Genomic DNA, 72089 nt, shown 5'->3' with positions numbered 1-72089 from the left:
CACTTGACAGCAATACCATGTGAAGCATGATACGTTTTGATCTTTTAGGCAGGAGTATTATTAGCATTTGCCAACCACCAACAGAAAAGTAATAAGCATGTCTTCGAAAAAAGAACATTAACAGGCATTTATAATTTGCTGATAGGCATATACAGATGTTTCCATGCATTACTATGAGTAAATATGGGCTGAAGACTTGCAATGAGGTTTGTTACTTGATTAGCCAAAGTTTATTATCACAGCAGTTATAATGCAGAACAAAAGTTAATAGAAGAGGTATATTGAAACAATGATAGCTAAAGTAAGATACACGTCTCTTTAAGAATTAAGCATTAAATTGATGGATATGTAATCATCATGGATATGAATTATTGATCAATTTAACTTTCACATATTAATGTAAAAAATAGAAACTTGCACATGATTTCTAATAATAGAAATGCTGTTTATACTGTAATAAGAACATATAAAGCATATAAAATACAGCTTTCAAAACAAACAATTTTTACGCAACATTTAATGTGTTCAATCACAGTATATATATATACATTAAATGCTCTGCATATAGTTGAAACAAAATAAATAAAAATAAGTTGAGTGAACTCAGCCTTAAGAATATTTTTATTGTGAATACACATTTTATTACTATATCCATTTTAATAAAACATTTTGATTCACCTGATCATCATGAGTTATATCACCAAGTCTAAACAAATCATTAGCACCATGATTGCAGGAATCAGCAACACAAAATTCTTCTGTAATTTGCTCAGAATCTTGTACATACAGTACTGATCAGAACTCATATTCATGATTATAATGAACAGTTTCAAAAATTGTTTCAGTTTCAACACTGCCAGACAAATGTTTACACTGAACATATATAGCTCTCTGAACTTGTTCTGTGTTGGTATGAGGGAAATTTGAAGCAAATGGTTTTATTCCACGTGATAGTGAGTTTGTAATATAAGCTTAAGTTCACAGCGTGCAGGCCTTATATGTTCTATTTTGCTGCCAATAGGTTTTACAGCCGTTTCCTAGGAAAATGCTTGGGCACCACACTGGTCCCTGTTACAATCAATTAACATCAAACTCCTCTGCATGCTAACATCCAAAGTAATGGTTGTTGAGGTAATCTGCGCTAAATCTCCGATGCCAATTGTACTTCTTGAATCAGTGGAAGTTGTCAAAATCTCATATGCACCTTTTGCAGCTGTTTTATTCAACACATGTGTCAAATGGCATCTTCAAAGTCAATGCCTGAAATAGTTTAGCAGAAACTTATGGTCTTGTGTTTTCCACTGCCTTAAAAGTTGTTTAGGTTAAGTTCTGGTTACTATCAACTTATGATTTGAAGTTGTTAATAACAACCCCCGGTAAGAATCGCAGCAAATTAGTCCATAGATAGACCCGTAACTGTTGCATTAAACACTTTAAGCACTCCGATATACTACTCCAATATAGGCACTATTTAAATGCAAATCATCATTGTTGTTGATATTGTATTATCCTACACAGTGTGAAATCCAAAGCAATTAGCAATTTACAATTTTTACATTTTAAATTTTTAAATGCCGCATACTTAAAATATTTTAGACACATGCCTCATTTATTACCTTTTCACTAGACTCTCTCAGGTGCCAAATCAGGTGTTCAGATTTTCATCAGCCTCACAATCGTGGAGTAATCAGATAAATGTCATGCTGTTATCATCTGTCCTGTCAATGTCTTTCTGTTGATTGCAATCTAAAGATGACCCGGAGGAGATACAATTAAAGATACTGAAAACTAAGCAAGCCTCTGGCTAGAAATTCCGTGCACTTCTCTGTCAGCGAAATAGCTTAAAATTAGTGGAATTTAAAGATCCCATGTTACTGTTTGAAAAGAGAAGGGAGATTCACGACGTCCTGGCCAATAATCCCCTAACTAACATTGATCATGGACTCCGTGGGAATGTTCACTTCACGGGACATTAATAGCACATTGCTGTGTGCTAATTGGCTGCTGCGTTTGTCTACAAAAATATTCAATCACTGTACTGTATACAGCCATTGAAGCACTTTGAGATGCTCTCCCAACATGAAAGGTGCTATATCACAGATAAGTATTATTATTATTACTATTATTATGATTATGATCATCATCAATATCCACACTATCACAGAGTGAATTAAAACCGTAGAACCATAGAAATTTAAAGCACAGAAGAAAGTACATGAAAGCCATTTGTGTACAGTACACATGCACATCATTTGTATTTATTGGTGAATGAAATATTGTTACCTGAAAAATAAGTATCCAGCAATTACTCATCATATAAGAGGATGAGAATTTTGCTGTTTCTTAGATTAATTGTGATCCTGTTCACCCCAAGACTTCTGTCTTATTGTTTTTTATGCTGTGTGGTGGGTTTTGGATTTCTTTAAGCCGTCTTTTTTAAGAACTGTTGATATTGAATCTTATAAGCTGCGGATGGTCTGAATTATATTTCGGAGCTGTCAACTAATATGTCAAATGGTAAATGAAAGTACTGTTGGAGGTATTAGTTGACAGCACTATGAAATCTGTAACATTATACGCTACAACTATTACATTGTTGCATTTCAATGACACTGAATATTCGCAAGTTAACACAGGAGGTTTCTTTCATACATTTTATAGGCAAGGGAATGCTTAATACTTGTGAGTCGTAAAAAGGGCAAAGGGCAGTATTAGGACAGACACCAGGATGTATATTTCTTTATCCAGAAGGTAATTAACGACTGAAACAGGTTACCAGGAAGGGTTTTGAGGCCACGGCCCCTTCCAGACATCTCAAAGCGCTTCACAGAATATACTGTGAAGTGGATTGACTGAAATGCAGCAGCCAATTGCGCACAGCAGTGTCCCAGAAACAGTCATGCATTGAGTGACCAAGCGCTCTGAGATGCTACCCTGTGAGGAGGGCGTTATATAAGTGCAAATTGTTGTTGTTGACCAAATTAGTTTTTAAAAAATTTTGAACGAATTATTATCCTTGGAAAAGCAATCCGCCAATCGACTAAAAAACGGGTTCCTACTTACTGCTAGATAAACAGAGGCTTGTGGAGTACAGAAACTTGCCTAAGGTTTTGCCCTACCAGGAATCAAACCCAGGTATCTCGCTTGTGAGGTGAGTGCTCTAACCACTTTGGTTTGCCCACAAAATACTGTCAGTCCACTTTACAGTGTGTTCTGTGAAGCGCTTTGGGATGTCCTCCCGACGTGAAAAGCGCTATATCAAATGAAAGCATTATTATTATCATTATTATTATTACAGTATATCCTGTGAAACACTTCTCAGCAACGTGATATGTCGCGATATAAAATGCAAGCATTATTGTTATTCTAACTGGTTGATACATTAGTAACAGGGCACAAACTCCGGATTGTCAGTAGAAAAAATAAGACAAAGGTTAAAGGAAACATTTTTCAAGCAGACAGTGACAATAATATCATGAAATGCATTATCACACAGGTGTTTTGTAGCTAAGACCATAACACCATTATGTTTAGAAGGGATTTTGATTCAGATTTAAAGAGGAACAAAATAAAAGATATTAGGAATAGGCAGTAATTTGACATTAGTGGAGTTAGCTCCAGGGAATGTGCAAATACCAGTGGCTCAAAGAGTTTAATGGCACCCTTCTATTCTGTAATTGATATGATTCTATGAGTTAAGTGAGGTTTGCTTGCAGCTGAACTGGCTACAATGATACATGCTTTCAAAGCCAAGCAAGTCTACAGTCATCAAAAACAAGGAATGGAGATCAGCTTAGACATTTGACCTCAAGTTATTCTTATTATATCTGATCTTTTTATTGTGTTCATATTCCGTGACTATTCCTTAAAACCAACAAAAAAATATTCATGGTGAATCACAAACAAATTGAGTCATTGGGTCCCAAGTTGACCAGATCACAAGAAAGATTTAGATAAAGAAAACCCTTTAGCATCCATTCCATTACAGTATCTTCAAGCTTTTTATTAACAACAACAACTTGCATTTATATATTGCTTTTCATGCAGGATAACATCTCAGAGCACATCCTAATGACAGAGTTGGATTCCACGCAGGTGAGGAGAAGGGAAGAAGAGGAAGTGGGCGATGACCACAATCACAGGCAAAGAGGAAGGTTTAATTTTATTGTGTTCATATTCTGTGACTAGTCCTTAAAACCAACAAAATTCTCTTTAATCGAGAGATGGAGAAGGAGCGAGACATAGCATTGGGATATAGTGGCTGAAAGTTTGGCCGTTGATGGTGGTGCAGAACAGTCAAAAGATGCCCAGTAAGCCTGAATTTGCCAACAGGAGGTGGAGATGTGTGAGGTAGGAGCAGATTAGAGATGGGCATAAGTGAGGTGAGGACTTTAAATTCAATTTATTTGAGACAGGGAGGCAGTGAAGCCTGCTGAGGACTGAGGTGATGGGTGAATGGAGTTTGCTGTAATGAGGATGCAAGCAGTGGAGTTTTGAATTAGTTGGAACTCATGGTTAATGGAATTTCATTTAAAATGTCTAGGTGAGAAATAACAAAAGAAGCAACAAAAGTATGAATAAGAGTTTCAGCAACATTTGGTGTGAGTTAGGGATGGAGGAAGGCAATGTGTAGAGGTGAAGAAAGCAGTATCGGTCAGGGACTGAATATAAAGAAAGACAACTGGGAATCTAACCAAATTCTGAGGATGTGCACTGGTTCAGTAAGTTTGAGAGAGAGGCCAGGGAGGTTGTGGTGGTTAGAGCCAGCAGTAAAATGTTGATGAGAACTGAGGGGGATGGCTTCCATCTTGTCCATGTTAAACTGCAGGATTTTGATACTTATCCAGAACTTGGTGTCTGACAGGCAGTGGACAGAACATCAGCAGAATCAAGAGTAGAAGTGGAAGGTAGATTTTGGTGTCATCTGTGGATGATGGTCCCCAAGAGGGAGCAGTATAGATGAGTTTACTATCGTGGCATCTACCACCCTTCTTGTTGACCCCATTCTAACTATTGATTGACCTCAATGTAAAAGCATACATTCTGGTATCTGTCCTAATAATGCCCTACACAAACCTGATCCTGTGTCCTCTTTGAATCTGAAACTATGGTTCTGGGTTTACTTTCTACATCAACTTTAGAATATCTCTATAAGATACTCAAAACGTTTTTTGCTATGATGTACACTGAACTTATCTCAATCCATCTTATAATAATAATTATTGCATTTGATATAGCTCCTTATCACGTCTTCGAGATGACCCAAAGAGCTTTACAGAATCTACAGTAAAGTGAATTTACTGTATATGTTGTGGCCAAACCTCGGCAGCCAATTGGGCACAGCAGTGTCCCACAAACAGTTATGGATTGAAGTGACCAATTTGTTGTTATTTTTTTTGAAGAAATTATTATCCCTGGAAAAACAATCTGCCAATCGACTAAAAAATGGGTTCCTACTTATTCCTAGGTAAACAGAGGCATGTGGAGTAAGGAAACTTGCCCAACATTTCGCCCTGCCAGGAATCAAATCCAGGTCTCTCGCTTGTGAGGCAACTGCTCTAACCACTGAGCTATAGGACTCCACATCTTGCTTTGATGGGGCAGCTTCATGGCAAAAGTTTGCTTCAGCTGGGTTTCGGATATTGCCATCTGATAAAAGAAAACATCCATAATCTCTAAATTAGGTTAGATCTGGGACCCAGTGATAGTTGACTTATAAAACACCACAAATTCTTCTCGGCATTTTTACAGTGTACAAGGGTTTGCAACATATCTAAACATAAAAATGACCTCATAACATAGCATGCATTTTTCATGTAGTGTTGGCTCTTTATTTCAGAGTGAGGCATCAAAGGAATTTTGTGATTTGTAAAGGAAGGTATTTAGCAAGCTTTAGTAAGTTCTTCTGAAAATGTGCCATGTTAGACTATCTTTATGATTGTGTGTGTTGAATTGGCTAAAGCCCTTGCGAATGTTAATAGAAATTGACATGCAATTAAGTAATAATAATAATAATCCTTGCATTTGATATAGTGCCTTGAGACGTCTCAAAACACTTCACAGAAAGTGAATTGATTGTATACCATGTGGGCGAAATGTGATAGCCAATTGCGCACAGCAGTGTCCCCAAACAGTTGTGGATTGAGTAACCATATAATGTTTTTTTGAAGGGATTATTAACCCTGGAAAAGTGGTCTGTCAATCGACCAACAACTAGGTTCCTATTTACTGCTAGGTGAACAGTGATGTGCTAGGTGAACAGTGCCGTTGTGGAGTAAGGAAATTTGTGGTCATCATTAGATTTTGTAGTGAAACTCAGTTTGGTGGTGCCAAGGTACCTAAGTAAATGGATACATAGATAAGAAGGAAGGAAAAAATACCTAGGTGGCCCTCAAGTTCATTTCTAGAAGGGAAGAAGGTACAACTCAGATGGGACACACACCCATATTCCTCAGCACTAGAATCTGATGCCTTACTCATTAGCCAAGGCTTTAGGAACACTGCCACTTGCAAAGGAGCATTTGTTCAAGCCCACTGTGTTTCAACACTTTAAACACTGGGGAGAACATATTCTTCCATAAAATCAAATTGTCATGTTAAAGTAATAAATTGTGTAAGTCCTCATTTATGAGTTAATAAAAAACTCATATGTGAAATAAATATTGAAGCCAAAGCCTGATCCATTTATTAGTGGCTTCGAGCTATTCTATTCCCTCATAAACTCACAGCTTGCTCAGTTTATTGTTCTTATGCTACATTTTTCCATAAATTTATATTCAATGGGTGTGCTGGTGCTTTTCTTCCACCTCCAACGCATCACCAGTCTCCACCAATACCCCTCCCCAAAAACCGCTGAAACTCTGGTCCATGCCTTTGTCACCTCCCGGCTGGACTTTTCAAACGCCCTCCTCGCCGGTCTCTCATCCGCTACCATCCATAAAATCCAACTCATTCAGAACTCTGCTGCCCGCATTCTCACCCACATGAAACGTTGCTCCCCGATCACCCCAGTCCTTGCCAGACTGCACTGGCTGCCTATCCCGGAGAGGATCGATTTCAAGTCCCTGCACTCGTCTGCACCCTCCTACCTCTCTGACCTCCTCTCTCCTCAGCACAGTACCCGTTGCCTTTGTTCCTCCGGGTCTGGCTTCCTCCTTGTCCCCCGAGTCCTCCGCTCCACCCTCGGTAGCCGTGCCTTCAGCCACTATGTCCCGAGGCTCTGCAACTGCCTTCCTCACTCCCTTCGTCTGGTTTCCTCCCTTCCCAGTTTCAGGTCTCTGCTGAAGACCTTCTTTTCGACCGCGCCTTTGGTCACCTTCCCCCCCTCCCCTCGGCTCGGTCATGGGATCCTAAACTGTAAAGCACTCTGAGACGCTGCCCGGCGTGGAGGGCGCTATATAAATCCAAGCTGTTGTTGTTGTTGTTGATGACATATACAATCTAATGCTGTGTGTTGTAGAGTCCTGTAGCTCAGTGGTTAGAGCACTCGCTTTGCAAGTGAGAGACCTGAGTTCAATTCCAGGCAGAGGGCGAAACCTTGGACAAGTTTCCTTACTCCACATGCCTAATAATAATCCCTCAGAAAAATAGAACAATAATAAATTGGTCATTTTCAATCTACGACTGTTTGTGGGACATTGCTGTGCGCAATTGGCTGCCGCGTTCGCCCACAAATATACAGTCAATTCACTTTGCAGTATATTCTGTGAAGCGCTTTGGGACATCCTCCCGACGTGAAAAGCACTATATCAAATGCAAGGATTATTATTATTATTATTATTATTGTTATTATTATACTGCTGAGTAATAGAGACTTGCAGAGCAGGAGCCTGATTTACTTCCCACTCCCCATCACTTTGTATCAGGCCTGTTGTTGAAAGAAAAACATTGGTTTTGTTAAAAGAAAACAAGGAACTGTGCGCCACATTGTGAGTGCATATCACTCCAAAAATCAGGCATTTGGTTTTTAATGAGATCAAAAATGTAGTTGCACTAATGACTCTTTAACATTGAGTCCTGTAGCTCAAAGGTTAGAGTGCTCGCCTTGCAAGAGGACCTAGGTTTGATTCCCGGGCAGCGCAAAACATTGGACAAATCTCCTTACTCCACACATCTCTGTTTACCTAGCAGTAAGTAGGAACCCAGTTGTTAGTCAACTGGCGGATCACTTTTCCGGAGGTAATGATCCCTTCAAAAAAATAAATAATAATTTGGTCACTGTTTGTGGGTCACTGCTGTGCACAATTGGCTGCTGCGTTTCGCCCACAAAATGTACAGTCAATTCACTTTATGGTATATTCTGTGAAGCACTTTGGGAATTCCTCCTGATGTGAAAGGAGCTGAACAAATGTAATTTGTTGTTGTTGTACTTATACAGCGCCCTTCACACAGGACAGCATCCCAGAGCAATTGATCGTGGCGGAGCACGACCCTGATAACAACATGTGCCTTTGCTTTCAACAGTGAAAGTCAAAAGGGGATGTGGGAAATTCCTTATGCCACCGAAAGTTGTTTGTTTTACCTTATAAAGCATACTGGTAATTTAACATGTTACAATATTTTATTTGCTCAGTGTCAATCACATGATGATACAATGTGCTAGACACACAAAGCCTGTCAGATAGATAAAACTTTGGTAAGGCTCAGTGGCTGAAATAATATCACATTTAGTCAGATTCAGCAGATAGGAAGGCACTGATGCTCAACCTCTCCATGTAGATTTGCAATTGTGCAAGAGTGGAACACGCAGCTAAGCGCATCTGTGCATACAACAGGTGAGTGTAACTTCAGTGGGTAGGGGAACAAACACAACAACTTGCATTTATATAGTCCCCTTCATGTTGGGTAGCGTCCCGGAGTGTTTGACAGTGGCAGAGTCTGACCCCGAGTCGGGGAGAGGGAAGGGGGAGGTAACCACAAGCACGATCAAAAAGGAAGATCTTTAGGTGGGATTTGAAAGTCTGGAGGGAGGGGACAAGGCAGAGGGATTGAGGGAGAGAGTTCCAGAGCTTCAGGGCATATGGCTGATGGCATGGCCACCGATGGTGGAGTGAAAGGGAAGAGGGACAAACAGGAGGCTGGAGCCAGCCAAGCAGAGGCTGTAGACGTTGTCCAGCATGGAGGGTGCTATATAAATCCAAGTTGTTGCTGTTGTTGTTGTTGTAGGCCGGTGGAGTGTGGGGTAAGCAGATTGGATAGGTAGAGAGATGCGAGGGCATGAAGGGATTTGAAAACAAGTGAGAGGATCTTTGGTAATTGGTAGCCAGTGGAGGCTGGCAAGAACTGGTGTGACGGGGATATGAAGTTTTGTGCAAGTGAATATCCGTCTGGCGGAGTTTTTGAATTAATTGAGTTTTGTGTATGGTGGAGCTGGGGAGCAAATATCAGTTAGAAAAGTATTGAAAATATATATTTCATAGTTTAAAAAGAGTAATGTAAAATTATATTTTGACAATTATTTTTATTTATGAAATCATTTTATTCAAATTTGAATGTATAGAAACCTGTTAGTATAATTTTACTAGTAACTCCAGCTCATTCCAACTTACTGCAATACTGCTTTGAGATGGTGTTTAAATCCAGAGAGCAGAATTGCACAGCAAGCAATTAAGATCCATTATTTTCTTGTGTACGAATGGGTTTCTTATGATCAGGAATAGAGCAATGGATGGATTTTTAGTCACCGATTTCCCTTTTCAATTTTTCCACACTTGTTTTTGTACTGCTTTCTGTTTCATGTCTGCTTCATCTTTGGCCCCTCTAGGAAAATAGTATCTGGAATTCCAGCAGCTCCTCTCCTCAAATTGGTTCAGAATACATAAAGTCCATAATCAATGAAAAGGAAGCTAGTGTACATAATTATAATAATAATAATAATCCTTGCATTTGATATAGCGCTTTTCACATCTTCGAGACGTCTCAAAGTGCTTCACAGAATATACTGTAAAGTGAATTGACTGTATTTTTGTGGGTGAAACCCAGCAGCCAATTACGCACAGCAGTATCCCACAAACAGCCATGTATTGAAAATGAACAATTTATTATTGTTTTTGTTTTGGAGGGATTATTATTAAGCATGTGGAGTAAGGAAACTTGCCCAAGGTTTCACCCTGCATAAGAGAAAAAACTAAATTAAACTACATATAGCAGAATAGCACATTACTTCCAGTTTAACTTCCAATTTTAAACCCTCCATGCTATCCACTCATGACATAAAAAGTATGCTGTATTGCTATAATACTCCTTTATCCAGAATCAATCCTACATTCTACAATACATGGGGGAAAAAAATCCACCTGGATCTAGATTTGCTCTGTGTAAAATTTCAAAGCATCCAGAATTTGGCATTTTTTAAACACAGCTTTAATTTTGAAGCCACTATTCTGCGAGCTATTTTGCAAATTACTGTGCCCTTCATGTAGAATGACAAGGTATCTCGGAATACTTTACAGCAATGGAAACAGATGCTGAGCAGAGTGCAGGGTGGATTGTGAAGGTAGGCAAAGATGCAGTTGAAAAGATAGATTTTAAGGCAGGACTTGAAGATAAATAGAGAGGAGGTTGAGATAGAGGGGTAGCGGAAGGGAGTTTCAAAGGTTAGGGGCTTAGAATCAGAAAATTTGGCCACTGATTGTGGTTTGGGTAGATGGGAGATGCACAGCAAGTCCAAGTTAGCCAAGCAGAGAGAGCAAGCAGAGTGAGCAAGCAGAGGAATGGGGTAGCAGGTAGTGCTAGGGCAAGGTGTAGCGATTCCAAAGGTCAGCAAATTTGCCAACACAAAGAAAGACATCATGGCCACCAAAGGTCTTGTGATTCAGAAAGCAACTTGCATTGACATCAGAAACGTTTCGTCACTCGTTTTCTGGGGTATATAATATCCTAAACAACAGTCACTTAAAAGTATTTCTTTACAAGAAGGTAATCAAATGTCAGAAAGTTGAGACCCAAAGAGTGAAGTAAAACGAACAATAGTATAACAGAACGACATTAGTTTAAGTATTCTGGAAGAAGAGGTTTCTCTATCCAAACCTCCCTTTTAATCAACAACAATAACAACATCAAGATTACATTTGTATAGCGCCGTTCACGTCGGGAGGACATCCCAAGTCAAGTGATAATCCCATGTTTTGTGAATGACATGACTCTTAAAATACGCAAGATCTCTGGTTTGCTTTGGGTGCCCTTCTCATTCTCTGATCTTTCAACAATAGGAACACATTGAAGGCCGTTATTTTTATATATAACTCTATGTGTTCACTCCTTCATCAAATCCTTTCTAACCTGCAATTATTTTTGTAAGTACAGCAACCCAAATAGAACAAAATTCTCATAGGAGGTTGACTGAATAATATAAGTTCTGTATTATGTGCTTAGATTTATGCTGCGTACATCTATTTATATATACTGATATTCCATTTGCTATGGCAACTGGCTTTAAACAATATGACTATATGTTTTGGTCAACGATCATATCCAAATAGTTTTCCCACTCAATTTATCTAATGACATACCGTTCACTCTGCAATTACGTGTTGCATTTTTAGCACAGTATGTAATCATCATAATTAATAGTAAATGGAATTCATGTCTGCAGTTCCAAAGATTGTGCAGATCTCTTTGAGTGATTATTTCTTTTCAGATTAACCCATTTTCTGACACATCATCCATAAATATTGATACTGTTCTTATAAAATTCCAGGCATGATCATATAAAAATATAAACTGCAGGATTCCTAGGATCTGAGAACTCCACTGGTCACAGCCGTCCAGTTGTAAATTTTACTGTTGGTTACTATCCTGTGTTTGTATTACCTAGCCCACCTACTCTAGCTTGAGATTTGAACTTTATTGTTCTGGACTGACATTACAGTGTAATATTAGGGCACCTACATTGTCAGTGGTGCCTTCTTTTGGATGAGGTATTCTATTGCGGTCTCCTCCCTGTAGATGGTAAAGATCCCACAAATAATAATAATAATAATCCTTGCATTTGATATAGCGCCTTATCACGTCTTTGAGATAGCTCAAAACGCTTCACAGAATATACTGTAAAGTGAATTGACTGTATATTCTGTGGGCGAAATGCGGTCATCAATTGTGCACAGCAGTGGCCCATAAACAGTCGTGGATTGAGTGACCAAATTATTATTTATTTTTAGATGACAGTCTTCCACTCCCTACCACTCAGGCTCCGTGCCAGCCCCAAAGATGGCCCCCCCACTCCATCTTCCTCCTCTGCATGGTGAGGAGGAAGATGGAGTGGCACCATCATTGTGTATTTATGTATTTATTGTAACCAGGAAGTTACTCCCAATGTACAGATTAATTGTTCATTCACTTTGTGGATGCTTGTGGGATCTTGCTGGTGCAAATATTTGCCCCATTCAGCCACAAAACCAGTCACCAAACTTGATAGTAATAATAATAATAATAATAATAATCCTTGATGGTAATTAGTTGTGAAGTGCTCTTAGAAAGTTCAATATAGTCACTATAAAACTGCAAGCACTTTAATTCTTTCTTTTTACAAATTCCTCTTTGATCCCATGAGTTTTCAATATAGCTATAATACTGTTGTAAGAAACCGTATTAACTGTTTTTTGAGAATGGTGCAATATAATCTCACACACATTGCTTTAACCTGCCAACACTATTCTCAAATTAATTGCAGCACATAACGTGCCTTTCATAACCTAACTTGGATTCAGTGCCTTTACTTTTGCCAGATGCTTTTGAATCCCTTCATTTATATTGGATTCCAGCATTTTCCTACTATTTGTATTAAACTCTCAGCCCAGTGGTTCATAAGATAATGACTACTCCCATTTTGCAAACATTCTAAAATCACATGAGCTGCCCCTGATACATCTCCACTCCCATGTCTAATTACCCTTCTGTTTTATTTCTCTTGTGAAAATATCACCTGAAGTATTATCTGCTGCTCAAGGGAAGGTTCCCTAATTCCATGGTGTGGGCGTTTGTTTCAAAGTTGTTTCCATACCACTATTAAAATCTATTGACATTCCAGGTTCTAGATTAGTACAAGTCCTACAACAACAACAAGATTTCATTTATAGAGCGCCTTTCACGTCAGGAGGACGTCCCAAAGCACTGGACGGTTGGGTCGGGACCTGAGCAGGGGGAAATGGTCAGGGTGAAGGGAGGAAAGGGAGAGAGCGAGGAGGGGGTAGAGAGTCGAGAGGGGAGCTAAAGGCACAGTCAAAGAGAAAGGTCTTGAGATCGGCCTTGAAGAAGGAAAGGGAGGAAGCAAGGCGAAGGCACTGGGGGATGGAGTTCCAGAGCCTATGGGGTGAGAGGCTGAAAGCCCGGCCACCGATGGTAGAGTGGTTAGGGCGGGGGATGTGGAGCAGACCGGAGCCAGAGGAACGGAGGGTACGGACGGGTAAGTAGGGGGATTGTAGGTCGGAGAGGTAGGAGGGTGCAAGGCCATGAATGGCCTTGTAGGTGAGGATGAGGATCTTGAATTCGATCCTCTGGGGATGGGGAGCCAGTGGAGGCGAGCGAGGGTGGGAGTGATGTGGTCCCGAAGCCTGGTGCGGGACAGTACACGAGCTGCAGAGTTCTGAATGACCTGCAGCTTGTGGAGGGAGGTGCCGGGAAGGCCGGCGAGGAGAGAGTTCCCATAGTCCAGCCTTGAGGTGATAAAGGCGTGGACCAGGGTTTCAGAAACGTGAGGGTTGAGGTATTGCGTAATCTGGCGATGTTCCGGAGGTGGTGGAAGGCGGTGCCAGTTGTGGGGCGGATCTGAGGAAGAAAGGACAGCTCAGGGTCGAACAGAATGCCAAGGTTCCTGACTGGCTTTGAGAGGTGGAGAATGCAGCCTTGGATGCCGATGCTGTCAGCGCCTGAGGTGCAGAGGCGCTGACGCGAGCCAATCAGAAGGGCCTCAGTTTTGCGCACGTTGAGCTGAAGAAAGTTGTCTCTCGTCCAGGACTCGATTCTTGCTTATTTTTGAATACATCTATATTATTCGATCCAATCACAGCTACAGGCAGCAAGTTCCAATTCTCTCTGTGTGATACAGCTCCTCGTAAATTCTTTTTTAAATCCCCTAGTCATTATCTTATATATGAATCCCTTGTTTGAAAGCTTATTTATGCTAACCTTACCAAACCCTTGTATAACTTTAACACTTCTATTAGGTCCTCTCTTAAACATTTCTTCTCTAGTGGAGAAAGGTCTAACCTATCTAGTTTATCCTGATAGCTGTAACCTGTCAGCCCAGTATGATCCTAGTAAACATCACAAATATATCCTTCTGATAGTGTGGTGACCATAATTGGATACAGTACTCCAAACGTTTTCCAACCAAGATTTTATACAAATCCAACACAAGTAGTACTGATACAGTACTATGCTATTTGTTCACATCACATAGTAAAATGACGCCTATGGACACTACTGTACCTCACATTGACAATATACCTGAAGACCGATTACACAATAACCAAGGAGATGATGGAGATGATCATGGCACTCAAGAGTATAAAGCAACCTTCCACCATTTGCACTACTGAATTGGCGCTTCAACATAAATCAGTGACATGAAATATTGTATTCCCTATACATAGATTCAGTCACTTTTTCGTGATTGACAATTATGTTCCTTGTTAGTGCCCGAAAGTAGCTTTTTATGGCAAAAAAATTAATGGCAGTAGTGAATCACTAATTTTATTAGGGGATTGTTGGCAAAGACACTGAGAGAAACTTTTTCGAATCATGCCATGGCATCTGTAATGTCCACCTGAACAGGTAGACAAGACCTCAGTTTAATGTCTCATTGAAGGACAGCATTGCATTCGAGTGTCAGATTAGTATTGATTGAGCCATTTCATACAAAATACCATACAAAATCCTTGCATTTGATACAGTACTTGTAATGTTGATATGTTTCAAAGCGCTTCACGGGTAATTGTTATCAATTACATTGGCTGTATTTGTATGCAAATACAGCAGCCAATTTGCCCACAGAATTGTCTCATATTTAAGCATGATGTGAATGACTAAGTTATCTGGAGCACTCTTGGCCAAGACACTTGGAGCAACTCCTTTCTTTTTTCAAATAGTATCATGAAATTCTTAAAGTCAACCTAAACAAGCACTTAGGGACTTGGATGAATGTATCATTCTTCTGGTGACCTATCTGGTAATGCAGCACTGCTCCAGCACTGGTAGGTCAGTGTAATGTCCAATTTGGATAGTTTGGAATTTCAAGTGAATTGCTCCAAAGAGAGACATCCAATTTCTGAAGGCTTAGTAGTAGATTATTAATGTTCATTATGACACCTCCGAAGCATGTTATAACTTATCCCTGAATATGATAAATATTGTGGCTATGAATAAAAGGATTGCTTGTCTATATTATGCTATATACTGTGTTTTGCTTGATTTTTAATTTATATGTGTAACCTGGAGGATGGTGCTATTGCTGTCACACACTTTATTTCAGTAAAGTGAGCATTCCCAATGTAATAATAGTATTATTATCCTTGCATTTGATATAGCACTTTTCACATCTTCTAGATGTCTCAAAGCGCTCCACAAAATATACCATAAAGTGAATTGATTAGATACTTTGTGGGCGAAACGCAGCAACCAATTGGGCACAGCAGTGTCCCACACACAATCGTGGATTGAGTGACCAAATTATTATTGTTTTTTTNCTTGAGAGTTTATCATCAGGCGTGTGGAATAAGGAAACTTGCTCAAGGTTTCGCCCTGCTGGGAATCAAACCCAGTTCTCTTGCTTGTGAGGCGAGTGCTCTAACCACTGAACTACAGGACAATACCAACAATCAATCCATCAAGCGCTCAAATCCATCCTTGAAAGTTGTATGATCACCAAATGTTGAATATTCTCCTTAGAGAGCAAATGAAGGTGAGTGATGAGGATCTCTCTAGGACTCTGTTAGCTTCCTGGTGGAAGAATGGTGTAGCTGAATAAACTTAGATTGGCTCACTTGGCAGCAAAATCACTTCTGGGTCACAAAGTGGGGGTTTGAGCCCCTTTCGTGCTGAGCTGTGGTGCTCACTGAAAATCCACAGGGAGCTCTTGGTACATGCTATCCACCCAGTGAGGGCTCAAGCCTGCATTTATTGGACATCAAATGATCAATGAGTGACTATCCTCCTTGAAGGAGAGGTAAGCAGGTTGTCCATGGTGCTGAACTGGGTGCAAGATTGGCGATCTCAGTAGTGCGGTTCCTGAGCCAGGTGCACAGTATACTCCAAGGTAAAACTAATGATATACAAGTCAGACAGGCTTATTGGCAGGACTTGGCAGGGCAGAACAATGATTGGGTCCAAGGATTCTTCTCACTCAGTGCCTGTTAATACTGTAAGGCAAAGCCCTAATGGGTGGAGTAGTCCTAGATTGACTAGCAGCAGAAAACTTGCCGGAGAGTGTTCAATTTGGCAATCTATATATTTTTAGCTGATTATACTGCACTCTGGTTTTCCCAAACTTTAGCTCTCACCAAAACTGTGGCTAGTACTTGCTGGAATTAGGAAAGTAATTAGGAAAGTAACCCGGTTATTAGTCAATTGGCGGATCACTTTTCCAGGGGTAATAATCCCTAAAAAAATTGGTCACTCAATCCATGACTGTTTGTGGGACACTGTTGTGCACAATTGGCTGCCGCATTTTGTCCATAAAATACACTTTACAATATAATAATACTCGGTGAAGCACTTCCAAATGTCTCAACAACATGATAAGGTGCTGTATCAAATGCAAGGAATATTATTATTATTAGTAGTAGTAGTATATCAGGGCCCATTCCTAAAGTTAGAGAGGATGCATTCCATTGCAGGGAATTCACAGGGAAATTTCCAAATGTAGATAACATGTACATATGGAACTCTCAGTCTGGTTTGGATACTCTCAAGAATTGTAATGGGTTTCCATGTGTGTCCGCCACCCAGATGAACAAAACAAATATTGGAATTTAAACTCATATTCTAGACTGACATTCCACTGCAGTGCTGGGGTAGTGCTACATTGTTGGAGGTATTATCCTTCATGTGAACTGTTAAAATAAGTTCCTGTCTGCCTGTTCAGGTGAATATGATGTATATGATGCATGGTGTAGCGGCTAAAAATCTTGCATATTAATTGGTTATTATCTTTGCTGGATATTTGTGGGAACTGGCTGTGCCCAATTTTACCTACAAATAACAACAACAACTTGCATTTATATAGCGCCCCTCGTGCAGGGTAGTGTCCCAGGGTGCTTGGCAGTGGCGAAGCACGATGCTGAGACAGGGGGAGGGAGAGTTGATCATAGGCACGTTGAATAGGAGGGTCTTCAGACCCAATCTGAGGATGGGGAAGGAAATGGCAAGGCGGAAGGATACAGTTCCAAGTAGTGTTCCAGAGTTTTGGGGCATAGTGGCAGAAAGCGCAACTACCAATGGTGGAATGAAGGGCACTAGGGACATGCAGAGGGCCAGAGCCAGTTGACCGGACGCAGCGGGTTGTGAGTTTGGCATAAGCAGGTCAGAGAGGTAGGGAGTTGCCAGGACATGAAGCGATTTGAAGACAAGTATGAGGATCTTGAAATCGATCAGTTTGGCGATAGGGAGCCAGTGGAGCCTGACTAGAATTGGTGCGATGGAAATACACAGTTTCCTCACTTGAGATATTTTTATGTTGTCCCCATGAATATCTCAGTTCTTGTTTGCGAATAGAACTGCGTTCGATTCCCGGGCAGGGAGAAACATTAGGCAAGTTTCCTTACTCCACAAGCCTCTGTTTACCTAGCAGTAAATAGGAACCTGGTTGTTAGTCGATTGGCAGATCACTTTTCCATTGGTAATTATCCCTTCAAATAAAAATTATAATTTGGTCACTCAATCCACGATTGCTTGTGCGACACTACTGTGCGCAATTGGCTGTCATGTTTCACCCATAAAATATCCAGTCAATTTACTTTACCATATAATCTGTGAGGTGCTTTCAGACACCTCGAAGACGTGATAAGGCGCTATATCAATTGCAAGGATTATTATTATTATGTGTAAGGATTATTATTAACTCCCTTTGATGGCCTCAGTGATTTAATACCTTAACCAGTCCTGTCCTCAATATTCCAGGGGAATGAAGATAACTGTCCAGTTTGCCTTGCTCACCAATGGAAGTTATGGGAAACGTATCCGTTTCCTCCGACGGTAAACTGTTACATTCCAGCAGTAGTTCAATATGCACTTTGGGTATCTGATGCCTCACATACACCTGTGTTCTCAAGGCTAACTTGCACAAGAAAGCTGTGTTTCTTCCACCAACAAAAAATGTTCACTCAGAGTGGCAAACAGCATCTTAGCTTCTGTAACCTCGCTATCACTGGCACTGCTAACAGTGAGGTCGCAAAAGCTAAACCACAATAAGGGGTTTCTACGCATGTAAGACACCTGGTTAGCCAAAAAAATGTTCATTTGGGGTAATGGAAATTAAACCTCATCCAAATTCCATGACTCACTCCGGCAACATTTGCTGTTTCATGTGATAATTTTTTTCATTCCAATTAAATGATTTCGATATGCTGACCACCGGCATGGATAGAAAGCAACTAAAATACCACCAATTATTATAATGGTTCCCACGAGCAGTAATTGTTAAAAGCTATGCATTGGACACACCAGTGGAATACGTGTGCTGTTTATTCAACGGGGACCTGTAACACACACAACTGGTTTGATTTGGGGTAAAGGACACCAGCAGCACACGGGTATTTAATGACTGGCAACTTCCCATTGACGCCGAGGAACAAAACCATGTGGATCAATGGATAAGGCTCATTAGAGGCGCCTCTGCCTGAACTTAGCCCATCGCTCGCTGCTCTTTAGTCATTGCCTGTCCTGAAATGTCACTGTGTCTTCACGTGAGATTGGGATAAAAAAAAATCAATAAATCAATAAAAAAAAGTGGGGTGGAAGGGGGCTCCTTGTTTTGCATTGGGAGAACCTTTAAAATACCTCCCCGTGTTTCCTCGTTTGTGGCTGATCGTTTTTTTTCGCGCTCTGCAGCAGACAATTTTTTTTGCATCGCTATTTTGCGCAAAACGTGCCCTGCGTCTGCGGAGTGTCCATCGGTGTTCAGCGACCGCGCTGCGCTGCGCTGCGCCTCTTCGGGACACTTTTCTTTTTGTTCCCATCGATGCGGAGGAATGGTTTGGAAGCGCCTTGTGATTCAAATACATTTGGGGTGGGAGGGAGGGAGGGAGGGAGGGAGGGAGGGAGGGGGGGAATCAATTCAGCTTTAAAAATACAAAACTCCAGCATTGCACGGTCCGATTCACCGCCTCCCGTGTAATCGATGTGCTGCTGCAAATAGCCGAGCTGCGGATCAGCAAAGGAACACAGTTGCCGTGGACTGGACTTATATACCCCTCCAGCAGACGAGCCTTTGGGGGCGAGGCTAAGCCATATTTATTGAGAAAAGACAAGTATATTAGCCAGAGCCCCTTTGCTGGCTTGTGGAGTTTCTGTGCGCCAGCCCACGTCATCTGATCTGCTTTTAGTGCCTTTTCTGCTCAGTCATATCGCCCTCAAGAGTGCGAAGCGTATCAGCGCGGGACTGGACCGGACCGGACTGGACTGGACTGAGAGGCAAAAAAAAACAAAAACAACAACACTCTCAGCGCACAACTCGGGGCTGTCGCCCGCGTCTCGGTCCTCTCTGTGCTCACACCTATAACCATCACACGAGCGAAAGAAAGAAAGAAAGAAAGAAAGAAAGAACGAAACGGCGGGTGCGTTAAAAAGCCCCCAAAACAACAACAACAACAACCCGTTAGAGGTCCAGCGGTAGGAAGTCATGACTTTTCTGAGCTCCGAGGACCTTTGCAGACGACAGACAGCGTGACACTGACAAGGTCGGGAATCCCGCGTCTGAAGCGGAAAAAAAAAATCCCTCAGCGACGCTCGGAGAGGGTTTGGATTGGATCAGCGCCGCGCACACTGGGGGCAAAAACTCTTCCAGATATACTTCGCCCTCCTCTCTCCTTCCTCCCACAGCCCTTACGCGGAGAGTGGCACCAAACCAAATCTGATTTTGGGAGGAGAGAGAGAGAGAGAGAGAGAGAGAGAGAGAGGAAAAAAAAAAGGGGGAACTGAAAGGGCCCATTTAGTTTAAAAAATGGTTATGTTCTTTTCAGTCCGACTGCTGATCTGACACATTCGCGGTGATTTAAGGATTTTGGATGAGCCGCAATCAGATAGCAAAAGAGAATTATTCCAGAAGATTGACCTAAAGATTCCCCCCCCCCATCCCAAAAAAAAAAGAAATTGGCGTATGTTCAGATGGTTTGGAAGAGCGGATGGCTGTGAAGGTGTTAAATGTGACAGTTTTTGAGGGGTGTCGGCAGAGCAGATGTTGACGGGACCTGGTCTGGGGCTGTCTGAGGCGTTTCTTTTTAAGGACGTGAGACCCAAGCGCACTGAGCTCTATGTGGCTTCCAAATCACTTGGCTACAAGATGTTACTTACAAGTCGGGCCAGTGGTTCTGGGGCCCCAGATCAGATCTGTCTGCACTTCGTAGCACTATAGAGCCGTAAAGACCGTCTGCCCACTCTGCTCCATTTGCATCAATAGCCAGCAGTCGAGGAGGATTTCCCGGAGATTCCCCCCCAAAGTCAACCCCGAGTCACTGCAGTAACTGATTTGAGGGACGTCACCCGCAGGTTACTATGCAATTTCGACTGATTTCTGTGGTTCTAATTTTATTAAACTGTATGGAATACATTGGCAGCCAAAACGCCTCCAGAGGAAGGCGGCACAGAAGAAGTAAGTTTTGCTTTTTTGTTGTTACTCCTTATTACACCTGTTTAACTTTCCACCCAAACACCTAATGTCCCCCACCCCCCACCTCTCTTCCCATTATGTGTCCCTGTCGCTCCCTTTCACCTTTCATCCGCCTGATCGTTTGGAGAACTGAGAGACCCGTTTGCAAGTGTCCGGGTTCTGAGTTAACCGTTCAGTCCATACGTGCAATATTAACTTCAACACGTGGATTGAACACCACATCAACTTGTGGGGTTTAGTTTGTGCAGCGATCGGAAGGCATGTGTTCCGAGCTTGGTGTCAGTACTCATCACTAGCATTAAAACGATGGAGTCTCCCACAAATAAATGGGTGTGAGGAGGGCATATAGGGTTTCCCATCAGTCTTAAGGCGTGTTACCCCCCCCCCCCCCCCCCCACCCCCGAGTATGTACTTTGGTCAATTGCAGGTCGCTTTTTCAGACATTGGAAACCAGCGAACCATTGAACTGGGGTCGATGTGCAGACAGGGTCACCGCCAGTAAATTGCTCCTTTTAAGCTTAAAATAACTTTGTAAAGTGAAAATCATCCGGTCCAATTAAAGCTCATGTACATACTGAAGGGGGGAATAATGCTTAGTACCTGCTCGCATGCAGGTTAGTTATTAATATCGCATTAATAGCAAAGCGTCAGTGCAGTCAGTGCCTCCCCTCCTTTCCCACCTACAGACTTCGCTGTTGTCCTTCGGTGATATGTCTTGGGGAATGTGCAAATGTCGCGACTGATAGGACAGTGCACAGTACCACCAGCTAAATGGTTCTTGCATCCCTTTCCCGCTCAAGATTATTTTGAAAAAAAACTTGTAGGTCAAGGGTGCGGATAGTCAGGTCACTGACGCCGGGCCAATAAGTGCATATTACTCCATCAGATGAAGCTGTGAGGCTGAGAGCGCTTTTGTACTTGACACTGCTTATCGGCTTCAGATCGCAGAGCTAATGCGCTTCTTCTGTTTGACTGCAGAAGTATTTCAGTACTTTGCTGCTTTGGTCAACTACATGTAACCTGAAACTCCCTGACAGACACTCCTAACAGCTGGATTTCTAGTCTTCAGCGCCCCGTAGGACTTGAAATAGAGTGTATCACAATAAAGTTTAGGGCACTGCAGAAACCTCCACTTTGTTTTGCTTAAATAAAAGTCACACTCGGGACGTTTTAGCCTCAATCGTTCCTTCTTCTGCAAAAGATTCCGACTGACCACAGGCACCGTTTATAAACACTGTGCAGGAGAGTAGAATTTATTGTAAGATACAAAAAATGTCGAAGATAAGTCTGGATAAATTTCTGCGTGAAGTTTATTAAAGTGAGGGCAGTCCATAATAGGGATGAATGCCTGTCTGCGGGTCACTGATCTCAATACATCTTCTTAAACGACCCGTTGTGAGATATTCAGTTTAAGATCTTCTTAAACTGCGGGGGAAATATTTCGCAGTAAGACTCGCCTGAGCACAACATCTCTCTTAGCGGCCTCTCAGAACACCCCCTTATTATTATTATAATTATTATTATTATTATCATCGGGGGGAATGCTGGAGGTTAGATAGTGGAAAGAAACGTTATGTAAACTAACCGATTTACAATGTTACCTGCGTGCATGCGGCATCTAATCCCCTACCCCCCCTCCCCCCCCCAACCCAAGATACACACTTTAATTCCCCCAAAGCCGTCCACCTGACACGATCGCGTTGGATTTGCATTGACGTGAAAGTAATGACAATTATTGATGTGTGCCATGGCCGGGCTGCTTCTAACCTGACAGGGGGGGATTTGCATCTGCCCGATTGCCCCTCTCATAAGAGCTCGCCTGTCACTCCCGGGGTGGGAGCCGGGCAGGATCTGAGCCTTTTCAAATTCATAGATCGACTGAGCCGCAAAAGTCGAGTGGCTCAGGTCCTCTCCATTGCTTTCCACAGGAACCAGCACTCACACTGGCTTCTGACTCAGGCTTCAGCAGATCACTGCAAACCGCATCTCCTGCAAACCCCACGGCCTCTCCCTCGCCTCCTGTCACCCTCTCAGCTTTAATGCTACACTTTTATATATCTTAAACAACCCTCGAAAAAAATCTCAAGTCTCATCAATATAATGAGAGGACGTGATTATTGCGCTAANTCGCATAATGCCTTTATACTATGCTGATTAATATTCCCCCTCTCCCCCCACCCAACATGAAAAGTCAGGGGCATCGCTCTGGAGTCTGGCATTCATTCCCTGCCAGGATCAGGGAATCAGGGAATACGTTGCCTTCCAGCCACGTGTTGGGAGGCAAAGTTGCTGTATACAATGGGACTCTCAACTTTAATTCAAACTAAAGCCGGGCTGTGGCTGGAGAATGGGGGAGGGAGAGAGGGAGAGAGGAGAGATTTTCCTGGTGCTGCTTTTCCAGCCCCTACCGAGTCCCAACGGCAAAGCTGCAACCCTCCAATCCTCCCCTTCCCCTCCTCCCAGTTGTTTTTTTTTCATCCACACGCGAGCCTTCCAAAAGAACACCTACTGCGACATCTTGTGTTGCAACGTATTATTTCCAAATGTATTTCCCGGACTCTTTTCTCGGTAAAATAAAGGTATAAAGTCTCTCGCCGGGGAGGCAAAGCCCGCAAGCGGATTGCGGGAAAGCTCTGAAAGTCATCAGTGACCAGTCTGACACTTGAGTTGGTCTCAGTTATGACTGTGCAGCTGCTAATGCCATCTCTGATCAGAACACTTCTACAGTGAAACCCCCATCACTGCTCTGGAGAAGATGATCTGATCGTACTGGGGTCCAAACTTTACCATCCTGACATTGGAGAGTTATTTTGATCTGTCTGCATCTTTCCTTCAACGATTTTGCGTATCTCTTACAGTGCAAGTGACAAAGCTAAGTAGGCAGGTCGGATTGTAAACTGAATATTTTTATGGTTTCAGTGCATTTCGGTGACAGACCGCGGGATGATTCCAATGTAATGTTTGTTTAAGATGAAGTGCTTTCGGAACAGTTCGCTTGCAAAAAAGAAGTTCTGACGAAGGAGCTCATAATATGTTTTAATCGGTTGCAGTCTCCAATCACAGCAGTGCAGAACCTGGAGCGTTAGCTGAGAATAACAGCTGGCGAGGGAGAGAGGGGGGAATAACAATAATAATAATAATTATACTTGCATTTGATACAGCACATCATCACGTTGTTAGCGCTTCATTGAACATACTGTGAAATGAATTGATTGTATATTTTCTGGGGTGTGTGTACATCAGGGAGAAACACGCTTGAAAGAGCCTGACTTTTATCTGAATAGGAAAGGACACAAGTGAGAAAATAACGTTTATACACACGCACATATATATATATATATAGGAAAAACTTCATTTTTTAAAAAAAATCTAGTTTCCATCAGTTATATCGCGACACCCACATCAGTACATACTCTACTACTTGCGTAATGATTCCCTCAATAGAAACTGATCGGGGGTCATGCCTTTTGCAGGTCCCTTTCATTCCGCACTTGATCGTCAAATGCCCCTTTCTAAACACAAAGCAACGTTACGCTGAATAAATCTGTTCCGAAATCGCCCAGTGACTACTGTTTTGACGTTAACATGGTTATTTAATGACTTCGGCAGAGCTGAATGGGACGAGGGATACCCTCCAGCCCTTGGCAATAGAACTATAATGAATTAGTCTATAGAGCTGAGCTCTGGTAGAAGGTTGTGTGGATGTGAGTATGGTGAACCTGCTGGCTTGTGAGTGATGGCACTCAGCAGAGAGAAAGAGAGAGGTAGGGATTAGCCTGTGGGTAAAATTCATTCCCAAATGATTGAAGTGCTCGGTGAGAGGAAATCGTCCCCAATCCCATTGGATTTACCTGACATGGAGATGACGAGAGAACGCATTAACATCACAGTTGAGATTCACTTGTTGTCAAAGGGCTGGAAAAGCAAACAGCGAAATCTCATTCTGTGAAGGAAAATGCTCATGGTACTGGAGTCGGGGACTTGGTGAACATTTTCTTACAGCAGCAATCTGCTTATATTGCATCAAATTTGATTAATGGACTCGGTGCAAACATTGCGGAACTAACGTGCAGCAGTAGATAAAGGAACGCTGTGGGTGACCGTCTTAACTGAAGAGTGAGACACGAATCTACTGGAGAAAACGCTTCAATGTAATGGTCTGCTTTATATTGCAGAACACAGCCATGATTTGCGACGTGTGCGGGGCAAATGTGAAAGGCTCTGGGGCGTGGGTTGGCTTTGGTTCAATGGGCAATCGTTAATAAACGTGTGGGAGGCTGCCTTAACATTGCAATGTTGGGTTGGAGAGCTGAAATGTGCGTGTGTTGTTTTTCTTAAAAAAATCCCATTATTTCATTTTGGAAAGTAAACAATTCTGGAGGATTTAGTACCATCTGCCAAACCCACACCCCTAATAATAATAACAACAACTGGTTGCCCAATGGTTGGCAAATATCTTTCAAAGGGGTCTGGTTGGAAAGCACAATATCTAGTCGTTTTAATATAGATGCGAACGATAGGAGAGATTTGATTTATCAACAGATGCAGTGTTGTAAAATGCTAAAAAAAAAGAGCGTTGTTAAAATCCAAGTATTTGTTTTATTTCGCAAGGTATTTGACAGACATTTACTCAACAGCACCATAGCTTGCTTATTAAAAAGAAATCCGCCCTGTAACCATTTAAACGGGTATTGATGAATAGGGCGGGCACATGCTTAACATGGTTTGAAGCTCCTATGAGTCTGTATCTCACTGGAGCAGGTTAAAGGATCCAGGCGCTGCTCATTTGATTATTTACGAAAACTTTCTAACATAAATCAAAGGTGTGCTTCTTTCAGACTTAAATTGCCTTTTTAAGTCTGATAAGTCGGCATGTGCTGTGAGATTTAACTGCACAGTTTCTTGTATGTTTTTTTAAAAATCATGATCCCAAGCACACTATTTATGACCTTGTTTAGTAGTTCAGATGTCAGGACTAAAATGCATTGTACAAACAGGGATTACTCGTGTTTCCACTCATATGTGGGTGTGGGGTTAATTCTCTTTTCGCCTCTGGTAGCATTCCTGGTGGGAGGGACACCCACCGTTTGGAAATCCGCACATTATATCATGTTGTTGTGCTTTCTCATTTGTACTGTGGGTTTTCTGAGATCTTATTGCATCCTCTGACGTGTCCAACGATAAAAGTGATTCATTTTATTGCTCTTCCAGCTCGGGATAGCGGGCTCCAATCATAGCAGCAGGTCCAGTTACAAAAACAACATTACTTTTCTGCACAAACAAACGGAGCAGCCAATGTCTGAATGTCTGTGATCTCACTTGTCCAACCTTTACACAGATTTTAAGAACTCAACCCCGAGCGCCTCTGTATTAAAATACAATATTAACATCGACCCACTTCTGAATTCCTTCAGTTTTGGGCAAAAGGGCTGTTTTTTAATCTTCGTCCTAAAACATTCCTTTTTATTTTTTCGTAAAATAAATCTTGTTCAGCTAGCATATTGACAAACACTACCGTTGTGCTTTGTCCAAGGACATTAGTGACTCCATGTGCTGCAAAATGGTTAGGAATTGAACTGATCCTGAATTGGACACTTCCATAGGCCCAGCTCTTTTCTGAATACATAACTTACACTTTACACGCCTGAATACCCTAAAGAACTCTACAAAATAAGCAGTCCCTACACTTTATAGTAATAATAATAAGATAATCTTTGCATTTGATTTAGTGCCTTATCACATTGTTGTGACATCTCAACGTGCTTCACAGAATACATTGTAATGTGAATTGACTATATATATTTGTGGGCAAAATGCAACAACCAATTGCGCACAGCAATGTCTGACAAAGAGGAATTATTACCCCCGGAAAGGCAATCCACCAATCAACTAACAACCAGGTTCTTACTTAGTGTAAGGACGTGGAGTAAGGAAACTTGCCCAAGCTTTCGTCCCAACTGGGAATCAAACCTGGGTCCTCTCTTTTGTGAGACGAGCATGCTAACCACTTTACTTTGAGACTCCATTCGAGAAAATCCCATGAAGCACTTTGAGATGATCTTTCAATGTGAAAATGAACTATATCAAACGTAAGGATTATTAGTATAACTCAACTGCCTCTTGCCTAAGAACTCCATGGAACACATGCATGAATACTGGAAATTGGGTCACAATGACAAAAACATTTATTTGAGCCCTTTATCTATGCAGTAGGAAAAGTTCCTATCACTTCATCAGGTACATTTACCCATAACCCACAGTAATTCCACATAGCTTCAGATTTAATACATGATAGTTTTAAATATTAGCTAAAGCCTGCATGGATGTTTGTAATAATAATAACGATGATGGTAAAAATAATAATACTTGCATTTGAAATGTTTGCATTTCTCAACCTTTCATGCCAGGAGGACATTTCAAAGCACTTCACAGGATTTGCTGTGAAGTGCAGTGAATATATAGGCGTAGGTGAACATGGCAGTCCATTTGAGCACAACAATGACCCTCAATCAGCCAAGAAATGAATGACCTATTTTATCGAGGGGATTGTTGACCAGGACAAGGAGAGAAACTCAGTTCTCTTTTTGATTAGTGCCATGGTATCTTTACTGTCTGTTAGAATAGGTAGCCGGGACCTCCGTACTTAACATTGCATTCAAAGGACTAAACCTTTGTCAATGCAATATTCCCCAATATAAACTGTACATTTGTATCTAGATATTAAATGAAATATTATAGCTGCATGAGTCATAAAGATAGATCTTGGTTTATCAGATAATATACTATAGTCACAGTAAAATCCTGTGAAACATTTGAGAGATCTTGACATCTTGATAAGACGCTATATCAATTGTAAGGATTATTACCATTATTAAAATTATTGGTGTCACCCAGGCCCATTTGGTAGCATTCTCACCTAACAGAAAATGGTGAGTTCCCATGATGGGACTTTAAACTCATATATTTAATTATAATATTGAGGTGCGCTGCTTTGTGAAGGTACTGTTAAACTGAGTTCCCATCTGCCTGTTCAGGTGGATGCCAAAGATCCTGTGGCTCTATTCAAAAAGAGAAGGGAGTTTTTCCCTGTGGCCTGGCTAATAAACGCCAGTAAAGTCAGTCATTCAGTTAATAATAATAATCCTTGCATTTGATGTAGCACCTTATCACGTCTTCAAGAAGTCTCAAAATATACTGTAAAATAAATCGACTATATATTTTGTGGGTGAAACACAGCAGCCAATTGCACACAGCCTTGTCCTACAAACAGTCGTGAATTGAGTGACCAAGTTATTATTATTTTTTTAAGGGATTATTATCCCCGGAAAAGTGATCCACTATTCGACTAACAACTGGATTCCTACTTACTGCTTGGTAAACAAAGGCGGGTGGAGCAAGGAAACTTGACTAACATTTCCCCCTGCCCATGAATCGAACCCAGGTCCTCTTGCTTGCGAGGCGAGTGTTCTAACCAATATGCTACACGATAATCATTATTATTATAATCAATAATCATTATTATTAAACATTATTATAATAATTATTATAATCATTGTTATAAGTTTGTGGGACAATGCTGTACACAGATTGACTATGACCTTTGCCTACAAAATACACAGTCACTACACTTTACAGTAAATCCTGTAAATCTGTTTGAGATGGCTTCCCAATGTGAAAGGCGCAATATCAAATGTAACGAATATTGCTATTGTTCGTTCCACATTGTCACAAATTATGTTTTACACAAAGAAAGCTTTGCAGAAAAAATCCTCAACTTTGTAGACCTTTCAAAATTTAAAGCATGCACTTACTATTTCTTTGAAAATGTTTAATATCTCGTAGAAGAATTGTATACATGCATATTTATTTCTAAAATAATTACATTCAAATTTGTAGATTTGGAGTGTGTAACTGAAAGGCAGAGTCAAGGAGAGCATCTTCCCTCACCTAATCAATAACCCCATCATTTATATTGGGTTAATTTACAAAATAAACACTCCATTCATTGGTAATCAGATTGCATCTTACCCAATACAGTGGTATCAGATTTCTAAAAGAACGTATTGTTGAATAAAGAATTATTTTAGTGGTTCATGGGGGCCTTCTATCAGACATCCATCCATCCACCATGTGTCAGACACCTGGTTGACCAAAACAAATCCCCTTGAATACCTGAGGATTAAATTCCACCTAGCCTCAGACTGAAGGATCATTTTGTCTTGACATTTGAATTTGCACAAAGAAGTGGAAAATTCAGTCTCAATTAGGAAGCCAGTTTTATGCAATTCTTAAAATGAACCAGCTTCCAACTAAAGACTTAATATACGTAATTTCCACAATTCTGCACAATTTTAATTTTAACACAAAGCGGAATTTGGTCTAATTCTTACAATATTTGGTCCCCCTTCTCTTTAAAGCAATCATTGCCTCTTTTCTCCTTTTATTTTCCTCAGACCAATGCATACTGTTTTGCAGAGGAAAGCCTGTCCACAATCTTTCAATATATCTTTATGACCAGACAAAAGGGTGCTGATGTCCAATCTGTTATGAAACCACTTCTAGTTTCTCCCCCCTTCCATCATCTAGTTATCCTGCCTGTTCTTCATGACTGATGAAACTGGCTGTTCACCATCTGATGAATGTCTGACAAACTTGTATTTCAAACATAAGTCTTCCAGTCCAGCGTCCAGTGCACTAACATCTTACGCCAGAAGGAGACAGAATAGCTAAATCTTTTCTGTTGCATTGAGCTCTCAGTTGTAACATGACGGCTTCTCTGGAATTTTATTTGATCTTTACAATGAGTTGTTGTTACTACATTATATTTTATTGATTAAGTGGAGTGACTGTGATGGTGATATACACCCTGTCAATACAGTCACTCATAAGCGTTTCTAGATAGACACAATCTTGCTGTAAGTTGTAGTATAGTGAAATCCTTTATGAGTTAAAAGGAATCAAAAGTAAAGAGAACCCAATCTCAGGTAAATTATATATTATTTACCAAATGTGCCAAAGACAAAAGACAAAACAAATTTACATGGTTTTATTTTATGCAATTTAGACACATTTGCTGTCCTCATAGACTCCCGGTTGGATATCAAGCCCTGGATGGGAGCTAACGTTCTCCAGTTGAATGTCAATAAGACTGAGGCCCTTTTGCTTGGCACGCGTCAGTATCTGCATATCTCAGGCACTGACAGCATCACCCTTCATGGATGCACTCTACACCTCATGGAACCAATACGGAACCTCGGGGTCCTGATCGACCCTCAACTGTCCTTCATCACCCACATCCGTGCCATGACCCGCTCCACCTTTCCCGACCTCCGCAAAATTCCCTGGCTCCGCCACTGTCTCTCACCCCAGGCCACCGAGACACTCATCCATACATTCATCACATCCAGGCTTGACTACGCAAACTGTCAGCCTCCCCAACTCCTCCATCCACAGGCTACAGATCATCCAGAACTCTGCAGCCAGTGCCTTCTCCCACACCAGGCTCCGTGACCCTATCACCCGTATCCTCGCCCAGCTCCCCTGGCACCCCATCACACAGAGGACAATTCAAGATCCTGGTCCTTACCTTCAAAGTCCTCCACGGCCTTGCTCCTCCCTACCTTTGTGATTTCCTAACCCTCTACCAACTTGTCCGCTCCCTCTGCTCAGCAGGCTGCAGCCTGCTTCACGACTGCACCTTGCCAGTCCCACCATTGGCGGGCAGGCCTTCAGCTTCTCTGCCCCCACCCTCTGGAATTCAATCCCAAAGTCCCTCCATCTCGCCCTGTCCCTTGTCTCCTTCAAGACCCGTCTCAAGACCCTCCTCCTTGACTATGCCTTTGGTTACCCTCCTACAGCTATCCTCCTCGCCCTCCACCCCTTCTTATTGCAACCACCATCTCTGGTGTGGATCCCTGACTGTCCAGCGCCTTGGGATGTCCTCCTGATGTGAAAGACACTATACAAATGTAATTTGTTGTTGTTGCTCCATGGCCTTGCCCCCTCCTACATCTCTGACCTGCTGACCCCCTATCAACCTGTCCGCTCCCTCTGCTCAGGAGGCTCCAGCCTGCTCCAGGTGTCCCGCTGACCCACCCTAACATCGGCGGCCGGGCTTCCAGCCTCTCTGCCACCACTCTTTGGAACTCCATCCCACAATCCCTTCACCTTGCTCCATCTCTTGCCTCCTTCAAGGCACGACTCAAGACCCTCCTTTTTGACCGTGCCTTCAGCCGCCCTCCTACCCCCTCTGCCCTCCCTCATCCCAACTCTGCCACCCATGCTTGGGTCCTGATCCCTGACTGTTCAGAGCAATGTACTTTTGTTGTTGTATTCTGTGATGTCTAACTACAAACAACGTATTTATTTGTTAAACAAAACACAAAATACTGCAGCTGCTGGAAATCTGAAACAAAACCAGAAATTGCTGGGAACACTCAGCAGGTCAGGCAGCATCTATGGAGAAAGGAAAGAGAGTCAATGTTTCAAGTCCACGACCCTTCATCAGAACTGGGGCATGTTGGGAGGAATCATCCCCTGCCCTCTACCCCATTTTCTCCTTTGTCTTTCTTGTTCTGCCTCCCACCTCTCTGTTAGCCCTTAAAAGCCTCCACCTCCCAACATGCCCCAGTTCTGACGAAGGGTCATGGAACCGAAACGTTGACTCACTTTCCTTTCTCCATAGATGCTGCCTGACCTGCTGAGTGTTCCCAGTGACTTCTGTTATTTGTTTGATGTTTGAACATATGTCTGACATTATAATACTAAATGCAGTGTTAATAGCCAATCTAATAATTGTTATTGTTTTCCTTACAGCGAACACAAATGTGGGACAAGGTTGTCCTAACGGGTGTGATCGATGTTCTGAGTACAATGGATGCCTGTCATGTAAACCCAGACTCTTCTTCTTTTTGGAGAGGAATGGGATGAGGCAGACTGGTGTCTGTCTCTCCTCCTGCCCAAGTGGATACTATGGAATCCGAACACGAGAAATGAACAAATGCACAAGTAAGTGTTAAAAACAGTGTAATGCCTTTGCTCAAGCCACCATTGTACAGTGCAAATTTTTATTTTCAAAAGCCATCTGTACTAATCTGGCACTGATTTGAGTCTTGTGAAAAATAATAATAAATATGATCGATCTATCAGATAAGGGAGTTAAGTGCAACAGTTGAATAGGGCTCAGGACTATTTTTAGTTTTGTCCTTTTTTCTTTAACTGGACATTAATTCCATGAGCCCCAGGTTCCCTCTGGTATCTTTCCCCAATGTGTCTTCATCACCTATAAGCGTTGATAACATGCATCAGCAGTATATTCAAACTGTAGTATCACCTTCACTGAGATTAGCTAACTCATCAACAATTGTCATTTGTGAGGCAGCTATCACATCATGAGGTCAAAGCACTTCATATAGCTGACTGGATGGCAATTTTGTGGACTCTAAAGTTAATACATTTGCTGTTTCATTGTAGAAGCCACAATGCAAATATTATTTAATAATCCTTGCATTTGATTTAGCACTTTTTACATCAGAGGACATCTCAAAACACTTCACAGGATTTTGCTGCAAAATGTGCTTGTATATTTTGTAGATGAACATAGCAGCACTGTCGTACAAATAGCTAAAAACTGAATTTTATCTGGGTGATTGTTTGCCACAGCACTGCCAGAAACTCTCTTCTCTTATCAATTAGTGCCACAGGATCTTTAACATCCACCTGGACAAGCATACAGGATGTGAATTTAATATCTCAACCAAAGGCCTGTGTTAGCAGGTCACAAAGTTAGGAAGGAGCAAGGCCATGGAAAGCTTTGATGATAAGGATGAGAATTTTGAACTCTATCCTCTGGGGGATGGTGAGCCAGTGGAGCCGGATGAGGGTATGGGTGATGGGGGTCATGGAGTTCTGGATGATCTGCAGCTTGTAGAGGGAAGAGATGGGAAGACCAACAAGCAGTAGAGCCTAGATGTAATAAATGCATGGGTGAGGGGAGAGCCAGTGGCGGAGCCGGACGATGTTGCAGATGTGGGGCAAGGCAGAGTGGGTCATGGCATGGATGTGGGATAGAAAGAACAGTTGAGGGTCAAGCAAGACATTCTGAACCCAAAAGGTTGTGAACTCACAACCATCTGACTCAGAGGCAAAAGTGCTCCCAACAGCCAAGATGATACCTGTGTAATATGGTTTTGTAAAGTTTTGACACCTCATTGCAATGACAATATTTATCATGATCCCCCAAAATGCATTATTATTTTGATAATTGAGAGTTAATTTGTCAGTATTTACTTCAGAAGTACTGCAATGAATTTTCTTAATAGTAATTCTACTGGGATTAATCTGAGATTTGAAAATAGTCTTAGCATCTTTGTTTTCAAGTTTAAGATTATGTGAAATTTGGGAAAATAAATACATTCAGTCTTGAAATAAATTGTGGAAGACAACTTAAAAATTAAGGTTAAACTAAAGAATTTTTAAAAATTCTGCTCAATTTAAAATGTTGAGAAATTTGAGCCTCTCAGATATGTACTTGGCTCAATATCTGCATTTATTGGTATTGGCCAGTGGAGGAGCTATAACCTAACTTCAGTGGTGATTCACATTGCATAGTCCCAAAAGGGTACTAGAGATAGCTATCTGAGGTTTGGGTTCTTATTGCCTTATGTACTCATTGAACTATTTTTTGGTTTGAAAAATTGTATGCAAAGTGCTCTGGCATTCAAGTTATATTTTAAAATGACAGCTGCCATAATAATGCTCAGAGCAAAGCTCTTCACTTCCAGCAGTGGAAAGCCAGATCCACAATGACTCTTCCACACTGCTCTCAATTGTGCCAGAAAAAAANCACACCCATGATTATGCCATTCTATCGAAATGTGCCTTGATGCGTAAACAGAACACTAAAACTGAGGGTTTGGTTTCTAACTTTAATGAAGAGTCAGTTCTTCAATAAGATAATTATTTCTTTAAAGAGAATCAGTTATTTAATAAAACATGTTTGTATGTCCCTAAAACTTTGAAAGGAACATGGATAAACAAGCAATCCAGGATTGTTCAGTCCTTGAGTCATCCTCCTAACGTGAAAAGTGCTATATAAATATAAATATGTACTGTATTGCTCTCTGCACCTGCTGTGTTTACAGTGTGTGCCTGCAAAAACTTCCCTCTGGGGAATGCTTGGAGGTGGGCCACAATGGGATTTGTGCTATTTGATTCCTATTTAAGTTCTGAATTGGTGGTGAACTGATGATGAACTCATAGGGATTCACTACCAAATGTGTAGTGTAAACCCGACGAGTGAGAAAAATTCAAGTGAATTATTACTGGCCTCTAAACGCCCAAGAATGGCTTACCATATTGAAATTACTCCTTGGCTTGTGTTTTTTAAATAAACTATTTATTTTAATCATATGGGAATAGATCATGTTTCTTTGTTATGAGCAGGAGCAGTGTGAGCACTCTGTGCTGTTCCTCAAGAGGATGGATACACTGAAGGATAAATAAAATTGTCATGAAATTTGCAGTTAATAATGAGCTTGTTCTCTGTCTAGTAGATGCTGTGCAGTATTGTTAAAGATAGAACTGAAAATCTGTGTTTTAACACCCTGACGTTTTCGCTAATATGTTCAACACAAGAGAAAAAAAATCCATTAAACAAAATGAAATTACACCTAATGCTAATATCATCTTATTTGAATATCCCCATGGAAGCATTGAATCCTGCTTTCTGTCCCTGCAACTCAAGTTCAAAAACTTTGTACTTCTGGCAATGAGGCCGATGTTGTTTCACTAATATATTATTCAATGCCAGAACATACAGCTCCAGCTTCCATTTGGGTGAAATCCCACAAACATTTGTTAGTTATAAAGTTGTTTTTTACTATTGTGTTTGACTCCAGCTTGCTGGTCATCATGAGCAAACCACAGCTGACAAGATCCACTTCACTGTGAAGCTTGTAGTCTTTTCGATACAAGACATCTTGCCTCTGCACCCTGATTCAGTTTAACTTTTGTTATAGACTCTGAACTACAGTTTTAGGCAGTCTGCCTATCTTGTAAAGGTTGGACTTACCATTTTGAGCTCTACGTTCTATATGTTTCAGTTTGTAATCCATTCTCATCTATTTCAGGACCTGGTGCCAAAATGTCACAATTTTGCAGCATTGCTTTCCAAACACTGGGGAGTTGTTGATTTCTCATTCCAAATCTCTTTCAGCTTCTAAGATTGTTTGTTTTCTTTGTGGTTACTTTGTATATTTTGAGAGGTTTAAGTTTAAAGGGCGCTACCAATCACACCGTTTAATATTATTGGCAGATACTGAACAATGTTAGAATATGATGATCTCATAAAATGAGATGTTAGTAAATTGCAATAACTTTCTGTAAATTAAGGAGAGCAAGGAATTCCTGGCCTTTTACACACTTACACATAGCCATTGCGCAATCTCACTATTACACATGAGATTGAAGACCTTCAGGGCTGTACACTAAGACATATCCATTTGCAATCATAATAATAATAATCTTTGCATTTGATATAGAGCTTTTCACGTCTTCTAGATATCTCAAAGTGCTTCACACAATATACTGCAAAGTGAATTGACTGTATTGCGTCAATTGCGCACAGCATTGTTCCACAAACAGTCGTGGATTGAAGTGACCAATTTTATTATTGGGTTATTTTCTTGAGGAATTATTATCAGGCATATAGAGTAAGGAAACTTACCCATGGATTCACCCTGCCGGGAATCTAACTCAGGTCTCTTGCTTGTGAGGGCCGAGGGCTCTAACCACTGAGTCACAGGACTCCTGCAATGCAGTACTTTTATTTTCTCTATGCGCTAATATTTTGTCCTACAGTTCTCTCAAATTGGCTCTTTCATTCCTGAAGATATCGAAGTCCTCACTTCTCCTTGGCTCTTGTTTTATGGGAACTGATCATCTTCCAGTAGCTCCCACATATGCCTGGTTATTTAATTGCTAGGGGCATCCCAACCTCACATGCAAATCCAACCGGGGTTTCTCGATAGGGATAGAGGCTGAAACCGTGACTAGTTTCCCCCCTCCCTCATTTTATGCACCCCCCCCCCCCTCCCACCTGCTACCCCCTAGTTGAGATTAGCAATGTTTTTAATTTAGCCTATCAATAACACAGAAAGAAACACTGTTGTTCATTAAATTTAAATTGAATGTCACCTGAAACTTGCTTACCACTGCACAAGATATAACCCATTTTTATAATAATATCTGTTTCAGGATGCAGAGCAGACAACTGTGATACCTGCTTCAACAAAAATTTCTGTACAAAATGCAAAGCGGGATTCTATTTGCATAAAGGAAGGTGTTTTGACATCTGCCCTGAAGGGTTTACTCCTAATAATCAGACAATGGAGTGTGCTACTGCCGGTAAGCAGTCCTGCTCATCATATGAGAGAATGATGAATTGAATGGTGTTGAAAAATTACAGGTTTAAATTGACACAACAATATTCCAGTTTGCTTCTCCCACCCTCTCACAGTGATGCATACAGTTTACAGTCTGTGGACCGAGCATGGTGTGACGTGATATTCAACAACAACAACAACTTGCATTTATATAGCACCCTTCACTCCGGGGGCATCTCAGAGTGCTTAGCAGGGGCTGAGCTCGATTCCGAGCCAGTGGGAGGGGGAAGATGACTTTAGGCACAGATGAAAAGGAAGGTCTTCCAAGAGCGACCTGAAAATGAGGAGAGAGGGGGCAAGGTGAAGGAATTGAGGGAGAGAGTCCCACAGCTTCGAGGTGTAGTGGCTGAAAGCACGGCCGCCGTTGGTGGAGCGGAGGGACCAGGGGACAAGGAGAAGGCTGGAGCCAGTCAAGTGGAGGCAGCAGGTAGTAGAGTAAGGAGAGAGCAGGTTGGACATAGGTGGGTATCAGGTTGTGAAGGAATTTAGATACAAGGGTGAGGATCTTGAAATCGATCCGCTTGTGTCAGACAGCCAATGGAGTTTGACAAGGACTGGGAGGTACATGTTTAGTGCGGGTGAGAATGCAGGCGGCTGAGTTTTCTGAATAGTGAATTTTGTGAATAGTGGAGCAAGGGAGACTAGCGAGGAGGGTGTTTGTGTAGTCGAGGCGGGAGGTGACAAAGGCATGGACGAGCATTTCAGCAGCCTCACATGAAAAGCTGCTGAACACATTCTTTTCTCCACCAACATTAACCTTTCATGTCAGGAAAATGTCTCGAATCACTTTATAGGATTCCATGTGATCCCATTATAAAAATATTTTAAAAACTGAGGAAAGCATTCATGAAATAGAAAGCAGATTTTCTTGTGTTACAATAATAAACAACTAAAAGGGCACATAAACAGTAACCATACATACGAGCAAGTCTCAATAGTTTGGTTTGGATACTCTTAAGCATGATGATTGTTTCTGCTCATGCAACACCTAGCTGACCAAACAAAATAAAAGAACACATAAACTATATTGAGGGAGAGAAAGAGAGTTGCAAGCCAGAGAAAAATAAACGGCAAAGAAAAATATCCAGCTGATATCGGGGTGAAAAATGTAGCATACCAATGTGATATATTATCAACCATGGTACAGTATTAATCAGATGTCAGCCGGTAGCACTCTTGCCGCTGATGCAGAAGGCTGTGCATTAATCCCCATGTTGGGACTTTGAATTCACGTAGTCATGGTTGAAGCTCCTACGCAATGCTGTATTGTGAGAGATGAGAATTTAAATTGAGTTCCCATCTGCCTGTTCAGGTGGACATTGAAGATCCTATGGCACAATTCAAAAAAAGAAGGGAGTTTCTCCCATTGTCCTAACCAACAATCCCCCAGATTTAATATCGTTATTCACTTAATGGCTGTGTGTGGGACGTGGTTGTGTGCAAATTGGCTGCCATCTTTGCCTTCAAAATACACTACACTTTACAGTAAATTCTGTGAAGTGCTTTGAGACATTTTCTGGACATGAAAGGTTACCATGGGTGGAGAAGTGAATGTGTTGCAACATATTAGAGTCTGGTCCCATTAAGATTATCAGATCATCTCTACTTAATTGTTTTAATCTCTTAACTACTGAAAGTAGACAAAATATCCAGTCTTCTTGAGCCAAGGACAATTAGCCTTCAGGTTTCAGTTTACAAAGCAGACCACTGAAAGCAACAGTACTATTAATTGTAAGAAAGCTGCTCAAGTTTCATAATTACTATTAATCCTGAGCTACAAAATAAAAACAAAACATTCAAAATGCTTTAGTTCTGCTAACAATGTCCTGCTTTCTACAATTATTTAAAAAGATCCTATCTGTCATCTTAGATGGATGTAAACAATTTAATCACACTATTCAAAAAGAGGAGAGCGTTTCTCCCATTATCCTGGCCAACAATCCTCCAAATAAAATTGGTCATTCACTTCATAGCTGTTTGTGGGACATGAAATAAATGAGCAATTTTATCTGGAGGATTGTTGGCCAAAACACCAGGGGAAGTCCCTTCACTTTTTGGATAGCAAAATGGGTCTTTAACATCCACCTAAATGAGCAGAAAGAACCCCAGTTAAATGTCTAATGTGAGGACGGCACCGCCAATAATGCAGGACCCCAATAGCACTCAATTGAAAAAAGCTATTGTGGGGCTTGAACTCACAACCTTCTGACTAGAGAAGTGAGAGTGCTACCAATTGAGCCAGGCGGACACCTAATACAAAGATTATTATATATTCTCTTTTCATTTTATTTCATAGTTTTTGAAATTTAAATCTTTCTGTTCATTTCTCACAGCTGGGATAAATTTACTTGATTTATGAAGCGTTTTAGAGTGTCCAGAATTTGGCAAATTGTTGAATTCCGTCTTAACGTTAAAGCCTGTTTCACATAGTTTCTTAAGCAAACTTACAGTAAAATAGCTTCGAAATTGAGGTTACATTTAAGAATTTGCCAAATTCAGGATGTTTGGAAATGAGACTTTAATTAAGATCAAATGACCTAGTCTTTCAATGAGTGTGTTCTTAGACTAAAATAGCACAATTCCACCCAAAAAAGTTTTACAGTGTCACTTCTTAAAGAGAGATCTGAAAATGGAACTAATCTGTTTTCCCCCAAATAACACACGTTCCATTCACAGCTGAGTCTTGAAAAAATGCATCAATTTTGTTGGGGTGGAGGGTGGAGCGGAGGACTCGGGGGACAAGGAGGAGGCCAGACCCGGAGGAACTAAGGCAACGGGTGCTGTTTTGAGGAGAGAGGGGTGTTCTTAAATTTTGGGACTAAATGGTACTATAGGCTAAGATTAAGTGGAATTTGGACACGTCCAATATTTCATCCTAAAACAGATGCCAAAGGGAAAAGTGTTCTATTTTCCATGGCTGTCGTTGTTCATCTTTATAAGTATAAAAATCACCAAGAATGATTTGATACAAAATAAGTTAGCCTAGTATCAGGATGTCGTGGAGTCCTGTAGCTCAGTGGTTAGAGCACTCGCTTTCCAAGTGAGAGACCTGAGTTCAATTCCAGGCAGGGCGAAACTTTGGGCAAGTTTCCTTACTCCACACGCCTAATAATAATCCCTCCAAAACCAAAAACAATAATAAATTGGTCATTTTCAATCTACGACTGTTTGTGGGACATTGCTGTGCACAATTGGCTGCCGCGTTCGCCCACAAATATACAGTCAATTCACTTTACAGTGTGTTCTGTGAAGCGCTTTGGGACGTCCTCCTGACATGAAAAGCGCTATATCAAATGCAAGGATTATTATTATTATGTTGAAAAAACAGTGTTCATGCATTTTTGCAGGACTTCTGATCACCCCACAATGCTGAACAGCCATTAGCAAAAAAATAATTTATCACTCAAAACCTTGGTCTACTTGCATGAATACACAAATGGAAAAGAAAATGTGAAAAATGTTGTTTATCCATTTACAGTACACTGTGAAGTAAGTGAGTGGAGTCTGTGGAGCCCCTGCACAAAGCGAGGGAAGACATGCGGCTTCCGGAAAGGCAGTGAGTCGAGGAGCCGAGAGATTGTGCAGCGCTCTTCAGCACATGGGAACCCATGTCCGAAGACCAGTGAGACAAGGAAGTGTACTGTCCAGAAAAAACGGTGCCCCAAAGGAGGAAAAGGTAAGAGGATCCAGGGGCAGTCAGCTCTGATGAGATAGTGGGTCACTGAAAAACTACAGCAACTGTATATTATCCATCAGGAAGACCCTAAATTACTGAGCCTTTTAATGTAAGGAATCAATACTGTTATCATACACATTCTTTATCAGCAGGGTTGGATATTGGAGCTCACCAATGTTTAGCTAAGACAATAACGATTTATGTTTTCATTTGAATATGCAGTAAACTATGACTGCTTTACTATCCAATTGCAATTCTTTCTGCATTTTTGTTGATGAAAGACATTAGAATCTTGGGGTTATAGCAAACAGATGCATAATATTACGCATGGCAGGAATCCTATTGAAATTGCCTGAATAACTTCTGAAGTGACTATAAAGAGCTTGAATAATCAACAAATTACTAGCTATGAGGAATCAGTAACACATGTTGCAACTATACACTGGAAGCAAAGTCTTTAGTGAAAGCAGACAATTCAGATCATAGTTTTCTGCAAGCTATAATCCACTTCATTGATTTTATTCAGATAACATGGGATGGGTGTTTTAGTTGTGAACCAAAGAACCATTGTATAATGAAAATAAAGCTCCAAGTACATTTTGAAAGAGGAGATGTGGTTTACTATAAGGACTGATAGATGCAAGTGCCACAAGCTTGGTTGCATGTTTTATTGGAACTGTGGTGCTTCATATAAGTCACTATTCCAGTATTGCCAGTGTTATGAATCTTAGAGAATGTGGAAAATCCCAGGTTCAATCCTTGATCTACGCTGAGTTGGTTGACCTTTTCACTTCAACTGTCAGGTATATCTACACCCAAAATGAATTTGACCAGAGTGCAAGGTTCATAAATAAACTCAAACCAAGTCCAATTTGGTTACTGGATTTCCAGGTCAGTTCATGTTTCCTCCCAAATGGGACCCTGGTATAATTGCACTGGTGAAGAGCAAAGATTAACAGTCAAGTGTGTCTCTGTAGATAAACAGCGTTCAAGCTACAAAAGTGAAACTATCCCATGTCCTGAAACATTGCAGTGCTGCATTTTCACTGAATCAATCTCTGCCATTTCAAGGAAAACACTATGAAATGGATTTGAAATGTCTTGAAGAGAAGTTTGAGTTAGTGCACTAGATCACTAGATTTTGTGAGGTAGCTGTTATTTTTTTTCTCCATATATTTACCTGTACAATTTGATATAATCAACACATTTTATAATATTACAAGAAATGCTCCTCTACAAAACATTTTTTGAATCGTCTGTGAACAGCAGGGATTACAAAAAAGTTCATTGCAAACCGCACTAATCATTGCTTTAAGGAGAGAGCTTTTTCCATGCCGTAACCTGCCAGTTCTACAGTTCATAATCCCTCCAGAAAGACCACCTCTTGATCTCCTATATAAAACAAAGGAACAGTTTGGCAAAGTCAACCTAACAGGGACTCTAAAGTGCAGATTCGGGGTATAACTGGAATCTGTCCTTCTGTCGTTGCCACAGCTTGCTAGAATGGAGTTCGAAAGAATGCAAATGAATAATTTGGGGCTTCTGTTTCAGAAACATGCAGAATGTGGCAGGGAGGTCGTAAATTAAATTTACTTTGTAGAAATGTAAAGTTCTGAGATTGGCAGAAGAGCAGGCAATGTGAATTATGTATTCAATGAAAATCAGATTGAGGTATTTTAGCAGGAGACAGATGTTGTTTTAGTGGACAGGTCCATAAAGTGACAATACAATGTCTCCAGATCATTAAAAAAAATGTTAGGTTCAATCAGTATTGGTGCAAATTTTAAATGGAAAGATGATTTTGAAATTGGATGTGGATACCTTGATCTAGACTCAGTATTACAAGCAAATGATCTATATTATATTGATTCAAAATGATTCTCAGGCTTTGGCTGTATAGATGCATCCAGTTTATCCATCACATATCACATAATCTCCACATTTCTCAAAGATTATTTGGCTGTTGGTGGGAAGGTTACTGTAATAATTCTAGAAGTTCAAAATCAGAGGTGAGGTTGGCTACCCTGGACATTTTCTTTTTGAACAGAGAAGATAAAGGGGAAATTTTCAAATTGTAGAAGGTTTGGAAAATTTGGATTCAGGTAAGTTTCTTTGTTGTGTGCAAAATTAAAGAAAAAGGATTCTTAGCTTTATAATAAGAAGGAAAGTAAATAGGTATGGCAGCAAAGTTTTTTTTATAAAAATGATGTTAGGCATGTGGAACAAACTATCAGCATAGGTGGTGGAATCTAAGAAAGAATCCAAAAAAAGTATTTAAAAGGAACTAGATAAGTTTTTGTGATTGAAAACAAACATGATTTATGGATATTACAGTAAGAGATCTCAACAACTTGTATTTACATCATGCTTTTCACATCTGTAGGAGACAATTCCATCAAAGGAAATCTTATCAGCCTGGTTCCATTGATAGCGGTCTTGCCTCTGAATCAGAAGGTCACCACATCACTCCCACCCTCGCTCGCCTCCACTGGCTCCCCATCCCCCAGAGGATCGAATTCAAGATCCTCATCCTCACCTACAAGGCCATTCACGGCCTTGCTCCCTCCTACCTCTCTGACCTACTATCCCCTACTTACCTGCTCGTACCCTCCGTTCCTCTGGCTCCGGTCTGCTCCACATCCCCCGCCCCAACCGCCCTACCATCGGTGGCCGGGCCTTCAGCCTCTCAGCCCCTAGGCTCTGGAACTCTATCCCCCAGTGCCTTTGCCTTGCCTCCTCCCTTTCCTCCTTCAAGGCCGGTCTCAAGACCTTTCTCTTTGACCGTGCCTTCAGCTCCCCTCTCGACTCTCTACCCCCTCCTCGCTCCCTCCCTTCCCTCCCCTCACCCTGACCATTTCCCCCCTGCAATACCATAGCTAAAATTGATAATTTGCTCCATTGCTCTTTGTGCAACATTGATCTGCCTAAATTGACTGCCGCATTCACTTACAGAATACACAGTCATACTTTGCAGTAATTTCCAAATGTGAAATGCACTTTGAAGCTTTTCAACAGTGTGATAAGGCACTATATCAAATGCAAGGATTATTGTTATATTTTATTTTTGGAAGGAGATTGGAGGGACATCCTCGATGGATGAACAGCCCACTCCTGCCTGAAATTGTTACTTATAAAAAGCCTCTAGCGTTCTGAACCTTGCAGGAGACTACATTTTGTGAAAGTTGTTTCATTTTACCACTGAGTGAGCTGTGGGAAACTTTATGATCTTTGATATTCACACACGCCGTGCTTCAAAGGATATCTTTGTGGTATCAGTAATCCCTATTTACACAAACAGTCAGATCCAGCCAAGAGAATTTGTTCCAAACTAAAGAATATTGTAGTCAATAGCTGGCCTGTGTTTATTGTAATTAGGTGAGATCTCAACTTCTAATGTAGGTTGAGAAACCAATGTTGCATAGAATAATTGCACCACAGGCACTTTTGTGCATGCAGAACTGGATGAACTCGTACAGCCCTGAGGATAAGTTGGTTTAATTTCACAAACATTAAATCTGTTTCAAATTAGTGCAACTTGCTTAAAAGATACATTTTGGTAAAGAAAGTTTGCTCCAAATTTGGGTTCCACTGAATTGAAAGTGTTTCTTTATGTGAGGACAATTTCAGATATGTTTCAAAGCTCAGCTCTTGTAAATCTTAACTGCAGTTGGTATGCAATCCCACTTGGCAATATTCTGGAAAATAAATCAACAACAATAACAAATTGCATTTATATAGCGCCCTTCACGTTGGAAGGACGTCCCAAGGCACTAAAACTCATGAAAGTTTAAGCTGCATTCACTGTATCTTGCCGTAAGAGGTTCAATAAAGAAAAAATGCTCTGTATAAGATGATGCGGCAGAGAAGATTGTAGGTATTTTTCTCTCTTCAGTCCTCATGCTGCTACCTGCATTAAATCCATGTGGAAGAATTTGATCGTAATTGATGCAATCCGTTGAGAACATCTCTATGATTTTAAAGCAATACTGGTTGAAAGTGTCTCAATGTCCAGTATATGCAGACACAGGCTGAAAAATGTCTGCACATGCACACACACTCATAAAGCAACAAGCGCACAGTGGAGTGTTATCCTGTACTAATAATCAAAAATAGCAATCATTGCAATAATTATTTATAATAATTCAGTGAAAATTGGGATGTTAAAAGAACTCACAGAAAACTGACATAAAAATCGAGGGTTGGATAACAGTTTAATAACAGATTTAATAACACATCTCATATATTAAAAAAATCACTATTTTCACCTTAAGATTTTCAATGGTAAATATGTATGAAAAAGATTTAACGATCATTCTTGCTACAAGCAGCCTCATTATAGCATATTGGTCTGGGTCCAATATTTCCATGATCGTGTCATTAGGAAACCATGAAAAAATATCCAATTTCCGGCACATAGGGTGGCCACCAACATAACTTCCTGTTTGTTATGCTTTCTATGGGAAGTACTAGTGACATCACATCCTTCCCAACATGTATATACCATGCAAGCGCACTGCTCACAAAGTGACATTAACAACAAAATTACATTTGTAAAGCGGCTTTCACGTTGGGAGGATGTCCCAAGGCACTGAACTAACAGTACTAGCACTTTCCTACACATAATATGCATGCCTGGGGCTCAGGAAGTTACATCAATGAAATGTCTTCTTTTAATTATTATAATAAATTATTGATCATTAAAAAAGCAATCATTTCAATAATTATTGATAACCATTGAGTATTATAATTATAATGCTTGTAATAATTTGTAATAATAAATAATTATAATAATAATAAATGATTCATATTTTTGGTGATCTCAATGACATGGTAAGACGCTATATTAAATACAAGGATTATCATTATTATTATTTATAATAATACTAATAATCATTGCTTTTGATATAACACCTTATCACATCATTCAGACATTTCAAAAGCATTTCACAGTATATAGTAAAGTGGTGTGAGTGTAGGCAAACGTGATAGCCAATTGCCGCACAGCATTGTCCTACAAACAGCCATGGAGCAAGTGACCAATTTTATTTGGGGCATTATTGACCAGGACACTTATCTTTCATTTTATTTAAGATTTAGTTGTGTTCAGTCTTAAATTTACAACTAAAATCGAAAGCCTTGGTGTAAAGGGAGCTTATGCATTTTATGATACAATACATTATTTCAGGGACCATGTTGTAACTTACCTAAAGAGATAAAGGAACTGAGACTTTCCTGTGCATAGCCAGCTTGCTTCTTACTAATCTAAAAAGGTTGTAGGTTACTTATTGCCACAACACAATTTGACAAATGGGTCCCAGGCTTATATTGTATTCCTAGTGCTTCAGTATGTCAAATGCTGTTGGGTGAAACAGAGAAATGAGCCAAGAGTTTTCAAACCTCAAAAGTCATATATTATTGTAGATCCTATTCAACCCCAGAATGTGTAATATAATACAACAGTCTATAAAATCATGATAGTCAGAAATTACAATTACAGTGTGCAGGTTTGAAACATTGTGCATTAAAATAAAAACAGCCACTGGCAGAGTTCAGCTGACTTATTTCCCAAAGGTGCAGAAGAAAGTTAATAAATCTAGCAGCTGGGATGCCCTGTGTTTAACTTTTTTATGGTGTAATTGGCAATGAATTGTAAAAATACTAAAGGGTGTTTTATGTCTGTAATTTAACCTTTTTCTGATGCAGTTCTTGTCTTATGTTTCCTTTCAGTATAAAAGAAAAACATCTGAATTCCCAGGCGAGACCCTGGTCCAGTCAAATTATGACTAGGTCAGAGTGCTTGCAGGCTGGAGTTGTAGTATGCTGGTAGCATTGTGCAGTAATCACAGCTGCAAGTATAGGTAATGGACACCAGTGTAGTTAATGACCTTTCTCTCATGATTATCCAGCAGGCTGCAGCCTTTTAAAATTAACTCAAAACTAATTACTGTATCCTTTGAGCTGCAGTGTTTATATTTCACATACGCCGAGGGTCAAAGCTTGAACTCACCAAAAGTGAACTGCACACAATTTAAACTCAGCTTGTCCTCAGGGTTCTGCTGTTTACCTCCTATTATTTTTGTCAGTAATAGGCTTTATTACTTCTGATCCAGGACATTTTTTTTAAAGCATTGGATCTAATAGACCTCTTATACTGCTGGAAACAATGCAAAATCACTTCCAGCAGCATAGCGATACGGAGCACAAACCCTGATTTATATTTCCCACTCTGAACTGCTCTTGAGGGAAGCACATGCTGTGTGTGCATAGCTAAGTTCTTCAACAACATTAATGACCTAAATACAGTATAACAGAATGCCCAACAACTTTTAAAGTTAAGCTCTAGATTTATACATTTCTGAAATCTCTTTCAAGCATTAGGTAAGTGGGGCTATGTCCCTCCAGGGAGAGACCCCAGACTCCATATCAGACAAACAGACATTTCCATACATATGTGGAACTTTCAGCAGTTTGGTTTGGATACTCTTCAGGATGGTGATGGGTTTTCGTGTGACTCAGAAACCCGGCTGACCAAAAAAATGATTGTGGAGTAGAGCCCACAACTGATTGATGCTCCTGTTTTATTTGGCACTGTTAATGTCTTTTAATAATAATAATCCTTGCATTTGATATTGCACTTTTCACACCTTCTAGACATCTCAAAGAGCTTCACAGAAAATACTGTAAAGTGAATTGACTGTATATTTGTGGATGAAATGTGGCAGCCAATTGCACACACCAGTTTCCCACAAACAGTCATGGATTGAAGTGACCAATTTATTATTGCTCTTTTTCTTGAGGAATTATTATCAGGCGTGTGGATTAAGGAAACTTGCCCAAGGTTTTGCCTTGCTGGGAATCGAACCCAGGTCTCTCGCTTGCGAGGCGAGTACTCTAACCGCTGAGCTATAGGACTTCATTGTTCATTATTAGATAATATCTAATAACGAACAATGACAATGAATGTGCAAAATAGCTATTGTGGAGAATGTCTGATAACAAAACTTGTAAACGTGTAAATTTGCCACTGGGAAATAAATAGAGCTAGACAAGGATTTACAGAGATCATACAGCACGGTCAATTTGTCAATTTAATTAATGTCAATTTAATGGAAATATTCCATCAAGTTGATTCCAAAAGTGTGGTATCAGTGGTTCAGAATAGGCACCAATGTTTAAGAGGGGGATAATTAACATTTTATTTCTGCTTCCCCTGACATTTTCAAAACCATAATCCTCCAGGGTGTCTTTGAGTCTTTAACCACACTAAGCACATCCAAGATCTGTAAAGGTATCAGTTGCATGACTACTTTGCTTCTTTTTACAAACCATGCAAAAATCAAGATCTTGCGCTTCATAACTATTTGCCTCAACCTGTTAGAACAATGAGGACCATGGTTACAAGAGGACTTAGCCAACAGGGCAGTGAGCTAACATTTCTGTTCACATGTCTGTGTTGCAGAAAGAGGGAAATAAAATATCATTGTATTTCCAATGCAAAGTGTTATGCACTGGAGAACTCACAGAATCATTTCACAAATTAATGTCTTTTTAAACGAGATTGTAACAGCAGCAGATTATTAAACCTCTGAAAAGCACAGTGGCATTTAAAATGAACATTACTGAAATTCCTTCTTGTAAAATACCATTTGTAACTGCACTCATTTCATTGAAGGCCATTTATATTTTATACTCCGTACCAGCCAAAAGCACAGTGAGATTTAGGAATCAAATTTGCGGCTTGTGATATGATCTCTGTTGTTATCTGTTGCTTATGGTGTAACTTGAGAAAATGTTGTCTCAGAATCTAGCACAATAAGTTAAATGAATTAAGAATTAAGAACATAAGTAGTTAGTACTAGATTAAACAGTTCAATCGTGTTTTTTGTGATATTTATAAAATTTATAAAATTCCAGTCATTCAATAACCCTTTCCAAATGCAACAAAGAAAGCACGGACCAACAAGAACAAAATATTTAACATCCCAGAAGAGCAACTTCCATACAGTGTTTACAATACAATGTACTATACACCGACTGTGCTATTAGTATGATCTGTTGATATTGTGGCATTGGAGGCCATCTTTCTCACTGCATCTAGAGCTGAAGGGCCAGTGCTCTCTGCAGTAGCTTTACAACACTGTAGAGCATACTCAAATGGTATTACTAAGGGGGATGTGTTCTAAGTATTGCGTTCCCATTCCCAAATCACAGACTATAATTAATCCAATGTGGATACATTTATCAGATGTCCAAAGAATAATGAGCTGAGAATGAAATTGAGATGCAAAAGGACTGCTGCAGGATATGGAGATTGTGATTAAGAGTGTGGCAGGATTTCTGTAAATGATGGACAGGGTGTTTGCTTTGCATAAATCTGGGACTTTGAAGATGTGAACAGTAATTATCTTCAAAATGGGTTGTGGCATAGACTGACTGTCCTAGACACTGTACACATCCTAAGATAGATTGCCTAAAAAAACACAGTCACTACACTTTGCAAAAATTCTATACATGAGAGTTATTTTGACATGATAAGGTGTTATATCAAGTGCAAGGATTATTATTGTTTTAGTAGTTGTGATGTACAGAAAATGGACAGCAAACTCACAAAACACGTTTAAAGTATTTGTACTGTTTAGTTGTACAAAATGCATGCACCTTTGGGTACTATTTAAAACTCAGTTCTGAGCATGCAGAGTTCCTCTTTGGGAAATTTCCAAGTATTTTGGATAACCTCAGTCTTATAGCTTTATGCTTTTTTGTTTTTTCCATCCACAATTTTCCTCCCTTGAAGGCAATGTCTCACGCTGAGTACTGTTCCACAGCCGGTGGTAATTCTCTAGTACCTTGCCCAAGTGGCCATTCTTCATGTGTGACACTGCAGGATTCATGGGGTTATTCATGGCCTGTGGATAAATCTATTGACCTTGGCTCTGTGTGCTTATTGGATATTTTCCATTATAAGTGCACACTGCTATGTTCAGTAAATTTCTTGACAATTACCCCCTGAATGTTGGCAACCCATTCGACCACGGAGGACCACAGCTTGTCAACTAATGTCCACAAGCAACCACCATTCATAGTGGAAAGCCTGATAGATTTTTCCCCGTCTCCATCTTAGGGCACTGAAGCCAATTATAGTACCCCCTTCTCAACCATTCAGCACAGATCAGATATACAATCAGGGACCCTTGTTTAAACATACAGCAAAAAGATCACTATTTTTAATAATCAGAGTTAGTTAAAGCCCCAATATGATTGGCCCCTGAGCCATTAAGACAACAAGTTTACATTATTTTATTATTTAAATTAACAGCAGGAACAAACATGACTCAGAAAATGAAATAGGAAATCAAAAATTAGGCAAAGTAGGCATGAACTTTCAATGATTCAGACTGAAATTACCCAATTATCTCATGTATAAGAGAAGGCCCATTGCCACTTTCTCAAAGGTAACTGGGGGTGGGCGATAAATGTCTGCTTTGCCAGTATTACCCTCATAAGAACATAAGAATTTGCTAGGCATTACATTCCACCATCCTGGCAGTCGCTTGCACATGTCATGTACCAACTTGTATATTGTATAATATATATATTACATACTATATTTCGTATAACTTTCATCCCAACAGCAAGCAACAAAATAATTGCATTTGTATAAATGGTATACCCCAATTTGTGATGCAAAGATAAAGGAACATTAGAATCTGTCAAAAGTAAGTTACAGTTTGGTAATACAAAATTTGCATTATGGAAAAAGTCCACATTTTAGGGTTACGGTTAGTCATTTTAGCCTGTAGTGTCCCACAAGAAGTGTAAGGTTGCTTTCTCCAAAATACTTAGTTGGCCAGGTGTCAGCCTGGCTCAGTTGGTAGCACTCTCACTCTCAGTTAAAAATCTGGATTTTGAGCTCACACAGTCTAAGGTGGATGAAATGTTAAATCGAGGTCCTGTCTAACTGGTCAGGTAGCCATTAGTAATCTCAATGTCACTATTTGAAAAGAAAATAGAGAGAAAGATGTCAATGATTCTTGCATGACAGTCACCTGTTCGCCCAGCTCCTTTCAGAATTGATTTAATAGCATGTGCAAAAATAGTAAAAAAAAATTTGCTGCAGCTTTTCAAAACATGTCCAGCGCACTTGAATGCAATAAACAGTCTGTGAAAAAGGCTCTTGTACATAACAGGATGTTTGTATTTTGATAAAGTGTCATCTGGAATATTACCTTATTCATCAGGAAAGCAGGATTTCCTCAACAGAATCGTATTGCAATGACATTTAAAACAAACACAGATTGTAAAAAGGATTGAGCTTTAATGCTGCATTGGGACAGATTGGTGATACAGGACGCTGAAGTGCCATTATATCATGCAGTGATAGATGTCAGCTGATGTGCACCTCATTTTTAACTTGGTGCGGTGTGGAATTCAGTAAAGGTCACTGTAATTTTGTCTTCAATTTATTGACACAATCTACCTCCAGAATATCCCTTAGTAAATTAAATAGGAACGTAGGAACATGAGTAGGCCATTCAGCCCCTCAAGCCTATTCCGTCATTCTATTAAATCATGGCTAATCTGTATCTCAATTCCATTTACCCATCTTTGCTCCAATCCCTTGATACCCTGACCTAACAATCTGGTAAATCTGAACTCTCTTCAGTGTCCCTTTTGACACTGTGTCCCTTGTTCTCTTGTAACTGTCAACCTAGCTCCTTTCAATGAGAAGAAATTGATGCGAGTCAAAGAAAGAAGCACTTTAGGCATCTGCTCATGAGCTACTGCACAGGTCTCTGCCTTCTCCATTCAACAACAACAACTTGCATTTACATTGCGCCCTCCACGCAGGGTAGAGTCTCAGAGCACTTAACAGTGGTGGAGCCTGACTCCGAACCGGGGGGAGGGCGGAGGTGACCGTAAGCACGGCCGAAGAAGAAAGTTTTCAGGCGGGACTTGAAAGAGGGTAGAGAGGGGACAAGGCAGAGGGACTGAGGGAGAGTGTTCTAGCGTTTTGGAGTGTAGTGGCTGAAAGCACAACCTTTGATGGTGGGGCCGAGGGTGTGAGGGACGAGTAGGAGGCCGGTGCCAGTCGAGCGGAGGCGGTGGATTGGGGAGTGAGGAGCTCGGAGAGGTGCCAGGGAGTGAATGGATTTGAACACAAGAGTGAGGATCTTAAAGTTGACAGCTTTGTAAGTGGGCTGCCATTCTACAGCTTTGTAAGTGGGCTGTATGACCAGGACTCCCATATTATGTTGCTGAAGATTTTTTTAGTATTAGGGAAGTATTTTCAGCTCTGAAAACAGTCAATAGGGGAACTGGGAAATGGAAAGGAAGAGCATGACCGTCTCCCACCCCCCACGTTAATAATTCAACATGGAAATTGAAATTGGTAGTAGACACTACCTATATCTCCATATTTCCTGCAAAGCATTTTAGGATGTCTTCCCAATGTGAAAGGCACTATAGCAAATGTAAGGATTAGTGTTATGACTATATTATTCGTTATAATGCAAATATACTCTATATATTTCAAAGGCTATTTTTTCAAAGGCTAAAAGTTAAGTAGTATGAATAAAAAGTACAAGTACATTGTTTACATAGCACTCAATAAATCAAACAGTTTATCAGAAGTCAAACTGTTTTCCCTTGTACAGATTCATTTCCTTATCAGGTAGAGCAGTGATACAGGCACTGGGGCACCAGCATGGTAGTTGGGAATGTAGCGTTCACTTCCCCTGTGCCACTCTTGTTCCCAATCTCAATTGGGTTGCTATTGGAGAGGTGCTGAGAAGAGGAATGTTCTAAATGAGCCAGTGACTCACAGCTTATTTAGTCAAAACAAAAAAGAACATGGAACAGATGTATTTTATCTAACAGGATCACGTTGAGGCATCCTCTGATTAACATCAGCGTATGAATGCCATCAACAGAGATCGAATGGGCCCGTTGGATAACAAATGCAACTATTTCACACCAGTGCTGAGAAAGTGGAAACAATTCACTGTGTTGCATGACACCCTCACATCCACTGTGAGCTGAGATTTCTCTTTGTGCTTGTGTAATACAGAGCTAAACCTTTTATTTATTATTATTAATAATAATTATTGCATTTGATACAGTGCTTTTCATATCTCCCAAAGTGCTTCACATGATTTACTGTAAAATGTAGTGACTGTGTCTTTCCTGAGAGGGTCATGCTCTTCATCCTGTTGATAAGAGGTTACTAATTAATATTAAGCTAGGCGTACAGCATCATATCCTTGATATCAATACTTTCACGATTATTCCATCAGAAATAAGACTGCGGCCTACTGAATATTATATAAAGAAATGTCTAGAAACTGTACAGTGTTCATAAAATTATAAGCAGTACAAATGTTGAGGATTCACAGGTGCCTGCTTGAAAATTAATATTCATCCGTTTTATTTAAGTTATTTATCTTTCAAGTCAAGTGAAAGCTGTTCAGTATTCTATTAGTAATATTGAGTTCAAATAAATAATAGTCGCTGCCAAGCTATATATTAGACTTTTACTATGAGTTAATGTTGACTATAAGGTATATTGTTTATGGCACTCTTCAATAAAAAAAACAGAATAAAACATTGTATCAACTGGGAACTGCCACTCACTTTATTGTTAAGAGGATGAAGGCGCTGCTCATCTCAGCACTTCCACAAACAGGTTAGAAAGTCACAGGTCTGAATCTCTGCTAAATTAGCTCTTACAGCCTGGGTCACAACAATTGATCTCAGTGGTCCCAGGCTTGGAAAGCTTTTTTGCTCCTCTTGGAAGCTATGTGTCAGTGGATGTCAAGTGAGGACAGAATCCAGTTTGAATGTGATGCATCCGCATCAAATACTCTCCCAACAATCTCTACCAAAGCTCACACATGATTCATAGCCATTTAACACAATAGCGGGCTCAATGTCCGTAAAGCCTTAACCATGTTGAATGCTAAAAAAAAAGGTTTCACTGACTTTAGGGGAAGAGGAAGAGATCAGAAAATTTAGAGAACAAATTTTGATGGAAAATTGTTTTCTCCAAAGTTCCTTTATATTAATATACAACAACAACAACAACAACAAAATTTGTTTCAGACCCAAGCTGGGAGTCAGGGTCGGGAAGGATGCAGTGCAGGGAGAAGCAGGGAGATCGAAAGCATGGTCGAAGAGGAGGGTCTTGAGATGGGTCTTGAAGGTGGCAAGAAAGGGTGCGAGGCAGAGGGACTGCGGGATGGAGTTCCAGAGGATGGGGGCAGAGTGGCAGAAGGCCTGCCCACCAATAGTGGGGCAAGTAAGGTGGGGGATGTGAAGCAGGCCGGAGTCCACTGAGCGGAGGGAGCAAGCAGAATGGTAGAGGGTTAAGAGGTTGCAGAGATAGAACGGGGCAAGACCATGGAGGGCATTGAAGATGAGGACCAGGATCTTGAACTGTATCCTCTGTGTGATGGGAAGACAGTGCAGTAGGGTGAGGATGGGGGTGATAAGGTCACGGAGCTGGTGCGGGAGAGGATGCGGGCTGAAGAGTTCTGGATGATCTGTAGCCTATATTGAGGGATGAATTGGGGAGGCTGATAAGCAATGAGTTTGCATAGTCAAAGCTTGATGTAACGAAAGCATATATGAGGGTTTTGGCGGCCTGTGGTGTGAGACAGTGGCGGACCAAGGCAATGTTGTTGAGGTGGGGGAAGGCAGAGCGGGTCATGACGCGGATGTGGGGTAGAAAGGATAGTTGAGCATCAAACAAGATGCCAAGGTTCCAGACTGGCTTAGCAAGGTGGAGTGTGCAAACATGGATGGTGATACTGTCAGCGCCTGAGGTGAGGAGGTGCTGATGGAAGCCAATCAGTAGAGCCTCGGTCTTGTTGACGTTCAACTGAAGAAAGTTAGCTCTCATCCAGGACTTGATGTCTGACAGACATTCTGTCAGGACAGCAGTGGTCCTGGAGTCAAGGCTGGAGGCAGTTGGGTGTCATCTGCATACATGTGGTAGTTGACCCCATGTCGGCGGATGCTGTCACCAAGAGGGAGCATGTAGATATTGAAGAGGAGGGGACCAAGGAACACCGCACGAGACGGTGTGGGGGCGAGAAGAGAAACCGTTTGTGGAGATGAAGTGGAGGCAGTGTGAGAGGTACGATCTGAACCAGTCAAGGACAGAGCCGTGAAGGTTGAGGTGAGAGGAAAGGCAGTGGATGAAGATTCAGTGATCGACGGGGTCAAAGGCAGCAAAGAGGTCAAGGAGGACGAGGAGGCAGAGGGAGCCCTGGTCGCAGATGGACAGAATGTCATTTGTCACGTTGACCAGGCTGGTTCTGTGCTGGCAGCATGGAAACCCGATTGGAGGGGTTCATGAAGGGAGTGGTGGGAGAGGATGGAGCGAAGCTGGGAAGCAACAACTCGTTCCAACACCTTGGAGAAGAAAGAAAGATTGGAGATGGGATGGTAATTTGGTAGTAGAGATGGGTCCAGAGAGAGTTTTTTTAAGGATAGGTGTCATGATGGCGTTTTTTAATGGAGTGGGGACAGTACCGGTGGACAGGAAGAGGTTTATGATGTCTGTGAGTAGAAGGGCAAAGAGGTGGAGCTGGGAGGTAAGGAGAGGGCTAGGGATGGGGTCGAGGGATCAGGTGGTCGGTTTCATGCGGGTTATGGTGGTGATAAGAGAGGATGGAGAGACAGTTCGAAGGTGTGCAGGGAGGAATGGGTAGGGACTGGGGTAGGAGGGGGAGATGGGGAGGTGGTAGCTGAACGGATTCCCTCAACTTTGGATTCGAGGAAGTCCAGCATCGCCTCGCAGTTGGCATTTGAGGTGAGGATGGGCAAGGGTGAGAGGGTGGGCGGAGGAGCTGTTTTGTGATGGAGTGGAGGAGCCTGGGGATGTCCTTGGCCTCCAAGGTTGTCTTCGAGTAGAACGACGATTTAGCGGAGGCGAGGGCGGAGCGGTAGGATTTGATAAGGTCCAGCCAGATCCAGATCTAATGGACCATTAAGTTTGATTTAAGCCAGGTATGCTCAGCAGCAAGCATCTGTGCTTTAAGGGAGCAGAGGTGGCTGGTGTACCAAGGTGACTTACATGAATAGGAGATGGTTCAGGAAGAGAGGGGAGCAAGGGAATAAAGAGTGGAGGAGAGGGAGCTGTGGAGAAAAGTGACCGAGGAGCATAGGTCATTGCGGGAGGAAGCCCAGAGGGGAAGGAGTTCAGATAACGCCAAGACAGCTGAGAGGAGGGGGGGGAGATTTTTTTCCAGCGGTGATAGGAAATGGAGGTGGGTTGGGTGGTGGTGGGGCGAACGATTGAGGAGTTCAGGGAGATAAAGTGATGGTCTGAGAACACTTTGTTGATGATGGTGAGGTCCAAGATAGCGAGGCCCCGAGTGATCATCAGGTCGAGGGGGTGACCACGGATGTGGGTGGCAGAGTGGATGTTGAGGGAAAGATTGAGGGAGGAGATGGGAGGAAAAGTCAGCAGAGTTAGAGCAGGAGAGATGAAGTGAAGGTTGAAGTCACCTAGGATGAGGGGACGTTCGGAGCAGAGGGAGAGGGAAGATAGGCGGGTGGAGATGTCGGGGATGAAGGTGGGGAAGGGCTTTGGGGGGGCGATAGATGAGGAGAGTTTTGAGAGAAAGGTTGGAGGCAAGATAAAGGATAAAGACATTTAATCTGTCATATAGTATAACACATTTCCCCCTCACCATCGTACTGTAATACATTGCACACAATGGAGAGTATATTGGGGCTTCCACATTTCAGAACAAGTGAAAAAAATTATAAATACACAGGGTTAGAGAAATCATTTCACTCCAGAGTTTCCTCAATGTGTGATCCACTCATCTACCTTGAAGAAAACTAGGATTTCTTTAGAATAAATATTTTCTTCATTTATTTATTTGTGCTTTTCTCCCCCAAAAAATATGTAGACGTAAGTTCCTTAATAATCTGCAAATATTGTACAATGAGGCTTCACTGAATTCTGCAGAGTTGACTTAAAGTGTTTTATTGCTCGCCTTAATTCTTTATCATACTAATCAATTTTAGGACTGTACTATGATGGTCTGATGATCGACTAGTGATTAGAAGGATTTTTTTTTAATCAGGGCAATTTGACCGATCAAGCCTTTTCACTCCACAGTTTTTGCATCACCATTTTGCAGTGCTTTTCTTCATATCCCCTTTCTTGCCCCTTGATCCCCTACAGCAAGGTTTCTATACACCTTCCCTAACTATCATGGTACATAAACAGAGTAATTATCAGCCATTTAATACTCTGAACACATACTGACTCAGCTTTTTTGAAGATGTCAATTGATTTAACTTTTAACAGAATTAACTACTTACTCAGAGAGTCTGATCCACTTATCTACCAATAGGTGGGGAAAAAAATCTTACTTCATTATATCTCTAGCTTTATGAATTTTGCATTTATCTCTTCTAGTTCTATGTCTACAGATCAAGATAAAAAGCCTGCTTACATCAACCTTATCTTCAACTTTCATTATTCTAAATACCTGTATCATGTCTCCCCTCAGTTTTCCTTCTTCCGACAAAACACATTAAATAGCTGCTTATATCAACCTTATCTCTAGCTTTCATTATTCTAAGTAAATGTATCTTGTCTCCCCTCAGTCATTTCTCCAGTGAAAACAAATTCAGAAACTCAGTGTTTTTTCTTTATATATAACCCTTAAGACTTCTTCCAGACTCTTGGCTCAACCCTCACCAATGTATGTGTTTTCTTCTCTGAGGTGTGCTAACTAGGATTGCACCCCACATACCAGATCTGGCTTCCCCAGTAATTCTTGTTCTGACTTGCATTCCATTGCTCTCCAAATGTTTTCCAGTATTTGATTTTCTTTCTTGACATCAGCTTCACTTTGACAAGATACTTTTAAAGTATCATCAATGATCACCAAAAATCGTTATCCTCCAGAGAACCAGTCTCACGTATATCACAGTGACTCACAAGATCTCAGCTCCAGCACCAGATAGCTTCAGACCTGAAATTTAATGACTGTTGTGACACACATGGAGTTCCTTTCTGTTCGCAAATTGGCTTTCGTATTCTTCTACAAAATACAGTTACAACACTTTACAGTGTATCCTGTGAAGTGCTTTGAGCTGTCTTTATGACGTGAAAAGTGCTCTATCAAATTGAAGAATTAGTTTATTTTCCTAACAGGAAATCCACTTTGCGTCCTGAGGCACTTTGTCCCAATGTTGTGGAAACATTTATGGTGCCTTTGTCCCGATGATCACTTTTTATCCTCTAAATCTGATGTATATACAGTGCAGCTCTATTATAATGTGTTTTGTTCATAGCACTGGTTTGTTTACAATGGTAATGAGGTATGGACCTAAATACATTGTACATGCAGGCTGTTGACAGATTTGCTTGCTCTTTGCCAGCCAACTCCTGCGTTAAAAAAGGCTGCCTTCTGGGTTATTAGGCCACCACTGATTAATTTCCTTCATCTATGCATGGGCAGAGGCCTGATGCCTTGGCAGATGGCCATCTTGACTTCATGCATACAAACCATAGACAAATTCTGGTTTATCAGGTTGCCACCAATATCAGTTCCTGCATTGCACATAGGCAGCACACAGAAAGTGACAGCAGCAGTGATCTGATAATTTAAAGTTAGCCATTTATTTTCGTTTGGAAGCCAGCTGCTGTAGAAGAACTGATATCTCAGTGAAACGCAACTATTGCAGCCTTATTTTTTGGTGTTTTGTGATTTTACAAATGACCAATTTTATTTTGGGGGTATTGGCCAGGACACCAGGAGAAAAACTCCTTTCTCTTTTTGAGTAGTGCCATGGGATCTTTAATGTTTACCACCAGGCAGACCAGATCTCAGTTTAATGTTTCATCTGAAGGAAAGCACCTCGAACAATACACATACCCAGCACTGCATTGAAGTGTCAACTTAGATGATGTGAGTTCAAATCCCAACGTGGGCCTTGAACCTACAATGTTCTGATTTAAATTGACAAAAATTTAACAGCAAATAATGCCTTGGGATGTTTAAAATCCACTTGAACAGAGAGATGGTGTCTCAGTTCAAAGGTTCAACTGCATCAGTTCTAAAATCATTCCAATTGTTATTTATGCTATTAACTCTCTTTTGAATGTGTGTCTTATAATGCTCTCAAGGATCATCTGCACACTGGACCTTTTTGATTGTTGGTATCTGATTTTTTTATCCTCCAGCCCTCCGGAATTACTCCAGTATATATGGAGCTCCTAAAAATGTCTACCAGAGCATCACTAATTTCCTTCTTCAATTTCTTAAGGTTTCTAGGATGAATCCCATCTGGTCCGGGTATCTTGTAGACATTTAATCTGTCAAATTTATGCATAACATATGTTTTACTATCTTCCACACATGTTACAGATTCCTTAGGCACATTAACTGTATTTGATATTTGTTTGTAGTCTTCCTTTTGGAATGACTGAAGTAAAAATCCATTCAGTATATCTGGCAGATCTTGGTTATATATAACACTTCTATCCAATTTACTTTTTAGTGGACCTACCTGTTCCTTATCTCAGCTTTACTGGTTATATATTTGAAATAATTTTAAGTTATTCTTGCTGTCATCTGCAATTTGTCTCCCTTTTGTCACTTATTTTCCAATCTTTTGTTCAGTTAACCTCAACTACCCTTCATATGAATCTCAAAGCCCATCTCTCGTTTTTTCTTTATATGTTGGGAAAGGTTTTTACTTGTTTCTACTAGTCCATGCCAATGTTTATTCTGAACATGAATGTTCATGCCTCCTAATCCTTTCTCCAATGTAAAATTCCTTCTCAACTCCTGATCTAACTTCTGTGTCCAGCTCTTTCCGTTTCTCTTTTTCTAAAATGACTACACTTTATCCACTCTTTGAAATACAATCTCTGGTTCTCCAATTCTGTTACCTTTAGAAATGGCTTCCCATAATTGTTTTTGACATTAGCCTCAATAATAGTCAAAAATCTAATTGTACAATGATCACAAATCCTCAGGATTCTGAACTGCTATTTGTCCACCCGGACCAATAATACAGCAGCTCTACCTCCTTGGTAGGTCCTTATGAAATACTTTACCTTTTGCTACCAAGGTCACAGATTACCTTCTGCTCACAGTCATATTTCTATGATGGCAATACCACATCAACTTGCATTTATATAGCGCTCTTCACATTCGGACAGGTCAATAATAACATTCTCTTTAGTTATCATAATAACCCAACCAGTTGATATAGAACCTTATCATTTTGTCAAAACGTTTCAAAGCACTTCACAGGATTTTATAGTAAAATGATTGTACTTGTAGACGAATGCAACAGCCAATTTGCAACGGTGCCACAAACAGCCATAAAGTGAATGACCAACTTTATTTGGGAGAATGTTGGCCAGGACACTGAGAGAAGCTCGATCTCTTTTTGAAGAATGCCATGGGATCTTTAAAGTCCACGGGAACAGGCAGATGTGTCCTCAGTTTAATTTAAAGGACAGAACTTCCGACAATGCAACATTTCTCCCAGCACCATTTTATCTGCCTAGGATGTTGTGTTCAAGTCCCGATGGGGAGCTCAAACCCATAGCCTTCTGACTTAGAGGCTACAGCGCTACTAACTAAGCCAGGTCGATGCCTGATACTCTAATGGGAGAACAATAAGTTACGTTTCTGTAAGGATGAAATCTAATGTTAGAATTCTCCAATAGCCTGAAGAGCTTTCTTATCTCAATCTCTCTTGTAATCTTGTCAGTCAATACGTTTTCCACAGCCTATAGAAAGAGTAAGCTTGATGGACCAAGTTGTTTTTTCTCATTACACTTTCTTATGTTTTAAAATGATGACTGAAATGTTACATGATCTAGCCCGAATCAATAATCTACTAACTTCTCCAGCAACTTCACTGTTGTGACTTCATTTCAGTATCTGAGCATATCTAGGTGATTCAGCCATGCTATAAGTATAAGACTCGGATATTTTATAATTCTCTTTTGTTGCTTTCGGTGTTAAACACAAGCAAAGCATGATTCTGTATGTAATATTGTCAACAGTTGCGTTCATTTGCCAAGTTGTTATTTTTTCCCTCTGTGTATTTGTCGGCAAATGCACAACCAATTTACACACAGCTATGGCCCGTAGGAACTTTACAGTGAATGTAGATTGCACTGTAGGCAGCTTCTGCAAATTGGCGTAACATTCTTCCGGATCCCTTAATTCAGGAATCTCTTTTGAAATCACAGTGTCTGAATACTGCTGAATACCACTCTGAATGTAAAAGATGTATCATCTGTAGATCATTAACTTGCTGCCGTGACCATGCAGTGCAGTTAGCAAAGCAGGGTCTTTACTGAGGTGATCAGTGCTATTTGAGTTGCCGGCAACCTTAGCAGTTTCATTTTTGCTTCTAAATTCTTATGAATTCAAATGAATATAAAACCATAAAATAATCCAAATGTTCTTCCATTAAAATCGTTCACATGTGTGGGTTTAACTTCATCAAAACTACTGTATAACTTTCATCTTGCAATAGGTAGAGGGATGATTAACTGTATCAAGATAACAAATGCCCCATGAGTGGGACCAGAAGTAAGCGGCTGCAGGGCTGGGCTGACAGCCATCTATTCATAATAGTAAAGACCTGGTAGCTGTCTAGACACTTAAATGAAAGGAGTTTGATCCAGTGCATACTGAGCACTGCAGTAAAGACTGGTACTCTGATTGTGGTGCAGCGATAACAGTAGTGATGCGAGTGCGCTACCTGGTGGAGGGCTCGGATACTGGGTATTTGTTCATGAGTAAGAAACCAAAAACCTGAACACTCCATATCTGAATGAGATGTTATCAGAACCGCCTCTAGCACAATCCTGTTTTTAATTATGTGCACACGTGGATCATTCATCCAAACTGACCAAAAATGTAAATATAATCCATGTCTCCTAAACAGGTTGCATGTACGACTTTCTGTTTGATTTATTTTTGCAATGTTCTGGAATTACTCTTCGCAGAACATTTGACCAAGATCAAAATAACTGGTCTTAAATTACAAATATTAGAGTGATTTTCTAGGGCAAATTTGTTCTGAGCTGCATAGTGAATGTCTAAAATAATATTGCTTATACCTGTATTGGTTTTCAGGTTGAAATTCTGTATTTTATAATAATAATAATAATCCTTGTATTTGATATAGCAACAGCAACAAATTGCATTTATATAGCACCTTTCCCGGCTGGAGGACATCCCAAGACACTGATATACCTTGGTCAAGCATGTGGTCAAGACTTTTCAAAGCACTTCACAGGATATATTGTAAAGTGGATTGACTTTTTGCACAATGCATAAAAATGCACAAACATGAATTGATACATGAGTCCTTAACGTACCATGCTTTTTAAATTCGGTTTTGTAGATCCATATGTGTGTTATTTGCTTTCACAATGGCAATGCCAATAATATTCAAATTAACTACATGAGGCTTCAGGCAGGAAGAAGACTCATTGCAAAGTTGCTTGTGGCCAAAGTACTGAAGACCATGACCAAGTTTTTTGGCACAGGCAACGAACGTGCTAAAACTAGTGCCCCTCCAAACTTAAGCAGCAGTTGCCACACGCATGAATGCATGGCGAGAAGTGCAGAGCAAGGGAAAGGCATGCTGACATGATGGAATGAACTGAATCACAGGGGTAAGGAGAGAGTGGGCCAAATTAAATAAAGTCATGGACAAGATGGTTGAAAGGAGCACAGCCTTTGTTCTCCTTAGCTCCAAAGATCGTTTCTGAACATTCAAAGGAAGTACCAGGGTTTATAATAATAAAAACAACTTTGCATTCGGGATAGATGTCGGGAGGGTGTCTCAAATCGTTTCACAGGATTTACTCTAAAATGTATTGAGTGTATTTTATAGCAAACACCTTTGAGGTACTCAAGTCAGAAAAAACACATTATTCCTCCGTTTCCAACTCTTATTTAACTGAGGAAATAGCACCATATGATAGGGTACCACAAGAAACCCTTGTACCCATATTACATAACAATGTGTAGCTTCATATTCCAGTGCTTCCTGCTCCATAAATAAGCGGAAAGAACAGGGAATAGAAATGAAGTTATCTTGCTACAGTAAAGGAAATAGAATCAACTGGCCACTTTCTATGCTATGATTTCTGATAGTACGATCTCAAGTGGAGACAATCTACAGTCAAGCACTGTCTTGAGAATCTCTTGCAACCTTTTGGCAGTGTGTTTCTAGAAACACATCGTCAAATCAAAACTCAGTCAGCCCGGCAGAGATGAAATGAGGTGACAGGAGAGCTCAATGGGAGGAAAAGTAGCAGGAGAGGATCAGAAGAGGCAAGAGATACTGGAGGCGATTGTAGTACATTCAGGATTTTGGCATGGATATTGAGTTCAAAGTAACCGCAAGAGCAAGCTCTCTGAGAACAACACAAAACATTATTCCAAAATTGTATTCCAGCAGTTTGTTCCGAATACTCAAGATAACATCACTTGATCTGATAAGAATCTGTTGCTTGTCAGCAAAAGCCGGGTTAAAGCAAGGTTACCTTATTACATCTCCACCCCACAACTTCAACTTCAAACATTGTCTCTCCAGCTTAACACAATATATGTGTTCCTAATAATCCCTTTTAAAAAAATAATAATTTGGTCACTCAATCCACAACTGTTTGTGTTGCAAGTATTATTTATTGTGTGCAATTGGCTGACGCATTTCACCCACAAATTCAATTCACTTCCCAGTATATTCTGTCAAATGCAAGGATTATTATTATTTTTATTATAACATAGATACATACAGATGTTAAATAATATTATAATAATAATCCTTTTATTTGATATAGTGCATGATTATGTCTTAGAGGTGCCTCAAAGTGCTTTAGAGAATATACTATAATGTGAATTGATTGTATATTTTGTGGACGAAATGCGGCAGCCAATTGCACACAGCAGAGTCCAAAGAACAGTTGTGGATTGAAGTGTCCAATTTTTTTTAAATGTTAAGAGATTATTACCCCTGGAAAAGCGATCTGCCAATCGACTAACAACCGGGTTCCTACTTACTGCTAGGTAAACAGAGGTGTCTGGAGTAAGGAAACTTGCTCAACATTTCACCCTGCCGGGAATTGAACCCAGGTCTCTCTCTTGCAGGGTGAGTGCTCCAACAACTGAGCTACAGGACTCCACAATATAGGAATATGAACAGGAGAATGAGATCAGATTAAGTGTGGGTGGAGAGAAACAGCAGAGAAACATCTGATAGGACAAGTGGCCTGTTTCTGTTTTGTGCCATTCTATAATTCAAACAAAATTGAAAATAATTATTGTAGTGAATTCAGAGAGACATTTGACATCATAAATTTCTATATATAATTAGAGCAAGTATTTATTAGTATTGTGGTCCAGATCATGATCCTTTTTGTTTAGGTAAAGGTATCAAGGGATGTGGGAAAAGGCAGGTAAATTGAGTTGAGGTACAGCCATGATCTAATAGAATGGGGGAACTTGCTTGAGGGGCTGAATGGTGTACTCCTGTTTCTATGTTCCTATATTTCTTTTTCCTATTGAGTTGTTAAACCTAGATCCTAGATGACACCATTAGATGGAAAAGCAGGATGTTTTTCAAGGTTATCCTAGTTAATGTCTCCAGCAGTACCCCAATGCACATTCTAGAGTCCCCAAGCCTTGGCTCTTTCCAACCTACACCTAATACTTTCTGGAATTAGCTAAGCAGGATGCACCCCTCCAGGGAGAGAGTGCGCATTCCATTCAAACAATCCATCTCTGGAATTGTCATGTGTAGGTGGGATGCATGGATATCTCAGCTTGGTTTGGATACTCAAGAGACACCTGATTGACCTACTTCATGTATTACAGAGTAAAAAAATGCTTGTAACAGTAAAAGAAGACACAAAAGATCCACATTCCAGCGTGATGGAGCAGTGATACACTGGTAGAAGTTAAACAAAAGACTCCAGGACAAGCCTCTAAAATGACCATAAAATCATAAGCCTGTTGAAAGAAATCACTTCCCATCTTTTTAAAATGAGTAAAAAAATGGACGTAGTTATTTATGGCTGAACCCCTGATCCAAGTTACAGTTTGAGTGCTAGTTGTGCCTTCCCAGCCTCTTATATTGGAAAATTAATTTCTGGAGTCTTCAACTGACTCAGTGGATAAATCCTCCACATGATGTGGAACTGAACCACACTGATCAGACATATCTCAGATTCAATCCCTAGTCTGTGGTGAGATAGCTGATCTCAGCAGTTGGACATTTCAGTTGACCCTGGGCTAAGGAGGAGAAAACCTCACTTGGGTTCCCCACTTCCTGATTCCCTGGAAAGTGAATGCATGTGATGCCAAGTGATGACAGAATGAAACTTGGTTGTGAAGACCCCGCAATGGAATCTGACCTTACCATCATAGATGAATAACTGTCACAATGACGTACTGCATTTTTATCACTTCTTGTATCAAAACATCTCAAAAGCACTTTACAAGTAATTATTGCCAAGTGTAATGACTAATAACCAGACTTTTAGACATTTTTGGGTGATGGACTTCTGGTCACCTAATCCCACCAGTACCCCACCTTTCTTAGTTCTCCCATCCTAAGCTCAGGCACCCCGTCCTCTCTTTGAAGCACTTTGAGATGTCTCTCCCCACCAGGTAGCAGAACTCTTCAAGTAATGCTTTGGAAATTCAGACCAGAGAATGAGCTAAAATCCCAGCATAAAACAAAACTGCTAATATGAGTGGAGGAACAAAATTGGGTGAGAAGAGAATCTAAATCTCAATCAAGCAATCAGAAAGAACTTTAATACAAGCAATAGAATATTATTACTTGTGCTGATAATATTTTATTCTGCTGTGTCTTAACCCAAGAGCAAACTCTCTTCACTCATCACTTGATTTAGATGGGTATTTTCAAAAAGCTCGGTGCAGAGCCACAGATTCTGTAAGTAAATTTTGTGTCTTGCGTTTTGGAAATGGCTTAGAAGCGTTACAGGAGTTCAAAGCTATTCTCCGACGACTGCAATAGGATTCCTGGTTGGGTTGAGCAGTCTGAATGGAAACCGAAAAAAAACAAGGAAGCACACATTCCCCAGTTGATAAGATTGCTCCGGAGGACAAAGACATATCGGCTATGGACCAAAACCCTCCCCTCTTTATCTGTGTTGCTCTAAATAGTTTGCAACATACAAAAAGTCAGAAGTGCAATGATCTCTGGGTTCTTTTTATCATCAATGACTTAGAAATGTACAAATGCACTCGAGGGCCTCAAGATGGTCTTTTATTGTGTTTGACATCCTCCTCCCTCCTTGTAGTGCAGCTGTGAAATGTAATATCATCATTACGAGAAAACGTCGAACAGTAACTGCATGTCTGTGTCTGAGCTCTATGCTTTACTGATTAATGATCGAGGTATTTGGGTTCTTTCGTCCACGAGATGTGGGTCATGTATGATCCTTCTTTTTAAAAGACTTCCTTTCAAAACAACTTGTCAGTTGTTCATTGGAGTTATTTTGCACTGCATGATTTGACGTGTGTTTGCAAACAGTATTTTACAATTATAAATAGCAAGTAATGCATTTTTAATAGTCTTTCATTGATGGAGGAGAAGGATTTAAAATAAACTTCTCACTACCTACCAATTACTTTGCATACATGAGGAAGAAGGGACTTGAGAGGTATGTAGGAAGGAGGCTAGTGAGGGGCAATTATGATAGGTTATTTGGAGTATAAACACCAGCACCAACCAGTTGGCCTGAATGGCCTGTTTTGGTGCTATAAATCTATGTAATTCTATGTAATAACAGACATAGATGACACAGGAGCTTGTGAACATTACAGCACAATCAGAGGATACCTGGCCAGGGGCAGTCAATAGTAGGGCAACCTCCACGGTCACCAACATGCTGGTGTGTGTGTGGGGTGGGGGCAAGTTTGGTCAACACTTCAGGAAATGTTCATGCTCCTGTGCAGGGTATCCTGAATTGCGACTCATCACTGCCAATGAAAATGGAATATGCAGCATTCATCTGAACCAATACTCTAGTTCTATCTCTGAAATTGATATAAAATTGCCACAGACTAAAAACTGGGACCTTAGATATGTGGTTTGACTAGTTGAAGATGCAAGGTTTCACACCTTGTAGAAATGTCCCCAGATGATGAAATGGGTTAATTAGAGCCTGTGATAAGAATGATCGTTTGTGGAAGGAATAAGGAGGGTGGGCCAAAATGCCTTGTTCGCAACATCACAAGGTTTGAATCTCAACCATCAAAAATATCTACACTACTGTTCTTCCATTACTGGATCAAGCTGTTTTGTAGCTTATTTCAATATCTTGGTCTCAACCATTCTCCTGGTAACTAGTTCCAGTTGTAGATTGTCCTCTGTAAAGAGAAAAGCTTCCTGGTGGCTGTCCTAAAATGGTCTTTTACAAGGGTGAACCTGTAACTTCTTGTCCTACTGCCTCAGCATATCTGAAAGTATTGTCCTGGATTACATTGCTATATCGCATAATAGCATCTGGTTCCACGTTCTCTCGTGCTTTCAACTTTTAAATTGGGCTGTAAATTGGTACATAATCTGCACCCTTTCATTTCAGGAAGTAAGGACAAAGAGAAGAGAAAAAAGAAATCAAACAAAGAGGGCAATAAAGAAGACTCACAAGACAAGCAAACAAAAGAGAGCAGTCGGGGCAAGGAACATAGAGGCAACAGGGAAGCACGAGAAAAGAAAGAAAAACCTGAAAACAAGAAGCGAAAGAGGCAGAATAAGAAACAGATACCCACAACAGTGAGCACGGTTCACTAAAGGCCTCACTTGGTTGCTGAGATTTCTGATGCTGCTATGTATTAACAAGCTAACCTATAGAGGTGCACTGTATAATGGATCCAGTGCTGGATTCCTACTTCTAAATCTTACTCCTGACCTTCATGGACACTGCTATTCATTTCAAGGACTTCAGCTGAAGCCGAAAATGTAGATGTACCTAAGTTTATATGACATTATGCATAATTAACCCTTGCCCTACTGAATAAATGGGAACTCCGTATGGTTAGCACAACAAATATCGTGACTAGCCCTTTAAGGGTTAAAAAAAGAGCCAATTATGAGAAAAGGTATTCCAGTTAAGCGAAGTCTTTAGCTTCTGCGCAGGAGATTCCTCATCAAATATAATATGCATTTGTGCATGTTCTGGTTTCTATATAAAATGACAACAGGATTTTTTTTCTTTAATTATTAACAGACTGCTGCCTTGTAATATAGTGGAATGTAATAAATGTCATTTGAAACCTGGAGGACCAATTGTTACCTTTCTTTAAAGTGTCATTTTTAAGTTTCTGTTTATGGACCTCTGTAAGAAACAGTGCGCACACTAAAAACTAGTGTGATTTTTGTCAACAGATGCCACTAAACTCCTTAAAAGCACCTGTATTTCAAATAAAAAATATATTTCCTGTGCTAATTTCTCACGAGTATGTGTTTGTGATATATTGTAATATCTTCCTTAACATTATAGTACATGATTCAAGAATTATTGTTACATTATAATTATTTAGCTTTTTGCATTAATTCCAGAAATCATTTGAAAGAGTGGAATGAAACCAAAACCCATACCAAGGTCCTTAAGGTTTGTTGCAAAGACTACAGTGAAAACAGTTAGTATATGTCTACTTGCCAGTGAAATGTATGGCTCAGATTCTTCACTTTCAGTTTGTTATTTTATTAAAAATAACAGTAAAGCATCAGTTTTTAATTCTGGAAAAGCTATGTTGCAAATTGAGGACAAATAATCATAGGGAGCAGAGTTCAGTGGTACAAGTAACTTCTCTTCTGAAACAGATCAGATTGCACGTTTCTCCAGTTTAGTTAATTTCAGTTACACAGATTTCACGTATTTTGATAGATGTACTGGAGAGGAGAGGAGAGACGATGTTGCAGTCTACATCATTTCCATGTGCGGCATATCCCATGCATTTAGACATAAAGACACGTTCCGATCAAAATCTCTTGAGAATCAAACATAGTCTGTCATTTTGGAAATTCGACAAGTTAGCAAGACTGTTTATTTTGGAGAAAAAGTAACAGTAGGAAGTCAAGAATTTATCAGTGACATTGTCAAAAACTTTGAAAATTAAGACCGTTGAATAGAAATTTAAGAAAACATTGAAGGAAAAAACAGTTTTGAAATTGCTCCTGAAGTAAACCCTTTAGTACTGAGGAGACCCTTCACCAAAAAGTGAGTTAGTTTTAACCTTTTTCTTGCTTGTGGGCTTTTGTTTTACTAGTCATGAAGAAGGAATTTATATTTTTACTGCGCTTTATCATGGTGAAAAGTCTCAAAACAGTTCACAAGTAATTACTGTAAAATGCACTTTAGGCATCTTTTGTAGGCAAACCAACAGTTATTTTGCACATCACAAGGGCCCAGAAACAGCCATGTGAATAGATACCAGTTAATCTGAAAGATTGTGGGCCAGGATGCTGGGAGAAACTTTCTTTTTCAAACAACTTTGTAGGATCTTTACTGACCACGGGAAAGCAGGGAGACGGAACATCAGTTTTAACATTTCTTCATTTGAAGACAGCACACTCTGCTGCACTGGTGTGCCAGCCCAGACAATTACCTCAGATCCTGAAATTATGTTTGAACTTACTTGTGCCTCAAAGCTAAGGATGATACTAACTCAGTTAGACAAACTAGTATTTGGTCAAGAATGCACACTTATATGAGGCTCTCTATATGTTTGTATTGTAGAGGCACTTTTGCACTATCTGTAGATTTTCAGATAGAATCAATCCCTGGAAAAGCTAGGAACAGCATGTCCCGGAAGGCTTGTGTCTCATCTGGGATGGGGTAGGAGGGGGAAGGATTTCAAATGAAACAGATGCTTGCTGCAGAGAAGACTTCTACAGTTTTTTCCTTCAGAAATATTGCAATAGATTTTAAAATCTGAAGACCATTCTCTTCGACCATGCCTATGGTCACCTCCTCCCTTCCCCTGGCTGGGTGTCAGGATAAGCCACTCTTAAGCGCTCCGAGATATTGCCCCACATGAAGGGGGCATGCAAATTGTTGTTATTGTAGATTTTAAAATCAATTTTTCTTTTCCACAGCCATGTCAACTGATATGAATGATATCACTATGACCTATGTATGCAAACATCACTAAAGGTTCCACGACAACATTTAGTGGCAATGATGCCCTTTTAAAGTCTAGTTACTCGTTTAATCTGCTTTACTAATGTAATGTTACACCCCATTCCTCTACCTACTCCCTTCGTTCAGCTGGCTCCAGCCTTCTGCACCTCACTCATCCCTTCTGCTTCATCATTGGTGGCCGTGCTTTTAGCTGAAACTCTGGAACTCTCTGCCACAATCTCTCTGCCTTGCCCACTCCTTGCCAGTCTTCAGATCTCACCTGAAGACCTTCCTCTTCGACCATACCTACAGTCACCACCCCTCTCTGCCCAGCTCAGCATCAGTCTCAACCACAGTTAAGCATTCTGAGACACGAACCCTGGGTGAACTATATAAATGCAAGTTATTATAAATGGATTCCTTTTCGTATTATTTTGGTCTAGTTTCCAAATTGCAACTAATGTATTTTCATTCATCTTTTTAAGCAGTTTTAATTGTGGGGTTCAATATATTTTCTGTTCTCCCTCTTACTTTGCTTTCTTGTTTAAATCTATCTTAAAAACTCTTGTAGAGAATAATTAAAATTTGACTATTTAAACAGGTAAGTCCAGGCATTGACATGTACCTTCATTTTGTACCGTTTTTATGATAAATTTAAAGTGGCACCTTCTGAAATGAAGTGTTCAAACCACTTTAATTAGTCAGTGCATCAGCACTTGTTAAAATAATGTTTGTACCCCAACTCCTCTGCCTCTTCGCTCAGCTGGTAGAGAATAGCTGCACATCCCATGATCCTGCTGCACCATCATCAGGGCCTTCAGCCACTACGCCACTCTGCTAGAGTTGGCCTTCAGGAGAACACACCTGAGAACATAACTGTTGAAATTGCCATCCTTTGGATGAGACCTTAAACTATCTTTTACTCTGTTATGGTCGCGTCTATCTTTTCAGGTGGACATTAAAGAGCCCATGGCATGGATTTATTATACTGGCCAATGTATCTCAATTCTCCAGAAAAAAGGGTAGCACCCATAGATTTAGAGCTTTCTGCAGTTCAACCAAAGTCCTATTTTGTACTTTTCAGCATTATTTTAGGACAATTTGTTTTCAGACACAAATTAGTCTAACTAATAGTACAAGAAGGTTGAAAATATTGGTCTCCTATGGAGGCAGGGTATGATGTCAGTGCAAGGTACAGGTTTCCACTACAATCAGAAGGGGCCTGGAATGTGGTGGAACATAACCAAATCGACTGACGCATGCACAAATGGATGCTTCTCTAACGCCCTCCTCGCTGGTCTCCCATCCACTACCCTCCATAAAATCCAAATCATTCAAAACTCTGCCGCCCGCATTCTCACCCGCACGAAACTCCGCTCCCCGATCACCCCAGTCCTTGCCAGACTGCACTGGCTGCCTATCCCAGAGAGGATCGATTTCAAGATCCTCACCCTGGTATTCAAGTCCCTGCACTCCTCTGCACTCCCCTACCTCTCTGACCTCCTCTCTCCCATTTTCAGGTCTCTGCTGAAGACCTTTCTTTTCGACCGCGCCTTTGGTCACCTTTCTCCCCCTTCCTCTGGCTCGGTCCCAGGATCCGTTACTGTAAAGCGCTCTGATGCGTCGTCCGCATGGAGGGCGCTATTAAATCCAAGTTGTTGTTGTTGCTTGAAAAGAAATATAGAAATAACAAGTTTCAAGTAAAACCACAAATTAGAATTATGCCATAGTGCACTTTTTAATACTTTTTAACTGAAGCTGAACATATATCTTTATTCCGCAAATTACAGTAGTATATTCATCATTATGTACAATCTTACAGTGCAATTCTTGGCAATGCAATTGAGTGATCAAATCTTTTGCATTGTACAAAATGTAAAATGCAATTTATTTTCTTGAACCAAGGCACCAATTATTCACTATATTGTATAATAAAAGAGTTAAACATTTGCCTTGCCCCTATTTAAATAACCGTAATTATTTGCGATTATTTTAATTTAAACGCCACTTAACCAGATTTCTACTCCTCATTCAACCCAAGTACACAAAAAGGTTTTGCTTGGTTGATTTTCAATTTATGATATTGAGCAGAAGCTAACAGTTGGAAAGGGGTACTGCAACTTTGTAATCATTTTTAAAGACCTCATTAAAGACTGTATGGTAAATGGATACTGCATGTGCACAGGGAAACAGTCAATGCCATAAACCAGCCTTTTACAAAATGAAGGACCATTTATAATGAAAATTACAGGTTTCTCATCAATGTAACAGACTGCATACCTCATCGGCTATATATTTATCCAATGTTTGACAGATGCAGAGAAAGATCAGGAAAATAAGTTTATTTTATGTTCCTACTAATATGGTCTTTACGGAGGAATGAAAGCACTCAGACTTGATAACTAGGGCACAAAAAATAAGACCTATTAATAGGAGATGAATGTAAGGCTTTCAGAATTCTTTATGAATACTAATTATTTCTGAAGATCACAAAGCTCTTGGCGAAGAAATCAAACTGTGCTACTGACACCACATAGTGACATCAGCAGGTCTGAGACAACTGGAACTGGAGAAAAAAGAATAAGGAAGAGAGAGAAAGGGAAAGAGAAAGGAAGGAAGAAAGGAAAGAGAGGAAAAGGAACAGAAAAGAATAATAATATAATTCTTGCATTTTATATAGTGCCTTATCACATCATCGAGAAGTCTCAAAGCGGGATGTACAAATAGGATATAGTGTAATTTGGATTCTACTGTGAAGTGGATGTATGCAAACAGAATGTGCTGTAAAGTGGATTGACTGTGTAATTTGTGGGCAAACCCGAAAGCCAATTTATGCACAGCAATAACCCACAAACAGCCATGGAGTGAATGACCAATTTTATTTGGGGGATTTATTGCTCAGGACATCGGGAGAAACTCCCTTCTCTTGTCGAATAGTGTTGTGGGATCTTTAACATCCATCTGAAGAGGCAGATAAAA

General features: G+C 40.5%; 1 protein-coding gene across 1 annotated transcript; it reads left to right on the top strand.

Moving 5' to 3' along the window:
* Nucleotides 1-19429: 19429 nt before the first annotated feature.
* On the top strand, nt 19430-67429 carry rspo3 (R-spondin 3). Its single transcript, XM_007899262.2, has 5 exons — nt 19430-20803; nt 31637-31828; nt 36077-36226; nt 39743-39940; nt 66570-67429. Exons 1-5 carry the CDS (start codon nt 20707-20709, stop codon nt 66776-66778), a joined length of 846 nt encoding a protein of 281 aa, XP_007897453.2. The 5' UTR covers nt 19430-20706; the 3' UTR covers nt 66779-67429.
* The last annotated feature ends 4660 nt before the right edge of the window (nt 67430-72089 follow it).

The sequence above is a fragment of the Callorhinchus milii genome, unplaced genomic scaffold (assembly GCF_018977255.1).
Source record: "Callorhinchus milii isolate IMCB2004 unplaced genomic scaffold, IMCB_Cmil_1.0 Scaffold3, whole genome shotgun sequence".
NCBI lineage: Eukaryota > Metazoa > Chordata > Chondrichthyes > Chimaeriformes > Callorhinchidae > Callorhinchus > Callorhinchus milii.
Note: the sequence above shows the minus strand (reverse complement) of the source record. Positions and strands in the feature narration are given on the sequence as shown.

What these genes read in the sequence shown, in the direction of transcription:
- rspo3 (XM_007899262.2), top strand. Translation starts at nt 20,707, where the DNA reads ATGCAATTTCGACTGATTTCTGTGGTTCTAATTTTATTAAACTGTATG. An exon ending in AGAAATGAACAAATGCACAA is followed by an intron (nt 31,829 to 36,076) that starts GTAAGTGTTAAA and finishes TATCTGTTTCAG; the next exon opens with GATGCAGAGCAGACAACTGT. An exon ending in AATGGAGTGTGCTACTGCCG is followed by an intron (nt 36,227 to 39,742) that starts GTAAGCAGTCCT and finishes ATCCATTTACAG; the next exon opens with TACACTGTGAAGTAAGTGAG.